This window comes from Dipodomys spectabilis, unplaced genomic scaffold (assembly GCF_019054845.1).
Source record: "Dipodomys spectabilis isolate Male_0828 unplaced genomic scaffold, ASM1905484v1 ptg000051l, whole genome shotgun sequence".
Classification (NCBI taxonomy): Eukaryota; Metazoa; Chordata; class Mammalia; order Rodentia; family Heteromyidae; genus Dipodomys; species Dipodomys spectabilis.
The window spans coordinates 8,430,841-8,502,929 of NW_024870728.1; the positions used below are offsets into that span (position 1 = coordinate 8,430,841).

Sequence of the window (72,089 nt, forward strand, 5' to 3'; positions counted from 1 at the left end):
TCTCTAAAGGCTGGGCTGGTTCTTATCACTGTCTCCCCAGTGAGAGTCTCTTTTTGTCTCTATCTAACACTGATCTCTTACAGTGATGGTTGTGGGAGCTTCTGTGATATCATGTCGTTGACAAGGAACTCGATTTGGAAACAAATGTTGAATCAGAATGCTTAAAATACCGACGGTATCTCGGCCGCGGTGATCTTGTTCTCCAATCCAGCTCCATCCCCCTTGCCCAGGCCAAGTGGCCCTGGAGGGTGTTGGATCAGAGGATAGGCTGCGAACGGCGTTTCTGCACCATCTTGTGGGCATCCTGGGAACTGCATGAGAGGCCATTCTTTTCCAATATCCACGCAAGTATGGGAGAAATACTTGGACTTCCTGATGTCCTTCAGCAGTCCCCAATGCTCGTTGGCCTATTTGAAGTCTGCGATTCTCACTCTTACCCAGGAAAAACAGACTTCTTCCGAGCTGACCAAGTGGAGGCTGGTTGAGGCTTTGGCACCTCCCAGTCTCTGTCAGACTCCAGTTCCTTCCCCCAGACCAGGAAACTGCCATCACTCACGCCTCAGCATCCACAGTGGCTATCTTAGGAAGTCCAAGGCCAGCCAGCAGCAGCGGGAGAGGCTGGTGGACCTCTGGCTGTAACTCAATACCTGTCATCATGTCGAGAGTTCTGTGATGCCTTTCATTCCACTGTCTGAAGCCCAGTTTTAGCTGTAAAGATACCTGATAGAGGGAACAGCTTGACATCAATCATACCGACCTAAGTGGTCAATGCCAAGCAAGCACTGTGTTACAGGGAAGAGGTGAAAGGTCACCTAGAAGGCAAGGTGTAGGGCTGGGAAGGTGGCTCAGTGGTAGAGCGCTTGCCTTGCATGCATGAGGCCCTGGGTTCGATTCCTCAGCACGACGTAAGCAAAAAAAGCTGGAAGTGGCGCTGTGGCTCAAGTGGTAGAGCGCTAGCCTTGAGCTGAAGAGCTGAGGGACAGCGCCCAGGCCCAGAGTTCAGGCCCCACAACTGGACCCCCCCCCAAAAAAAAAAAAAGAAAAGAAAGAGTATGCAGCCATAAGTGAATTTAAACTTGAGGCCTGTGTATCTCAATTACCATTAGAAGGGGAAGAGAGAGAATAAACATTGAGGGACAATTTAGGGAAATCATTGCCTAAGGTACCTCTCCTCACAGGTTAGCTGTGTGACCCAGGCTGGGAACTTCACCTGTTTGAGCTCGATTTTCTCAGCTGTAAGTTAGGGTGCTGAGGCTGTGGTGACTCCTCCAAAAGTCGAACAGAATTACACAGGATCCTGCAATTCCTCTTCCGGAGACAGACCCAAAAGAGGTTGAAAGTGCAAACTCAAGCAGATATTTGAGCACTGATGTATTCACAGTGGCCAAAACATGAAGCAACCCAATGCCCATTGATGAATGAATAAACACGCAATGGGTTAGCACACCTTAGAAAGGAAAGAAATTCTGAAATATGCTTGTGTGAACCTTGATGATGTCTATCTATACGAAGTGAAGTGAGACATAAAAAAGACAGACACTGTATGCTTCCACCAAGGCAGCTAGAATAGGGAAGTTGAGAAACAAAAAGTGAGACAGAGATTACGGAGAGCTATGGGAAGGAAAGGCTGGAGATTTTGGAGTTTAGTGGTTGTGGAATTTGAAATGATGGCATTCTGGAAATGGATATTGAGAATTTGAATTTGAATTGTGGATGAAGCAGATGCCACTGGAATTGTGTTTGGTATACTTAAAAAGGTTAAAAACAGCAAATATTATGTTATATATTACTACAATGAGATGAATTGTTATATGTTAGAGATAGATGATAGTTAAATGGATAGATGATAGTAGACCAAAATTGTTAGGAGAAACAGAGATAGAAGAAGAGGTAGTAACTTATTATACAAAAGTTTTACTACTCAGTCCCTCCAAAAACCTCAATGCTCTTTCTCCTATATTATCTGTAATATGGTGTCGTTGAACTGTGTATTTGTTAGTTCATTCTGCTCCAAAATTGCATTCAATATGCCTTGTGAACTAATCAGGGTAGTGTTATTGATTAATGGAGTATAAAACCATGACAGAGAGGTTTTACAAAATATGGTGTAACAAGGAATCTCCCAGCTTTCCTGGAGTGAATTCCAACCTGGACCAGTCATCAAGTCCACCAGGCCCCAGTGAGCTAAGTAAATCCTGTCTATTATGGTTCAGTGCAATTGTTCATAATAAACTTTTTCCCACTGGTAATAGAAAGGGTTGTCCCCTCCCTCCCCCTCCACCGGGGTTTCACGGAGATGGAACATTCCAAGACTAAGAAAATGCCATGTATTCGATGATGAGTAAGCCACACATCCTGGGAATGACAGTTTCAGGACACAATCATTTGCCAAAAAATGTGACCTAGGGGACTTAAGTACCATGTCACGCTGCTCCACTCAGTGGTTTTTATGTGGATGAACCAAGTTGGTTTTCTTTTAAAGGGGAGAATATCCAGAGTACATTGGGGGATAAATGGGCCAGAGCAGGGGGAGGAGCAGAGACACGTGTCCATGGCTGTGGGGAAGGAAGGGAAGGATGTCACTTAGCTCAGAAAACTTGGAAATGCCAAAAGGAAATAACACACTTGCCCTAGTAAACCAAAACAAAGAAATAAACAAACCAAAGCCAGAAATAAGGGATAATAAAAAAAAAAAACCGCAAGTGATACATATTTTTTTCTGAAACCAAAGGGAAATCAAGAGAACGGAAGGAAGGTTCAAATATGAATCTTACCACACAGAGCCCTGTTTTCCCAGATATTGCAACTACAGACAGCCAAGACTGCCAATAAAAGGCCATAATCTGCAGTGAAATGGCTCACTAGCTGTGTGAGCTTTTTTTCCTGTGGTGAATTGTGTTTGTAAGGATAGACTTGTGAGCTGAGAAATGGAGCACTTCTCACACCAAAGATACCAGGCTATCCCATATAAACCCACAAAGAATAAAACAGGATTCCTTCCTTATTGTACTTCTGCATATTTAAAAAAAAAATCTAGTCACCCAAACAGAAATCTATCCTGATTTCAGTCGTTCAACTCATAAGTAGACCCTGGAAAATCCATCTCTAAACAGGTTGGATATGTGTGCATTTGACTCCTCTCCCACATAAATTCTCATGAAAAGGGCAGCAGTTCCAAGATAATATATTTCTAAGGGATGGAGGTTGCTACTTCCTCAGGTTCAGCAAATGGCCAAAAGCTGGGGTATGGATGGAAACAAAATGAAGTAGCTCAGAAGAAAGGATGGGCATCTCCTGGAAGAAAATGTGTTTTAGTAACAGCCCATGTGTTCACTCTGCCAACTCTGAAGAGCTTCAGTATTCAAAACCAAGGGATAGCTGTCTGCAGCTCTGCCCCACTAACCTGAAGTCAGACAGTTTCTCCACCATTCCCATTCTCCAATGTAATCATCAGAGAGTTTCCTTGAAGCAAATCAAATGGACCCATCTCCACATCCTGGCATTTAAAACAGCCAGCCACCCATCCAGTCCTGTCATCAGTTTCATAGATTCTGTCTGTGTGCATGATGAGATTGTTATTGTCTCATTCTTCAATTTGAATGGACAACAAAGATGACCAATCACTTCAGGACAGAGACAATTTTTAAATGACTTCAACTAATATGGAAATAAATTGTTATACAGCACAAAAAAAGGAAGTTCTAAATGGTAAATGTATGTACATATGAAACAAGAACAAAATGTTATCTCAAGTGTAAAGTACAAAGATTAAAACAAAACAGCTATTGGAAAATTGTAATGACTGCAAACGTAGAAACTCATTGTAATAAAAAATCCAGATAATGGAAAGACTTGGAGAAAAATGTGTTAAGTGAAGTAAATCAGGCCCACAGAGTCAAAGGACCGCATGTTTTCCTTTATATATGGAAGCTACATGTAGTTTATAAACTTTAAATAGTAAATAGTCGGGTTGTATGCAAATGTATACAAATGTATTACCTAAAATATGGTAGACTCAAAGGAGAACTCAAATAGTGTAATTCCTTAGAAAGACAAAAGTAAAGTTTAGCAAAATAAACACCAGCAAATGGGCACTTGAAAAAGGATGAGGTGGGGTCAAGGGGAAAAGGGTAAATGAACAGAGAAGAGGGGGAGAAAGCAGTCAAAAATCCAATGTATAGTGTACAAAATGAAGGGTGAGGGAAGGGGTGGACTGGGAGGGATGGGTGAGGAGGTTAGAAGGGATATTGATCAAGATGCATCATTTTAATAAATTGCTTTGTTAAATGGGAACTCCTTTGTGCAACTACTTAACATAATTTCAGATGTTTTCAGAGGGAAGGAGTGACATTATCCACAAAGAAATGTACTTCTTACTTGATATATAACTGGACTCACTCTATATCACCTTTATAATAACATTAAAATATTTAAAGTTTAAAAAGTGAGAATAGGCAGCTAGACAAAAAAAAATCCAGACATAGTAACACAAGCTAAAGCAAGGATGGACTATGAACCTAAGTAAAAGGAGTCAGTAACACAATAACATATTTTATATGAATAGCCACAATCTAAATACACAAATCCACAAAGGTAGGAACTAAATTCATAGTTGTCTGAGATGGGTATGGGAAAAGAGATGAGAACTGAGTAATCATGGGCAGTTTCCTTTGAGTACTTTGTAAATGTTCTTAAAATTAGATTGTAGTGACATTTTCCCAACTCTATTAGTACAAGAAAAAGCATGGAGCTTAGCTTTAAATAGGTGAACTATAGAGCACAATAAGCAATTTTAAAGGAGCCATTAAAGTTATATTTTAGCAAGGTCAGCCAGCAGTAGCAAGGGAACAGAGTAGAAATAAATGCAGAAAGGCCAACAAAGAAGTTATTCTTCACATCAAGGTAGTTGATGACAAATGCAAACTGAGGTGGTGGTACTTGGGGAGAGAGTGTACTTATTAGTGCATTCCCCGGAAAGGAAGAAACAAACCAATTCCTCAAGATGACTCAAAAGGCATATGAAATGGTGAATTGTTTATAACAGAAAGGAAGAAGGGAGGGAGGGAGGGAGGGAGGGAGGAAAGAAGGGGTTCTGGTAGTTGCTTTGTAGTATGCGTGCCAGCCCTGGGGTTTGAACTGAGGGCCTAGATGCTGTCCCTGAGTGTTTCTGCTCAGGATAGCACTCTACTACTTGAGCCACAGCTCCACTCCTGGCTTTTTGGGTGCATAATTGGAGATGAGTCTCATGGACTTGTCTGGGTTGGCTTTGAATTACATCCTTCAGAATTACATCCTCCTGAGCAGCTAGGATTACTGGTGTGAGCCACTGGTGCCTTGAATCTGGTAGTTACTTTTGATGTATTTGTGACACTTGTTGGTTTGTTGTAATTCTCAGAGGGCTTACACCAATGATCTCAGGACCAATGTTCTTGCAACCAAGAGAGATGCTATGTGTATATGAGGATGGTGATGGCGTCAGCATCAAGGCTGAGCAAGATATCCTGTGGGGCCGAATATGGGCCAGAGCCCAGGGATCCTCTAGAAGTACTCAAAGGGGCGGAGCTGGGGAGGGGCACAGATGGGTTGGGAGGCAGATAATCTGCCTGAGTCAAGTGGGCACATTGCTGGGGGGGGGGGGGGGGGGGGCAGGGGGAGGAGGGGTTGTAATGAGCTCTTGTGCTCATAAATACATTTAGTTGTCCAACCAAACGTATATTTGGCCATTTAATAACTTCCTATTCACTGACTTTAAAATTCCCATTAACTTTGGATCTTCTCCTAGTTCCACCAGCTAAGGAGAAAACACTGAACATTCTGGCAGTCAGCTGCAGACTACATCTCCTGCTGGCTACTCCATCCCCTGTGCTGGCTTTCTCCCTTACAATAGAGCCCAACCCTCTCCTGTGGCTTTGTTTCAACCAAGACGCTGGCAGACATACAGTAACAAGTCCTCCATTTCTTAAAACATAAGTATAGGTATATTTATTTCTCTCAAATGCATACAAGACAATAATTACACAGCAACAAATCTTTTGTTCAACAATGATTTGATTCATAAGCATTTGAAATTTACATAATTTCACATCAATACTCTTGTATTTTTAAATACAATAAGTAAAAAAGCCCCCAAATAACCAATTCTTATATTTTCCTATTTATCCCTCTATACATCCAAACTTTAAAAAGTTACAAACTGAACACTATACAGAACATATAAATCATGTTTAAAAACTTGAGGTTTTAAAATCACTGCTTCCCAATGTGACTGAGAGAAATTCTCCTGCTGACAAGTCCAGTTGTGGGGGAAAGGTGAAGCTGGGAGAGAGCAAAGAGGAGACAGACACAAATTTGCTGTCTTAATACTTTACTAATCCTGTCAGTGAGAAATGGTGGCATGAGAAGTAACAACCTCGGTGTAGGACGAGGGATGGAGTCCGCCTCAGGGTCGAGACATGCATTTCAAGTATTTTCCTATTTGATCTGAGCTCAGGAGAGCAACGGATGCCCGAGGGAATGATCACTTCCTTCCATACATCCGCTCAATGTCTGCCTGGTAGTGTGTTTTAAGCTCTTTGCGCTTCAACTTGAAAGCATCTGTCACCAGGCCAGTTTCGGGGGTCCACGGCTCAGGACTCAAACGAATTTTTAGTGGGATTTCAAACTTTTCCAGACTTGCTGAGATTAAAAAAAAAAAAAAAAAGGCACAGGCATGAGAAATGTATAAAGATCTTAGCAAAATTAAAATATTAAAATTAAAGATTTTAAAAAGGAAAAGAAAACACATTGCAACCCAAGCCAGATAAATATAATGTATCTATATTTGTTGACCTAGGGAGGATACACGCCAAGGTGTAAACCACGTACATCTCAGGACTGGGATCTAGGAGAAAGGAAAAGAGAACTGTATTTATAGAATAATTGAGAAGGGCTGGGAAGGTGGCGCAGTGGTAGAGTGCTTGCCTTGCATGCATGAGGCCCTGGGTTTGAATTCTCAGAACCACTTAAGCAGAAAAAGCCAGAAGTGGCACTGTGGCTCAAGTGGTAGAGCACTAGCCTTGAGCTGAAGAGCTGAGGGACAGCGCCCAGGCCCAGAGTTCAAACCCCATGACCAACAAAAACAACAACAAAAAAAGAATAACTGAGAAATTAAAAACCAAGTTTAAGGAGAATCTTGTGACTAAGCCAGGATATCACTATGTGAGGACAGAATAGAATGCTCTCCTACCACTACAGACCAAACACCCTGACTCATAACTGCAGAGAAAATGTAAGCACAGTATGAAAGACAGGGAAGAATCAAGAGGATCAAGAAGAATCAATGATGTAGTTTTGAAGTGACACGTGTACTTATTTTCTAAGCATTTTTCCAAAAATTATGGAACACTCATAGAAATGTAAAAAGGAACTGGCTTCCATATGTCACACTCAACCCAACAGGGGAAGCAGTGAGCACCAGCCGTCAGTACTCACAGAAGAAATATGGTGAGGGGAGTAACATCCTGGGACGACGGAAGAGGAAAACCTAGCTTCTGTTTGGCCCTAAGAAGTCCAGAAACCAGATGAGAAGTTCCTGAACTACAGATGAGCATAAAATCAACCACAACGAAGTCAGGTGGCAAAAATATCTGACTTTCACTTCACAGAGCCCATTCTATTGACACTACCATATAGAAATGGGAGAAACTGCTTGGTGCCGGTGGCTCACACCTGTAATCCTAGCTACTCAGAAGGCTGAGATCTGAGGATCGCAGTTCAAAGCCAGCCCGGGCAGGAAAGTCCAAGAGACTCATCTCCAATTAACCACCAGAAAACTGGAAGTGACACTGTGGCTCAAGTGGTAGAGTGCTAGCAGAGGGGCAGTGCCCAGGCTGAGTTCAAGCCCCACAACCAACCAAAAAAGAAAGAAAGAAAGGAAGGAAAGAAAGAAAGAAAAAGAAAGGAAGGAAGGAAGGAAGGAAAAAGAAATGGGAGAAACCTCCAATTCCTGACTTCTTCCAGCTAAGAAAAAAACACACACCCAAAATGTTGGCTTTTGGAGAGCTTCTATCTTGCCAGTATGAATCTAAGCTCTAACAGGAACAGGGTCTAGACTTACAGTAACCAACTTCAGGATCAGCCACACCCCAGGGAGAGGTCCTTGCTAAAATCCAGCAACTCTTTTTAATTAGATTAAACCCACAGCCCCAGAAGACCTCAAAGAGACTTCAGATGACTCCAGACTTTCTGCAGGGCAAACTGGACAAAGCCATCATAATACAAAACCAGTAGCTGATTTTTCAGTCAAAGCTTCAATAATAAGACATACAAAGAAAGAAAAATGGTCTACTAAAAAGATCCAAATTGATATCCATATACAAATTACCAAATGATTCAAAATAATGCATAAAAGTGAAGTTGGGCACAGTGGTCTAAGCCTGTAATAATCCAAGTTACTTGGGAGGCAAAGACTGAGATCCCTCTCAAAGGTTAATCTGGGCAAAAAGTTGTTTTTGAGCTGAGCACTAGTGGCTCACAACTGTACTGTATGTACTCCTAGCTATTCAAAAGGCTGAGATCAGAGGATTAAGGGTCAAAGCCAGCCCCAGCAGGAAAGTCTGTGATACTCTTTTGTTTTTTTTGGTGATACTCTTATATCCAATTAACCACCAAAAAGCCGGAAGTGGAGCTGTGGCTCATCTCCACCGATGGCTAGGTACAGTGGCTCTCGCTATTATCTCAGCTACTGAAGAAGTGCTGTCATCCCCAGTATGGAAAGCCAGGGCTTAAAATAGATATTCCCTCAAAACAACCAATGTGCCAGGTGCCAGTGGCTCATGCCTGTAATCCTAGCTACTCAGGAAACTAAGATCTCAAGATCACAGTTCAGGGGCTGGGAAGGTGGCTCAGTGGTAGAGCATTTGCCTTGCATGCCAGAGGCCCTGGGTTCGATTCCTCAGCACCACATAAGAAAAAAGCCGGAAGTGGCACTGTGGCTCAAGTGGTAGAGTGCTAGCCTTGAGCTGAACCAGAGTTCAGGCCCCACGACCGGACCAAAAAAAAAAAAAAATTAATTAAAAAAGATCACAGTTCAAAGCCATCCCCGGCAGCAAAGTCTATGAGACTCTTCTTATCTCCAATTACCCACCAGAACACCAAAGTGGTAGAGTGCTAGCCTTGAGCAGAAAAGTCCAGGCTTTGAGTTCATCAAGCCCTACAACTGATCCCCACCTCCCCACAAAAAACCACCAATGCAAATAGGAGGTGGAGGCAGGCTCACGCAGTAGAGAACCTGCTCATCAAGTGTAAATGTAATCTTTTCTACCACCCCCATCCCCCAAAAAACTTAATGAAAACAGCTACTTTTAGCTCACAACTGGCATGGCTTGGATCACAGTTCAAGGCTATCCGACACAAAAAGTTACTGAGCCCCCATGTCAACAAGCAAGCCAGGTATGACAGTGTGCACATGTGATCCTAGCTACTCTGGACACATGGGTAGAAGGGCTATGGTTCTAAGGATGGCCTAAACAAAAATGTAAGACCCTGTGGAAAAGGCAAATAAAGCAAACAAAACAGGAAGAGAGGAGTTGGTGTGGTTCAGATGTTAGAAACCTAGAGTTCCTAACTCCGGTACCATCAAAACCAATAAAGAAAGAAAAGTTTTTAAATGCTAGCCAACTAAAGAGTAGAAAAAGGCAATTCATGAACTGAGGATAAACATGAAATAATATGAACAGGTTTAAAAAGCAGAAAAATCACCTACAAGAAAGAACCAAACAAATTTGGAACAGAAGGACACAATCAATGAGTAGGAAACAAAGCTGCCCCGATGAGTTTTCAAGAGATGTGGGCATCAGCTGTGGGATGAGAATAGCCTGAGTGCTTGGGCGACTTGAGCGTTTGGTGAGCAGGAAGGAGGCATGCTCGTCCATCTCAGCTCTTGGAATCAGTCCCATTCAGAGGACTCACCTGAAACAGCAGCTTCAGAAAGCACTTTCAGGACCTCGTTTTCCATCTCACTGCTGTTACACAGCTCCTCCCACGACCCTTTAAGTCCTTTCTTCAAAGCTAGTTCTGTTAGTTCCTTTTGATTTGGCACGACAAAGCCAATGACGTAAGAATGATAGCTGAAATGTACAAAGGGCAATTTAGCTAAGGAACAAAATAGTACTAATACTAACTGAAGTTACTGATTGCCTTGACATTTTCTAATTTTCTTTTATTGCATGGGCCCTACTTGGTAGCACTGTAACAGCAGCTAGTCTTACGTGATACATTCCAGTACTTTAGCATTTAAAATTGCTCAATAAATTCCAAGTATATATAACTGCACACTATTATATATGTAAGTCTATGATAGGTATATTATTATACTTTTAGTAATAGTTGGCCTCCAGATTATTCTAGAATGTGATTAGCCAGAAGTATAAGTTAATGTGCAAACACCATTTTAAAACTGACATTTCCTGAACACGAATGCTTCCTTTACTCAAGAGCTAATAGTGCTGTCCACCAATGCATAGCAATGAGTGCCAAATATGCATTTTTTAAAAGAAAATTAAAACATTAAAAAATTTACCTTTAAGAAAAACAGCCATACATTAAAAACAAATCTAACAGGTTAACGATTGCATCTAAAGAAATGTAACAGCAAAGCAAAATAATGTGATTATGTCCACTTTCTTTTTTTTTGGGGGGGGGGGAGGGGGTCCAGTCATGGGGCCTGAACTCTGGGCCTGGGCGCTGTCCCTCAGCTCTTCAGCTCAAGGCTAGCGCTCTACCACTTGAGCCACTTCTGGCTTTTTTTATTTTTTGCTTATGTGGTGCTGAAGAATCGAACCCAGGGCCTCAGGTATGCAAGGCAAGTGCTCTACCACTGACACCTTCCCAGCCCCTATGTCCACTTTCTTACTGTGAGAATCTGTGAGGACAAAGGGACTCTCAACATGCCAGAGGCAGACACCTGTGAAGACTATAAAAACTTCAACCTGAAGAAATGGTAGCTACATCCGGAAGAAAAAAGACAGGCCTGGTTATTGGGACCTAGTTACATCCAGACCGATAGCAGTACTGAAGAAACCACTGATGGCTAGTTAAAGGGAAAAACCATACATGGTCTCCCTCATAAGTGGATGCTAAATCCAAAAGGTTAGGTGATACGACAAAACTAACAGGACTTAAGAAACAAAGAACTCCCGCTCATCTGGTTGAACCACTACTAAATATCCTCATGCTGCTGATCACAAATATGGTATATAACATGTGAACACTGTTATATATTACAGACTGTGGTAGACAATTTGCTCCAGGGAAGTTAGAATGAACTTGTGACTTTGAAATTATGTAATCATGTAATCACAATCAAAAAAAAAAAAAGAACCTCGGGGAAGGGAGGGAGGGAGGGGATGGTAGGGGGAAAACAATGGAGGGGGTAACAATGTTCAAGAGGAAGTGTACTCATAACCTCACTCATGTAACTGTAACCCTCTGTATAGTAGCTTTACAATAAAAAAAAAAAAAAAACTAAAAAAAAAAAAAAAAAAAAGGGAAAAACCATTGGAAAACCAGATTCAAAAAAACTCCAAAATTAGATTTTTTTGTGTCAGCCACTTCAGAAAATGGCATTCATTCTGAACTTCATCTACAACTTGAGCTATAAACCAAAGTCTCTAAATTGATCCTTCTGAAACTTGATTTTATTTTCCCTCACTAATTATAGCAACCTCTACTGACAGATTCCTTGGCTTACTCACAAAATGTAACATCATCGAAAGTGGAGAATAATGACCATGTGGATTATTTAGTGTAATCATAGTTCTAGTCTGAATTTCCAACACATTCCCAATCATGCGGTTCTGGGATTTTAACAATTCCCTTCCCAAGCAGCAATGGTATGTTACTCTGCAGCTTAACAAGCGCTTCCTTCAGGAGGCCAATTCCCCCCCAAGTGCTGAGCAGGGGAAGCTAAAGGCAAGGTAGTTAAGCAGTGGGCTGCTCACTAACACCACTGGACAGCTCTGTGAAGCTTCAGTGCACAAGGACAAGGAGCTAGAGGCAGCAAAGCTATGGCTCTCCACCAGAGTGTAAGAGATGGAAAGCAGGAAACAGGAAGGTGAGGGGAGGCATTCTAGGGAAAGAATCCGTAAATGGCTCTAAAGAAGAGGCCATGCTCAGAAATCAAGAGGAAGAGTTCCTAGAAAAGTTCTGCAGAGGCTCATATAGGATGGAAATGTGAATTCCACCTTCTTACCTGTTTGCATATGCACAAATGTTATCAATCAGAGGGAGATTCTTCAGAGCTGCTTCCACTTTCCCAAGAGAAACATATTCCCCTGCCTGTAGTTTTACAAGGTCCTTTTTACGATCTGCATGGAACAAAAGCAGGGAGAGGGAAACACTGAGAATATTAATACTTCAATACATATAAATGGTGGCAGCCTAGACTGCTGGGCACTCAAAAGTCTCCTGCCTCACCTTCCTCTCGTAAGTGCTGAGATGCAAGTGTGAGCCACCACATCCAGCTAAAAATGTCCTTTAAAAACAAAAACAGAGCTGGGAATGTGGCTTAGTGGTAGAGTGCTTGCCTATCATGCATGAAGTCCAGGGTTCAATTCCTCAATACCACATAGGAAAAGCCAGAAGTGGCACTGTGGCTCAAGTAGAGTGCTAGCCTTGAGCAGCTCAGGCATTGCTCAGGCCCTGAAAAAAAAAAATCTGTAATAGGATTTTATGGTCCCTTTTCCTCCCTCCCCTCATCATCAGGTAGACAGGTGCTGTCTGCTGAAAAGGTGTATCCCTGTATCCAAAATACCAAGGAGCTGTGGAAGATGAGAAATACTATGGACATGGACAAGCTCACAATCTATCTGGAAAGGAGGTGTGGGGAGGTGGAGGACACACAGCAAGGGAGCACATGCCCACAACAGGGTAGTCTGCTAACCTATCGATACGATGATGATTTCGTAATCTGTATTAGGACAAGAAATAAGCATGAGGAGCAGCCTGAGAGAAAACAGCGGTCCCTGGACATGAACACAAAGAACAGAGATGCCAGGAGCTGAACGAAAGTCCCAAGGTTGCTGAGGAAGGTAGTTTTTACCCCCAATGGGTCCCAGTACTTGAGCTGCTGGGCTTTCCTGTTTTCTTGGGCAAGGCAAGGACTAAGATCAGGAAAAAAGAGGCCTGACCTACTGATGCCCAGATTCACAAAAAGAAACATTCCTCCCATAATCAGAAGGTGCCCAGGGTAAAATACGTAAAATCCCTATTAAAAAAGAAATAAAAAAGGTATGGTTTAAAGCCAACAAACAAGTCTGAAATTCTTTTTTTTGGTTTGTTTGTTTGCCAGTCCTGGGGTTGAACTCAGGGCCTGGTCACTGTCCCTGATTCTTTTTGCTCAAGGCTAGCATTCTACCACTGGAGCCACAATGCCACTTCAGGCTTTTTCTGTTTATGTGGTACTGGGGAATCGAACCTGAGACTTTATGCGTGCTATGTAAGCACTCTACCACTAAGCCACATTCCCAGCCCTGCTTTTTTTTTTTAGTCAGTCATGGGGCTTGAAGTCTGGGCCTGGGCGCTGTCCCTCGGCTCTTCAGCTCAAGGCTAGTGCTCTACTGCTTGAGCCACAGCACTACTTCCAGCTTTTTCTATTTATGTGGTGCTGAGGAGTCCAACTCAGGGTCTCATGCATGCAAGACAAGCACTCTACCACTGAGCCACCTTCCCAGCCCCATGTCTGAAATTCTTATCTCCCTCCAATTAAGTCAAAAGGCCGGGGCTGGGAAGGTGGCTCAGTGGTAGAGCGCTTGCCTTGCATGCATGAGGCCCTGGGTTCCATTCCTCAGCACCACATAAGCAAAAAGAAAAAAGCCGGAAGTGGCGCTGTGGCTCAAGTGGTAGAGCGCTAGCCTTGAGCTGAAGAGCTGAGGGACAGCGCCCAGGCCCAAAGTTCAGGCCCCATGACCAGACCCCCCCCCCCCGCCCCAAAAAGTACCAAAAGTCCAAAGTGGTGCTGCAGCTCAAATAGTAGAGCACCAGACTTGAACAAACCAAGCTCTGGGACAGCAGCCAGGCAAGTCCAAGTCTGCTGGCACAACAAATAAATTAATTAAGTAATTGTATTACAGAGACAATAGACCAGACTGCCACTAACAAGAAGATATGCTCTTACATCATTAAAGAGCTACTAAAAAACATACCATACCTCCTGCACAAAACCACCTGAGAAGCATTCACTTCCAAGAAAAGATATGATTGCTTACCAATAATCTTCAAACAACCATCAGGGTCAAACTCTCCAATATCTCCAGTACAGAGCCATCTCTGCCCGTTTTCATCTTCAAAGAAGTCAGCTTTTGTCTTGGCTTCATTTTTGTAGTATCCCATTGTTACATTCTGACCACCGATAAGAATTTCACCTCGGGGATGTGGTTTATCAGTATTAAAATATCCACCTAGTAAACAGAGTAAGTGTAATTAATTCACTCTTTTGATCCTTATGTATACCATGTGTTAATTCAAAATTCAATTAAAGCTTCCCAAAGAAAGCAGACTGGATAACAAAGCTCATCGACATAAAACCTACAAGTCTTAGTCATAATATTCAATGCATAGCCTACTGAAGAGAGTTTGGATTGGAAAGGATGGAGAAAAATAATGGAAGGGATGATACTATGTATGTGCTTTAGAAAAATATAAGCATTTAAAATAAAAACAGCCAGATGTTGATGGTTCACACCTGTAATCCTAGAGCTACTCAGGAGGCTGAGATCTGAGGATCATAGGTAGAAGCCAGCCCAGGCAGCAAAGTCTGTGAGACTTGTCTCCAGTAAACTACCAAAAAAGCTAGAAGTAGAACTGTGGCTCAAGTGATAAAGCACTAGCCTTGAGGAGAAAAAAAACACTCAGAGACAGCATAAGGTCCTGAGTTCAAGCCCCAGGACCAGCAGGGGATGGGGGAGAATCAAAACAAGCACTTGTAGATGACTGTGCATTCTAAAGGAATACAGAAAATGAAATAATTTATCAAGTTTTATCCTATAAAAATTAAACCTCTATAGTTAACATAGGTTATTACCTTCCTCCCAGTTCTTTAATTTGATTTCACAGCAATCTAATGGTGCTCCCACTCGGCCAGTATTGTAGTCCCACACTAATATGCAAAAGGAAGAAAGGTGAGAACAGTAAACATTACCTCATTTTTTCATTTATTAAATACCTCAACTTATTAGAAATGGTGAACTGACGCCATAGCTTAGGAATCCACACAGAATCATTACAAGCAGGAGCACAGGCTGCGCAGTCTGCAGAGGTGCAGTTTTGAACAGTCCTGACTTCCCACTACAGGACTGGAAAAGCCCCACAAGTAGGCAGACTCAACAGCAAAACCCAGCATGAAGATAAAGCTAACTCAGAGTCTAGTCTTTACTATGTGTTGAACTAACATGCCCCCAAATTACACTTTGCCCCATATGCAAAAGGCAGGGAAGGGAAGCGAACTGAATTGGATATTGTTATTAAAATCATCTTTAAAATAAAAATTATGCCAGGTGCTGGTGTTTCACGTAATCCTAGCTGCTCAGGAGACTGAGTCTAAAGAATAACAGCTCAAAGCCAGGTGGGGACAATAAAGTCCGTGAGACTAGGGGCTGGGAAGGTGGCTCAATGGGGCTGGGAAGGTGGCTCAATGGGGCTGGGAAGGTGGCTCAGTGGTAGAGCGCTTGCCTTGCATGCATGAGGCCCTGGTTCCATTCCTCAGCACCAAGCAGAAAAAGCCAGAAGTTGTGCTGTGGCTCAAGTGGTCGAGCATTAGCCTGAGCTGAAGAGCTGAGGGACAGTGCCCAGGTCCAGAATTCAGGCCCACAACCGACCAAAAAAAAAAAAGCCCATGAGACTCATGTCCAATAAACTATTCCAAAGAGGGGGAAAAAAATACCTGCAGTGCAAAAAAAAAAAATACCTGAAGTGGTTTGGGGCTGGGAAGGTGGCTCAGTGGTAGAGTGCTTGCCTTGCATGCATGAGGCCCTGGGTTCAATTCCTCAGCACCACATAAGCAAAAAGAAAAAGAGCCGGAAGTGGCACTTTGGCTCAAGTGGTAGAGCACTAGCCTTGAGCTGAAGAGCTGAGGGACAGCGCCCAGGCCCAGAGTTCAGGCCCCACAACCAGACCCAAAAAAAAAGAAGAAAAAAAAAAAAAGTAACACACTGGAAATCTCCATCAACAGATCCACATCACAGCATCAACTGCCAACCCTGTTAGATAAGAGTGTTTGGAGCGCCATGTTAGAGGCTGATGGGATACCCACACTACTTTCTTAGTAGGCCTCACAAAACTGGAGTAGATACCTATCTGTGTGACTCTACCTCCCAATGAGACTGCTCTTGCCTCTCTGTGCCCACTTCAGCTACCAAATCCTATTTAAAAATATTCAGTTCTAGTGCCAAGCCAGGCTGGAGAGTAAGTTAGAGAGGGCTCCCAAGATGTAGGGAAAGAACCTCACAATTATGATCAATAATGCACAAATCTATACCACTCTTCTCCAGTGTATTCTAAAGAATAACTCGAGAAAATAATGCCGTAAGCTGCACTCCTATCTCAGATGGGACACTAGGCAGACATCTCACAGGCAGCACTAACCTTCTGTAATTGTTCCAGCCCCTGTGGATTCAGTGAGTCCATATCCCTGACCAACAGGACAACAAAAACAGATATTCATGAATCGCTGTGTGGTTGCAGAAAGCGGAGCACCACCACACAATAAAAGGCGAATATTTCCACCTAGCAAGCTTCGAACTTTCCGGAAAACAAAGCTAAAAAGAAAAGAACAAATTAAGCAAAATTTTAAAGCTGAACAGAATTTTATCTTTAGACTGATCTCTCAATTTCGTTACGTAAAATATTGGGATTAAATGACCCATCAAGGTTACCCAGCAAATTCAGGAGAGTCTCTTGACCCACTATTTAAATGTTAATTTTTAAAGGTAAAGGTAAAAAATATATGATTTTCTTGTAAGAATTTCTCAAGAAAGCCGAGTTCAAGTGACTCACACCTATGATCCTAGCTACTCAGGAAACTGGGACCAAGGTTCGAAGCCAGCCAAGTAGAAAAGTCCCTTTAGACTCCATCTCCAAAATAACCAGCAAAAAGCCAGATTAGAGGCGTGACTCAAGTGGAACAGTACTAGCCAAGCAAGCAAGCTCAGCGAGCAAGCCAAGCAACCCGATACTGATAATAAATAAAAAATAAAATAAAAAGAACTCTTCAAGTATTTTTTGAATATTGCAAATAAATTAAAATTGTCAGACTTAATTTTATACAACATGTTGCCCAATTATTGGCCACAAAATGTTTCTTACATCATAAGCACATAATATATATCACTATATGCACAGTATATACCATTTTTTAACCATTCAAAAATGTTAAGTATTAATGGAATTTACTAAAACTTTGTAATTTACTTCAGATTTATGTATATATTAATATACAGTTATCTAACTTCTAAATTTCAGTATAACTTAAAGCCTACTGTTAAACGGAAGCTGGGTAAGAAAAGTAACAAGTCAATTCAAATTAACATGTTTCTGAGACTAACCTCTCTGCTTCCTACCCTCAATCAAACAGGAGGAGGAGCAGGGCTGAGGACACAGCTCCTGGCAGCTTACCTGTCACACAGTGGAGTACTATGCCCTCTTGAAATCTGTTCCATCTTGTAATTATAGGCCAGAATAAACAAATTCCGCTGAAAACTACTCATTTCATTCACTTTATTCATGACATTCTTATAGATTCGATCCATGATTTCCTAGATATATAAAAATGAAGTTTTTAATTATATCTGGATTATGTATATAAAGCTTAACATTATTTCTATCACTGTTAGAGGTCTTAAAATTTAACAGTCTATCAGGACCAAGTAGTTTAATTTAAAATTACAATTTTGTTAAAACAATTTTTTTTTGGGGGGGGGGGGGTCCAGTCGTGGGGCCTGAACTCTGGGCCTAGGCGCTGTCCCTCAGCTCTTCAGCTCAAGGCTAGCACTCTACCACTTGAGCCACAGCGCCACTTTCTGGCTTTTTTGTTTTTGCTTATATGGTGCTGGGGAATTGAACCCAGGGCCTCAGGCATGCAAGGCAAGTGCTCTACCACTGAGCCACCTTCCCAGCCCCTTAAAACAATTTTAATAAAAGAGATTTATCTAAGATCAGGCAGGAATATATTGGTTTTGGTGGATGAAACCCAGGGCTTTAAACATGCTAGGCAAGTACTCTACCACTGAGCTACAGACTCATCCTTCCACTGTTAGTTCTTTATATTGCTTTGTTAGTTATTTATTATTGACCTACAAATGAAGTTTGATAACATAAATGAATTCTTTGAAATAGTTAAAAATCTAATTTTATCTTATAAAAAGACCATGCTTATATAAAAAGACTGCTTTGCCTGCTAGGTAATTCACACATTATTTTAAAAAATTGTCTCTGTACAACTTCAGATATTTATAAATGAACTAAAATTTAAAGACATTAACACTTAATTATACTGAAATATCCAAAACTACTGCCCAAATATGACTTTGGAGCAGCTGTATAATCATTCTTGATGTGAACATTCAAGCCCCTATTAAGAATCCCCCAACACTTCAAATAGTAACAATCAGCACATAACAGGTATTATAAAGACCACTGTTAAGAGGCTAGGAGGGGGAAAAGAGCTCATCATGACACGGAAGCTGAAATTTGAGTATTCAGTAAGAATAAAATAAAATAAAGGAAAATAATATTGTAAAGTTTAAGGCAATAATGACAAGGGGATGGAATGAATTCTGCGTGAGCCACCTTGCTACTGTGGCTGGTGATACTTAGCACTACTCGGTATGCCAGAGTGGCCAGGTCTTACCGGGACAGCTGCCATCAGGGTTGGTTTCAACATGGATGTATCCCCTTTGCTTCCTTTTTTTATTTTTGAAGACTATAAAATAGAAAAAGTGACCCATATAAAATGATCTGTATTTTTTAAACAAAATGGAATTCTCATATCAAATAAGTATGTCTTTTTAATGTAGTTATAGTCTAACAAACAAAAGGCAAGAGCTTTACTGTCACACTGACTGGGAAGGGGGTGCCGGGGATACTAAAAATTTTTTTTTTGTATTTCAAGTCACTGACATTTAACTTACCTGATCTGCTAATGTCTGTGGTGAAGAGTACCCAATGCGGCATCCATGAGAAAGACAAACCAGCTCTGCACTGAGTTCTAGAACATGGGCCAGGGGCAGGTACCCAATATATACATCGTCCTCTCTGCAAAGACAGGCGAGAAGCAAAAGTGAGGAGTGCCCTCTTCCAGAAGTGACTGAACAGGAGCAGGTTTGAAGGTACAAAAGCCCTCAGGGCATCAATTTGGGCTTCCCACTGTGGGTCGAGTAGGGGGTGCAGGGAAGACAGACGGGGGACTGGGAGTGTCAGGAATAAAGGGCTACAGCTCAACCTAAAACTGAAGGGAAGTGGTCTGTTTTCAGACACTCTAATAAACACTGCAAAAGTAAGGTGCTAGGGCCAAAGAGGGGATGGGTAAGTGGACAAAAGAAATCATCAAATAGATGGTCTCTGAATATAGAAGAGATGTTCTGCTCATAAGAAATTCTATCTTAAGAGGTTTTTTTTCCCCCCTTAAGTACATGCATACAAGAAATTTCTCAATCCATTCCTAAGTTCAATGTAATAATTCACTGTATGTGCCTGTGTAATTTCTTCTTATTGCACCAAGTCAGTCATCACAATACTGATCCCACCCTGGGAATGCTCCCTTTCCAATCCCTCAAATCCCACCTGTATCTTCCTACTCTAACAGCCCCCCCGGCCTTCTCCCACTGGAATCTGTCTCAAAAATCCAAATCCAAAACTGAATATATCATGCTACCTGTTCACCTGAACTATGTATTTTGATTTAAACATGATTCTATACATAAAACAACAATACCAACTGGTTAAAGGATTTCCAAATAAAAATTTGCACTTTTAAAAACAATGAAACAAATACCTATAAATGCTCTTGTAAATCTCACAGATATAATTATTTTGTATTTAACCTTACTGTTCTTAGAAAATGTCTACTATACACAGACTCTGAGTAAGTTAAGTATATACTACTGGGGCTGGGAAGGTGGCTCAGTGGTAGAGTGCTTGCCTTGCATGCATGAGGCCCTGGATTCGATTCCTCAGCACCACATAAGCAAAAAGAAAAAAAAAAGCCGGAAGTGGTGCTGTGGCTCAAGTGGTAGAGTGTTAGCCTTGAGTTGAAGAGCTGAAGGACAGTGCCCAGGCCCAGAGTTCAGGCCCCACGACTGGACCAAAAAAAAAAAAAAACTACTAAAATGACACTACGGTTAAACTAGACGCGCAGAGATCAACACCAAGGTCCTGCTTCCCTTCACGACGACGACATACCCCAGTTTGGGAATCCTCCTCGCCATCCCAGTTATACCAGCAATGATGTTGCTGTGGGAGATCATGACGCCCTTTGGGATTCCTGTGGACCCACTCGTGTACATGATGACTGCAATGTCTGATGGCAATGGTTTGCTATGAGGCTTGGTTTCTGTATTAAAGAAAAGAACAAATGTCTACTTCTGAGGAATTTAATCATGTTACCAATCATTTTTTAATCAAGCTCAACAAAATATTCACGTGGTAGTTAGGAGATAGGAACATAAATTCTATTTTCCAGGAAAACAAAGGCTATTCTACTAATTCCACTAAGAAATAAAAAGGCCTTAGATGAGGGTACCCAGGAATGTGCTAACAGACAACTTCCACATTACACTCTAGGGTTCAGGATTACAAAACAGTGTCTCCCACTGGCAGTCACAAGACTATGAATCTAAGATAAGATTAGAAGCAGACCAAAAGAAGTGGATAACACACATAAATCATCTGGAGGATTTAAGTTTAGAACTACCATACATGTGAACTTCTAAGAAAAAAAAACCTTTAAATGTGTTCCTAGGAGAATAAGCCCTTCCTTTCCTATCCATCCAGGTAAGATGTCTTACAAAAGAACCATACATGGCTTCTTCCTTTCTCTAAGCCTAGTCCTCAACAGCCACAGGCCCCATCATTCTCCGTGGGCAACTTACTTCCTCCCACAGCTATCTTGAACACCTAGCTTCCTCTAGCATCTAAACCTCTTAAACCAAACTTAACTCAGGAATGAATGTGTACATGCCAATGCTCATTAGATATCAACATTTGCATTTCCCACCAGCATCTGAAATTCAACATGCTCAAAATGAACACCATTGCAGTATATCACTAACAGTGGTACAACTGGGCCCTGAGAAGACGAAGTATCTAGATCTAAGCTTTTGCAATATCCTAAAAAACTCAAAAATACTCTAGCAGTACTTCCTAACACTTGACAGCCACATAACTTCTACAGTACCATGCCTAGATAGAGTAGTTGGAAGTTAAAAGATTGTTCCTAGCTGAGTGTTGGTGGCTCACACCTGTAACCCTAGCTACTAAGAGGCTGAGATGGAAGGATATCAGTTCAAAGCCAGCCCAGCAGTAAAGTCTGTGAGATCCTCTTATCTCCAATTAACCACCAGTAAACCACAAGTGGAGCTGTAGCTCAAAAATGGTAGAGTGCTAGCCTTAAGCAAAAGAACTCAGACAGCGCCTCAGTTCTGAGTTTCAGCCCCATGACCAACAACAAAAACAAAAAGTAGTCCTTCTTTCTGGAAGGGCAAATAGAAACAGGAGGGAAAGTTAGCTGCCCTATCAGTTAATAAGGATAGTTCACAGGGGTAAATCTAATGGCATTACTTATAAAACTTTTAACTCCCTAAAACTATCAGAAAAGGGTAAGAGAGAAGTGAACAGTGTAAAACTCTCTTAATTTCAAATTCACACTACTGTGAGAACATTATGTATTTTTCCTGAAGCCTTTCTTTAAACTCTAGTACTCCTAGAACTTGCTTCCACCTGAATATCTAGAAAATCAATGTGCCAATCCTTTGATCTAACTTCAGAGCCCATCCTTGGCATAGTTCTGGCAATCATGGTGATAGGAGAATATCCACAAGAATGAAGAGCGCGTGACATACCCGTGCTGGCCTTTGCGCCCAGGGCCTGCACTGCAGCCATAGTATGTACAATGACACCTTTGGGGAACTCGGACCAAGTTGGTGGCTTCCCATCAACGGTGATAATGTGCCGTAGGCGGGGGACCAATGAAACTATATCCTGGAAGAACAAAGCATTTGTTATGTTTCTTATTCCATGGGTTAGCAAACCGTTCAGGAGCCAAGAATGGGAGTTTACCACATTCACTGCCTGATCTCTTACCTCAACAAGAGGACTGAGTTTAACTTTATTACTTTACACCACTTAACTATTTTATTTAACTTACTATATTTAACTTACTATTATATAGAATTTTATTTGCTGGGTATACCACATTTTTCCAATAAAATCATAATCACAAGTTAATTACTGTCCTACAAATTCTAAGCATAGTTATCTTGCCCATGTAATTGTAACCCTTCTGTATGGTATTTTCACAATAAAAAAAATTTCTAAGCAAAGGCAAACTGAACTATATAGCCCAAAGTCCCTCGTGTTTTCAAGAGGTTAAGGATGTATAGAGGAAGAAAACTCACTTGTCAACAAAATGAAGAAAGAGATATTATTGGGCTAGAGGAAGATATCAGGAAACTAAAGAAATGGTTTTCCCTGCCAGGCACCAGTGACTCACACCTATTATCCTAGCTACTCAGGAGGCTGAAATCTGAGGATTGTGGCTCAAAGCCAGTTCCATGAGACTCTTATCTCCAATTAGCCATCAGAAAACTGGAAGTGATACTGTGGTTCAAGTGGTAGAGTATTAACCTTGAGCTGAAGAGCTGAGGGACAGCACCTAGGCCCAGAGTTCAGGCCCCGTGACCAACAAAAAAAAATAAAGTTGAAGCCAGTTCAATTTAGACACATGCATTAACTATCTGTACTTCTGGGTTATTTGAATGCAAAAACATATGAAAGTAACTTTTTGTTTTCCAAAGAATCAAGTATCATATACCTAAAAGCTTGTAAAATATTGACGACTTAGTATCATAACAGAACTGAGGATCATTAATAAGACTCGTTTCAGTAAGAAGTCCTAAAGTTTCAGGCAGTTACAAACAACTGCAGATCTCACCTTCAACTTTGTTTGTAAAAGTTCTTTACTTGTAATGATATTGGTCACTTCTGTTTCATTTAGTCCATGAACAATGGCTGGACCTCCCAGGGTAGCATATAATGTGACAACTACGAGGAAAAGAAGCACACATCACTTACGCTAATGCTTCACAAACTATAAAACAAAAATACCAAGTAACCTCTCATGTACTGACTTTTATCATTGGCTACTCTACTTGGTATTAGTAATACATAGAATTAAAATGATACACTGGGCTGGGAAGGTGGCTCAGTGGTAGAGCGCTTGCATTGCATGCCTGAGGCCCTGGGTTCAATTCCTCAGCACCACATAAACAAAAAGAAAAAAGCCGGAAGTGGTGCTGTGGCTCAAGTGGTAGAGTGCTAGCCTTGAGCTGAACAGCTGAGGGACAGTGCCCAGGCCCAGAGTTCATGCCCCACGACTGGACCAAAAACAAAAAAAGATTCCTATATAAAATGATACACTGAATATAAAGAAATGTTAACACTGATTATTCTAGTTTAAAAAAGATCTAAACAAAAACATCCTTAGAAATGGTAAGATAATATAAGCAGTAACATGGATTTGTATTTCTTTTTCTAACATAGAATGATTGTAAAAAGAGTAATTCTTTGAAATGTAAGGCAAACTCCAACCTCTGTAAACAAAAAGGCAAAGCCTGTTTTAAATGAAAGAGTTTCCAAGACATCTGTGGAAAACTTCTTGATTTGCTTGAAAGATAAGACATCTCCAAGATTACAGTGATATTTTGGCACCAAGACCACTGAATTAAGCTTCAAAGCCTGAGGCATTCCAATTACCACTCAAATGCCCCAACACAGAGGTGGGCCTCTCCTGTAACTAGAGCATCATCGGGTTCCAATTTTAGAGGTCCAATGTTATTACCAACAAAAATGTATTAGCACAACCATCAATAACTTCACAAGGGAACAGGAGAGATGGTAATTAATTGTACATCTAGTTCTCTAGATACAAAGGTTCGAGACACTGCACCACATTTGACTGGTTCATACACTCCACAACTGATTCTTCTTCCAAAACAGAGTAAAATAATTCCAATGCCTAACAAGTAGTCCTTCACTAACTGGATTCAAGGTGAAAATTAACATCATTATGCTAACATCTTATGAGTGAAATGTTATTTCACTCCCAAAATGACATTAAATCCACTCTTTCAAAAGACAGGAAAGCCCACATACGCTGGAAGTTATACATGAAACAGGCCTGTGCAGCAATCATCCACTCTGCCCTGGTCTCACAGAAAATGGCAATGTTGGTCTTCGGTTTCTGTCCCAACATCTGTAAGCCATTGCCAAAATTAAAGGCTCGAACGAAGACGTCTTCATAAGAGAGCCAATTATACTGTCCAAGAATAACCTGATAAAAAACAAAACAAGAAAAACTAAATACCTTTTAATACAAAGTATTAACTTATAGAAATAAATCAGAATATGTTCCAAAATTTTTAACAAATAGAAAGCTGTTTTTCCCAATTAATGCTAGAAAATGAGATTTGGCTTTGTGGTATCTTCTATTATGACAACTAGAATCCCATGCTAAATCTTTGCAACAGAAGGTTTTGGCTTTGGTTTTGATTTTCAACAATGTTCACATTTTGGCTTAGTATGGTGACGCATGTCTAAAGTCTACAGCACTCAGCATACTGGGACAGCACTGGGAGTTTGTGGCCATTCAGGGCTACATATCAAGAGATGTTGAAGAGATAATGGGAGGAAGAGCAAAGAAACGGGGAGGGAAAATAAGAGCGGGAGGAAAGATAAAACAACAAATCCAAGTGTAATGGGATTTTAAAGTTCAATTTCTGCTGAGTTCCCATGGTACACACTTGTAACCCTAGCTACTCTGTAATCCTAGCTAGTCAGGAGATCTGAGAATTGGAGTTCAAAGCCAGCCTGGGCAGTAAAACTGGAAGAGGCGCTGTGGCTCAAAGTGGTAAAGCACAAGCCTTAGGCAAAGAGCTCAGGAACAAGTCACCCAAGCCCTGAGTTCAACCCCCACGATCAACAAAAAATTCAATTTCCTAACAGCATATACTAATAATTCATGTATAAACTATTTACTCAAATGACACAGGTGTTCATTTAAAACAACCTAGTAACTAAGCAATTCTGATGTCAAAATTTCACTTCCCTTTACTTAATTTCTGGATTTCAATACCAAACAGCACAATATGATCCATTAAGTAGAAACTGGCCCTGCTACTCAAGCTCACAGAAATTCCAATTTGAAATGCTGTATCTGTATCTGAATAAGGAAAATAAATATGTCTCTATGCAAACATGTGAGGACTATGTTATATAATTCAAAGTCCTTTTGTTTAACTTTAATACCCACTGGTATCCCCAGCCTGATTATTTTTTGTGTTTATCAGAAATTCAAGCTTGCCTTAGTAACACTCTCCTTGCTTAATCTATATTTTTGTCTTTAGAAATTTTCAAGGGCTGGGAAGGTGGCTCAGTGGTAGAGCGCTTGCCTTGCATGCCTGAGGCCCTGGGTTCGATTCCTCAGCACCACATAAGCAAAAAGAAAAAAGCCAGAAGTGGTGCTGTGGCTCAAGTGGTAGAGCGCTAGCCTTGAGCTGAAGAGCTGAGGGACAGTGCCCAGGCCCAGAGTTCAGGCCCCACGACCGGACCCCCCCCAAAAAAAAAGAAATTTTCTTCAACTTAAGTGGTACCACAATTGTACATATAAGAACAAGACAGGGGCTGGGAAGGTGGCTCAGTGGTAGAGCGCTTGCCTTGCATGCATGAGGCCCTGGGTTTGATTCCTCAGCACCATATAAGCAAAAGGAAAAAAGCCAGAAGTGGCGCTGTGGCTCAATGGCAGAGCGCTAGCCTTGAGCTGAAGAGCTGAGGGACAGCGCCCAGGCCCAGAGTTCAGGCCCCACGACTGGACCAAAAAAAAAAAGACAGGCCAAGCACCTGTGGCTCACACCTGTAATCCTAACTAATCAGGAGGCTGAGATATAAGGATTGCCATTAAAAGCTAATGCAGCCCAGAAAGTCAGTGAGATGTGATTCTTACCTCCAATTAACCACCAAACAGCTGTGGCTCAAGTGGTAAAACACTAATCTTGAATACAAAAGCTCAGTCCCTGAGTTCAAGCCCCAGGACTGGTACCAAAAGAAAAAAAAAAAAGAGAGAATAAAGAACAGACTGTATGCACAGTGTGTGTGTGCAGTTATGTTGTTATACATCTCAAACGCTTGGAATGTAATTTTAGATATTCTGATACATACTTATAATCCCATCACCAGGGAGGGTGAGGTATGAGAATCCTGAGTCTAAGGCTAGTCTGGGCTCAATGGTAATTTCCAGACCATGCAAATGGGCAAATAAAGTAATATATAATTGCATAAAATTTCTGACTATTCATTTTTTAAAATGTAAACAATATCCATGAGATTTCTAGAAGATGCTAGGGAAAGAAAAAAAATGAAAAATCATGCTGCCCTCTAGTGTCCCACTGAATGAGATTTAAGAATTTATTTATTTTTGGTGCTTGACATCGGAGCTTGAATCTGGTGCTGTCCCTCAGCTTCTTTGCTCAAGGCTGACAGTACCACTTGAGCCACATCTCTACTTCCAGCTTTTTGCTGGCCCGGCTAGCTTCAAATTGCAGTACTCGGATCTCAGCCTGTTGAGTAGCTAAGATTATAGGCATGAGCCACCAGTATCTAGTGTTAGGGAAAAAAATTCTAATTTGGCTCAATGAGTGAATATCAAGCCACTTAGAAGGTAGATACCAGGTGGATGGCCATCTACAGGAACCCAGGCACATTTGTGATACCCCATTTCAAACAATAGCTGTGTACTGTGGTACACACCTGTCATCCTACTTACTCATCCTACTTATTACACCTTACTCAGTTTCACATATCAGTTTCAGGCCAATTCAGCAAAAAAGTTCACAAGACTCTATCTCAGCAGAGAAAAGCTGGGCCTGGTGGGTACACTTGTCATCCAGACTAGTGAAAAGTGTAAAATAACAACACTGTCCAGGAAAAAGCAAGACTTTATCTCAACATGAAGCTGAGCAAAAAGGGCTAGAGGTAAGAGACCTAGCCCAAGCCGAAGAGCACTGACACCCTGAGTTCAAACCACAGTACAGACAAGCCAATCAATCAATTCTTAGTTAGATGGCTAAAGGACCTGAATTAAGAAAACAGTAACTGTGCTAGTCCCAAACTCTCACCTTGCTCTGTAACCCCAATGAAATGCTCTGCAGTGCTGTGTTTTTGTCAAGTTTTCATAAGTTTGAATTTACTTCAAGCCCTACGATGCCACCCAAATGTTCTGCACCTTCTAAGGCTTCTGGAAGTGAACCCAAGCACCAGAGGAAGATGCTCACCATCAAAGAAAAGGTGGAACTTTTCAACAAAAAGCTACATGGCTGTAGGCCACCATTACAGAATCAACGAATCTACTGTTTGCTACATAAAGAGGAGCAGAATATTAGATTTATGGCAATGATGACTTTTTTTAACAAGACTGCAAAAGAGGATGGTCATTTCCCGCAAAAAGGCCATTGTGAGGATGGAATCTGCACTGGCCCTGCGGATAAATGACTGTAGAAGAAAAATTTTCTCACTGGATACCAACACCATCTGGACAAAGGCCAAGAAACTTTGTGGAAAGCATGGAAGTTCACAGATGGTGCTAAGGATAAAAACAAGGACCATGACACAGAAGCAGGACTATCAAGCACTTCTCTGTCCCATCAGACCAACCCCACTCAGTGCCAGCATTGCTCTACATAGAGAAGCTACCTCTGTGGATAAAGCTGGAGCCCAGGAGTACGTGAACGATAAATTCAAATCCATCAAGAAGGGGGCAGATGCTGTCTCATATTTTTATTATGAAAGATGAAGCTAAAGCCCCTGGTTTTAAGGCTCAAAAAGATCAAATAACAGTATGTGTGGGAATGCTGTGAGCTTTATGATAAAGCCAGGGTTTATTTTATGTCAAAAAACCCAAAGGCCCTAAAAAACAAAAATAAGAATGTGTTGCCTAAGTATTGTATGCACAACCCCAAGGCCTGAACCATGAAACTCCTCAGGGGTGATTGGTTCCACCAGTGCTTTATCCCATAGGTTCAAAGTGCTTCTGATCATAGACAGTGCTGGAGGCCATGCTGTCAATCTGTCCTATAAAGGCTCCAGATAAAGCTCTTGCCACTAAACACCATGTTGCTCATTCCGCCCAAGATTCAAGGCACTATTCACACTTTTAAGGCAGTCTACGTGCAAAACATCCTGCAAAACCTGGTTGAAGGGCTGGGAATGTGGCTTAGTAGTAGAGTGCTTGTCTAGCATGCATGAAGCCCTGGGTTCAATCCCCAGTACCACATAACCAAAAAGGCTGTAAGTGGTGCTGTGGCTCAATGTGGTAGAGTGCTAGCCTTGAACAAATTCAAGGACAGTGCCCAGGCCCAGAGTTCAAGCCCCAGCACTGGGTGGGGGAGAAGGGGAAGAGGGCACAAAACCTGGTTGAAGCTATGGATTTGGATGAAAACTTCTCACTAAAACATACTGGGAGTGATTACAATATTGTATCTGTCTCCTAAATATTCAGAAGGCTATAAAGGAGATGAAGAGTGAAACAATGGAGGCTGGAAAAAATTGTAGTTAGAAATGGTCACAATTACAAGGAATTCTCTCCTGAGTCCATCACTCTACAGTAGTAAGGCTGTGAAGCTGGCAAAATTACTGGGAGGAGATGGGTTTCAATGATATGACTCCTGACAACATGAATGACCTAACTGATGTCCAGTCACAACCACTGATGGATGAACACCTGATCGAGATGACAAAGTCAGCAAATGAGGAAAAGGATGAGGAACAAAACAAACTACAGGTTGAAGAGGAGGAGGAAGTTGGCCTTTGGCCTTATACTGGGTCCACCAGGTGCTTCATTTGTTGCACTTCATAAATACAATCGAGTGGCATGTCAATTTATAAAACCTCAGAAGAAAAAGCAGCACCAACAACTAGGTTAATCACTCCGATGAAGAGATCAGTTACACCTATCAGAAACTGAAGTTATGGCCCAGGGGGAAGTGGTGTCTGCTTGGCTGTGCAGTACCTTCATTGCCATCACTGCTGCACAGCTACATGACTCACGATCTTCATCATTCAAGTTGTGTGTACTTCAGTGGTGAGTAGCCAGATAGAATTTTCTAAGTTGTTAAAACTCGAGAGTGTAAAAAGCGCAGGAAGTGTTTATAAGAGTGTGGGAAAGGTTAGTAAAAGAGTGGGAAAAGCTTATAAAGTTTACAGAACAGTGGGGCTCATAAAGTCTTAAAACCTATTTAACACTGCTACTTCTCAGATTTTCATTTAAGGGGGGGGGTCCCCTCTGGAATGTAATTCCCACAGTAGGTGAGCGATCACTGTACTTCTAGACCACATGGTTGAATGCTCCTGACAAACACCAGACTCTCAAGGATTTTGCTTCAAAGAGTTTCCCAAATTTCCATCTTCAATTTTGACAGTCCCAAATTAGATATCCAATGATTTAATTGAATGGAGATGGTCCAATGGACACATCAAATGTAACAAGCGCCAAAGCTCATTCTTTCTCCTTTTCTCTTTCTCTGTATCCTTCCTAGAGTTGCAGAGAATAGTATGCCACCTCTCACCCCCCCACCCCCCACTCCAAGTGTTCCATAAAGTTTAGGAATTATTCCCCAACACATTCCCAAGTCCATCAATAGGGCCTATCCACTCTATTCACAAAATAGACCCTAAATCTAGCATTTCTTTCCACCTCCATCCATTCCTGGCATTCAATAATTCATCTCTGTTCTCATTTCACACCAACTGAGCAAACTGCTTACACTCCTCTCCCCCTACAACTCACATAAAAGAGGTCACTACCCTGCTTAGCATTCTGTATGGAGGGCTTGCTCTTCCAACAACAGAGTCCAAAACCCTTACCCTGTTCCAGCAAGCCCCGAGACCAAAGCTCCACTCTCTCACCCTGCTCACTTCCTGAAAGGGTTTTATAAAGCTCCACTCTCTCACCCTGCTCACTTCCTGAAAGGGTAACCTCATCCTTCTGGCCTTCAGGCAGGCTGTGCTGGAGCAAGGCAAGGGAAGAAAGTCCTATCTCTGGGTCTGCCTTATTAACTTGTGCAGCCTAAGAACCTCATTCAACAAAGGCTTTTCTATTTCTTTAATTTTTAAAATTTTATTGTAAAGGTGATGTACAGAGGGGTTGTGGTTGCGTAAGTCAGGTAATGAGTACATTTCCTTTTGAACAGTGTCACCCCCAAGAGATTATTTCTGTCTCAAACATCTACTGTACTGTACTCCATCCCAGTGCCAGCTCTAAAAAGTTGATTCCTTCAGTTCAGGTCTCAGTTTAACCGTAACATTATTTTGCAAGCCTTCTTTGATTATCAATCAGCTGCATTTTTTTTCTCAGGAGCTTCATCAACATACTGCTTCTCTTCCTCTCAGCATACATTAAGACATACAAGAAAACCAACCAGTGTGTTTTGTTCATTACTGTTAAGAGGAACTCTGCAATTTACTAAGTGTGTGGCAAAGATAGGTAATTAAGCACAATTTCAACTCATTATGAATTGGAAGTCTGAGGAAGTCTTCTCATCCTCATCTTTTTTAGTCAGCTGTGGAACTTGAACTCAGTGCCTGGGCACTGTCCCTGTGCCTCTTTGTGCTCTATCAATAGAGCCACAGCTCCAGGTTTCTGAGTGGTTATCCAGCCGGGGCAGAAAAGCCCTGGTTGGCTTCAAACTGCAATCCTCAGATATCAGCCTCCCTGAGTAGCTAGGATTACAGGCATGAGTAATCAGCATCCAGTTTACAGCTTCATTTTTAAAGACTGGTTTTGATACAGGTGCTGGTGGCTCATGTCTATAATCCTAGCTACTCAAAAGAGGCTAAGATCTGAGGACTGTGGTTCGAAGCTAGTCCAGGCAGGAAAAGTCTGTAAGCCTGATTTCCAATTAACCAGAAAAAAGCCAAAATCGGAGGTATGGCTCAAGTCATAGAGTGCCAGTCTTGGGAGAAAAACATGCTGCTAACTCCAAGTTACTCTAAAGTTAATGAAGAAAAAAAAAAAAGTTATTGAAAGAAATAGAAAAATATGTCTTTTAAAAACAAAGTAATGGCTGGGATATAGCTCAGTGGCAAAGTGCTTGCCTAGCAAGTGCAACATCCTTGGTTCGATCCCCAGTACCAAAAAATAAAGACAAAAAGAAAAAATACAGTTAAAAGCAAAGCAACCATACAAACAAGAACTCATTGTACATACGACAAAATTAAGAAAAAGGAAAAAGTAGGTCCAAGGGGGGTGACAATGATGAAGGAGGGGACAGTGATAAAGGTAAGTTTTATTTATAAGCTGCTTTGTTGAATGGCAACTCCTTTGTACAACTATGTGAAGAAACTTTAATTTTTTAAAGCATAGAAACTATGTAACTTCATCCAAATCAGAGCACTTCTGAAGCTATAAGGAAGGCATGTTTACAGACGGTTCCAAAAGACAAAATGTAAAGTAAAAGAAAACTAGGTTGATGAATTACATGTTTTTAGCTGAAAGGAATTACTGACATCTACTTTTTTGCCATCTCCTTTTACGTCTAGAGGAAAATGACGTGAAATTTATAAGGTAAAAAATGGTAAAATTAATGGGCTACTAGAGATTAGGTAATATGCCCCATGGCTTTCTCATTGCCAGAAAATGAAGTTCATTTCATTAAAGTTGTGATTATTTGTGTTCTATTCCCGTGAGCTGTGCATTGCTCATGACTAGCAGAAAAGCAAGACTCAAGGAGTCAAGATGTTTCTAGAACTGGTTAAAAGAAGAATGGCTTTGCCTTTAAAAGTTTTAAACTTATTACCTAGCTTTTTTTTTTTTTTTTTTTTAAAGGACCATGTAACCCAGAGACTGGTCCCAATCTGTGATCCTCCTACTTCAGACTCTTTTTAGAGTGCTGGAATTACAGGTGTGTGACAAGCATGCCTGGCTCTGGTCATGCATGTCTCAATTTCAAATCAATAATGGCAGGGTCCTCTATAGTAGTTGAAAAGAAAGCTTAAAACTACATAAATGGCACATATCAAGCACTCACTGCAAGCCCCATGAAAATCATCAGACACAGCAGGTCACAGACCAAGACCTGGACTGTTTTCCAGAAAATTCAGGGCATATCAGTGCTGATGTATAGACATCAAAAGAGGCACAGTATAGCCCCTTCCCCCACAATAGCAGGAGACTCCAGCAGGAGCAGCTGCCGCCATTTCTAAATGTACATACACCGTGGGCAGAGAAGACTAAAAGGTAATAAAAGATCATCTTACCAGCCCAGAGCTCGAGCCCATGACTGACCAAAAAGAGATCATCTTACCTTTTTAAAGATTTTTCCATTTGGTTGTACTTCATCTTCTTCATTTAAAAGTTCACGTGTTCCCAAAAGTCTTTTGTCTTTAAATTTGTTTTTTGCATAAATAAAAATTTTATCTAGTGTATCACATCCAGGGTACAATATTGAAGCCAAATGATTTACACTATGAACAGATCTGTATGCTGAGTCAGGCTTCGTATTCACAGGCTTTGCTTTAATTTGGTCTGATTTCTCTTGTCTTGAGTCAAATAAGAAATAAAACGGAATGTATGTTAGAAGTGTGTAAAATGATATTATTAAGTGTATGAAAAATAAAAGAATGGGGTTGATGGTCTGTTTTAACTTCATGGTAGATGGTGTTGAAGATGCGTGGTTATTCATCAGTATTCAAAGAATAGAACAGACTGCAGCAAGAATCTAGAAAAAAAGAGATAGACATTAATTAAAAATCACTTTAAGAAAATTTCTTCATTTTAGACACATTAATTTTTGTGGATTTTTTTGTTGTTTCTCTTTCAATCAGATGAATTAGTACACTAGACCCCTGCAATGTCCTATTATTTTTAGGAGACACAGTTGTACCATGTCACCATTTAAAACAGAATTCCACAGAGAAGATGCCACCACATACTATCAACAGGTGGCCTTTCCATGTTACCTTAAATATCCACAGAGCACTTCTGGAAGAAGCAAGCCAGAGAGAGAAGAAAATAAGTAAGAGACCACACTTCCTTGACTTCAGTATTCTGCTCTAAGCCTTCTACATGAAGGCTCTGGCGGCAGCAGCCACTCCTCAGTTAAAGCTGCATTCTTTGGGGTCTGCGAATGTGGCTTAGTGATAGAGTGCTTGCCTGGCATGCATGAAGCCCTAGGTTCAATTCCTCAGTACCATGTAAACAGAAAAAGCCGGAAGTAGCACTGTGGCTTAAATGGTAGAGCACTAGAAAGCTGCGGTTCTTTCCTAATGAGTGCCATTTTCCCTCTGGACAGTATCAAGTAACTGTAGTTGACAAACATAGAACTTACTTTTCAATTTGTCTATTTAGACAAGTACAACTGGGAGGCAAAAGGCAGTAAACTACAGTTTACTGTAGTATGTATTTGGCATTCATCGGATTTACTGAAGCTTTACCATGTTGGATACAGCTCTAAGTGCTGGAATAAAGCAGCTTAAATCTCTGCTTTTGTGGAAGGCACACCTTCCCTCTAGGCCTGGTGGTGAGGTGAGGAAGGTTATGGGGTGAAAGAGGCAAAGTTCAATATATTATATGGGTAGTTGGGGAGGGCCTCTCTAAAAAGTTAATACATACCAAAAGAGACTTAAGGGAAAACATGTGCTCCCAGCCTACTTGGAAGAAGAATGTTTCAGGCAGAGGAGGTAACCACTGAGTGGCCATCAGAGTAGTAACAGCATTGTTAAAGAAACAGACTAAAGCAGGCTGCGTCCTGCCCAGCTCCAAATCCACAACTACGCTTCTGTCCCCAGATGGGGCAGGCAGTTGGCATTTTTCATCTCCTACCCTTCAGCTCCATGTTGTAAGAGATTGCAGAAATCCCTTCTTTCCAGTTTCCATTTATAAGGCAAGAACTCTACCCCCATGGCAGCCGGTCAAACTCATGGACACAGACTCCCTTTGCTTCAGTCACGTTTTTCATAGTTTTGTGGTATCAGTACTGGGGCTTGAACTGTGGGCCTCACACTGTAGCATGACTTTTTTGTTCACAGTTGGCAATTTACTACTTGTGTCACCCGTCTGGTTCCAATGTTTTGCTGATAAGATTCTGGCGGAATTTGTTTGCTGAGGCTGACTTCAAACTTTAAAGCCTCAGATCTCTTGACTACTGAGCATCTAGGGTTACAGACATGAGCCACCAGTGCCTGGCTTCCCCAGCTCACTTTTCAGGTAGAGGCTCTCTCTATTCAGGTAGAAAAGCCCCCATGAAGACCAGCAGCCATTCCATGGCTTAGCACAGCCCTTGTAAAGCAGAGACCTAAATGCAAGGAAAACAGAGGGTCTTCCACAGCTAGAGAAGCAGGCCAATAAAATAAGAATAGGGAACTCCTTAGCAATTCCTGAGACTGAGCTTATTTGGAACACAGAATGGAGAACTTCATGCCTCTCAAAACACTTTCAGAAACTACAAAGAGTGTATTGGTGAGCAATTAAAATGAGGCTAGAGCCATATTACCAAATTAAAGAAGCAGAGTTTAACAGCAATAAGGAAAGAGGTGACTAAGAACCCTTGTAGATTCAGAACCAACCTATAAAGCTGGCCTCTGGGGCACAACCTCCACTAAAAAGCAAATATTTTAGTTAAATCACACTGTGGAGCAATTCATGGTCCGGAGCTATGTCCAAAACAATAAAGCAATCATCTAGAAAGTAAGTAAGTGAAATGTAACTCAATAAAGCCCGCTCTGCTAAACACCAGTCTCTCCTTTTTTTTTTTTTTTTTAGGTCTGGTTGTGGAGCCTGAACTCTGGGCCTGGGCACTGTCCCTCAGCTCTTCAGCTCTACCACTTGAGCCACAGCGCCACTTCCGGCTTTTTTCTTTTTGCTTATGTGGTGCTGAGGAATCGAACCCAGGGCCTCGTGCATGCAAGGCAAGCGCTCTACCACTGAGCCACCTTCCCAGCTCCTAAACACCAGTCTCTCCTTAAGGAGGGCAGTTCAGAGCACCAGTGTGTGTGCCAAGGAAATAAAGCTCAATGAAAGACCCCAGCCAAGTCACTCAACAAAGAAGCAAGCAGGTAGCAAAGGAAGACATTGCTACATGGTCTAGCATGTACAGATCATAACTCAAAATTATGAGGCATGCGAAGAAATAGCAGCATGACAGAAACACAAAGGAAAAAAAAAAAGTGGGCAACAGAACCTGTCCCTGACATGGCTCAGTTGTTAAGACTTAATAGACGTCAAAGCAGCTATCATAAATAGGAAAACGAAGAGGCCATGCTATAACATATTAGAAGTCCAGTTCTCTTACCAAGATAAGGAACATCTTCAAATTTGTTCAGTTGAAACACTTCTAAAATCCCCAGAATTTCTAGGTGAGGGGCAAAGGCTTGCTGTGCTTATCTTTTTTATCAAACCATACATTTTATTAATGAAGTGATTTGGGGTAAATAGGGGCTGCTTGTCAAAGGAACTGGTATATGATTAGAAAACTGGAATTTCCAGTCCTATCATCTGATTAATGTGGCAGGGAGGGCAGATGTAGATTGAGCTAATAATCACCAATGGCCATTGATAAACCCTAAGCAAGGTGCCAAAGCATGATTGCACCACAAATCCTCAGGGACATCAGCTCCCTGTGGGTCTGCTCAAGACCCTTCTAGATCTCAGTATGTGTACCTCTTGTATCTGAATTCTTAGTAGTATCCTTTACAATGAGCTAGCAACAGCAAATCAAGTGTTACCCTGGATTCACCATAAAACAATGTCAAACCTGGAGAGTTATAGAAAATTTCCCATAGGCAGCCATGCCACACAGCAGTATGGTACTACTTGGCATCAGCAAGGTCTAAGCCCTGCCCCTGTGGGATCTGCACTAACTTCATAGCTGCTGTCAGAGCTAAACTAAACTGTAACCAGCTGGTGTCCAGAAACACATACAGTGTCCAAAGTGCTGGGCCAGAGGTGCACTTTTTCCCTTTAAAGAGGCAAAAACAAAGAAATCAGAAATATTAAAAATAAAGACAGTTTCATTCAGGACAATACAGACTTATACATTCTAGGTTAAACAGATCCAGTACACACCGAAAGAAAGTGGACTGGGCCTTTATAACAGGAGCAGAGTAGATACAGTCAGTTTTAGCATTAGATAAGTAGGATTGAAATATGTCTGCAAATGGAAACAGGCACATCAAGATGGCAGAATTTTTTAATTATTCTGGATTGGCCAGATTAGGAGGCAAAAATGTATCCCTCCTTAAGTCTCAAAACCTTACAAGTCATTGTTAAGATTCAGGAAAATTGTTCTGTCTGAAAAATGCAGGTTCCACATTGATGTCAACAGCAGTTACCTCCTTTGAGGCTCAGAAAGGATTTGACTCTCCTTTGGCTGCTCTGCAGCCTTTCTCCTTAAGACTAAAAATACGTTCCTTTCAGTAACAGGATGCTACAAGTGTAGCACTCAGTAGCAGAGCACTTGCCTAGTATGTGCAAGGCCCTGGATTCTGCTTACTAGAGAAGGGGATTTTAAATACATATGCACACCACACACCAGTCTCAGCTTTGCCACCAGCTGCTATGAAATCTTGACCAGGCCATAAAATTCTCACCAATGATATTGATAAACTTCAACCGCTGCCTATTAACTTTATCACATTGTGCTGTTCCCTTAACTGTCCTATCTAAGTTTACCTTTAGCTTATATAATGCTAAAATTCTTCAGGTCACTTTATCCTTAAATTCTTGCTCCAAAATTTCAAATACTCCAAATCACTTCAGAAGCCACAATAAAGACAAAATAGAATTGTGAAATCATGTATGACCCTAAGAACTATAGTTACCACAAAACCCTTCTACAGGCTAACAAAAAAGTCCAGTGATGTTTCCTAACCTTCAATTTGTAATTTCTTTTCAAGTATCCAACTGGAATACAGTAATACAAACACAAATTCAAAATGATCATCACATGTTGAAATGGCAATCAACGTAATCAATGGTAAACTTTGTAAAATAAAGAAACTAGAGTTCTATTCCCTTGTACAGATACTTAATAGGAAAGTCCTTACTGAGGAAAGGAAAGTAGAAGCCAGGTGTTGGTGACTTATGCCTGTAACCTTAGCTACTAGGGAAGCTTAAATTGGAAAAATTGAGGTTCACTGCCAGCCAAGGCAGAAAACCTCACAAACCCCTTCTGAATATAGATGCCTGATTGCTATGCATATACCTGTAGTCCTAGTTATGAAGCTATGGCACATACATGTAGTCCTAGCTATGAAGGGAAGAATATGTAGATCATGGACAAGGCAAGCACCTGACCCTTTTTCAAAGATGACCAGCACAAGGAAGTGTTTGAAAGTATGCCACAGAAATAAGAGTACCTGCCTGGTAAATACAAGTGGGGGAGGGGGTAAGAGAACACTGCTTAAACAATAAATACATTGTTCAGTAAGTTTGTATGGAATTAATGAAATTACTTTCTCAGTTTGGTCTCAATTGCTTTTAGTCTAATACATTTTTAATGTTTCCTAATATCCAGGGTCCTGACTGATGTAATTGTAATCCCCTCTATAATAAAGTTAATGAATAATATTTTTAAAAATTCATAAGAGAGGTAGGCTTCAGTGGCTGCTGCCTGTATTCCTACCTTTCAAAAGTTTAAGATCTGAGGATTATGGTTCAAAGCCAGCCCACGCAGGAAAGCCCATGAGCCTCTTATCTCCAACTAACTTGAGATGTGGTTCAAGCATAAAGTGCTGGCTAGGTTAGAGCAAAACACTGAGGGACAGAGTTAAACCTTGAGTTCAAGCTCCAGGATTGGAACCTCTCCTCCCCCCCCCCCAAAAAAAAAGCCTTATAATTAAAAAACTATGTTTTACCAGACAACGGTGGGAGGTACTCGTGCCTTCTCAGTATGCTCCTTTAACATCCAAAAGCTGTCAAAAAAATACGCATAAAAATAAGTTATCATTCATAGTCTAATCAAAGTCCCAATATCAACTTTTCCTTTAAGATATTTTACTTCTAAAACTCAAGTTTTCTATAAAAAATTTTCTGTAAAATTTTCCTGAAAACACCACTACCCTATCAGTAAATGGCATGTAAGCATATAATCCTTATTTCTAAAAAAGTATAGTATACTCACTAGGCGCCAGTGACTCACACCAGTAATCCTAGTTACTCAGGTGGCTGAGATCTGAGGATTTTGGTTTGAAGACAGCTCAGGCAGGAAAATCCATGAAACTCATCTCCAATTAGCCAAAAAGCCTGAAGTGGAGCTATGGCTCAAGAGGTAGAGCTCTAGCCTTGAGCAAAAAAGCTCAGGAACAGCACAAGCTCCAGGAACCACCACCACATACATACATGCATGCATACATACATACACACACATACACACACATACACACGTTTATTTACTCATTATGGTAATAGTAAACAGTAAGATTATACACTGTAATATTACATCTATACATGACTTCCTCAATCACTTGTAAGGCAAGTAGGCAATTTAACCATTTATTAAAGTATTAAAAATATTTTAATGTCAATCCAAATTCACACATAGTAAATAAGAGCTTACTAGCTAGTATTCTAGTAAACTAGTATTCAGAAAAAAATTTTACATGTTACTGATTCATTAATTTCTTCATTCCTTGAAAACCAGCCAAATATACAAGGGAAAGAAAAAGGAATTAAAGCCATGTATGTTGATAAAACTAATTCATTTTCAGGTATAAAAAAAGTAAAACAATGAAACACTGAATTTATTTTAGGAAGGGGGAGGTAAAGAGAAGGATGGATAAGACTGACTAGAACACATTTGCACATGAAAAGTCACAATGACTCCCTGTGCCACGCCCCACCATGTAGAATTTATATATGCTAATGAAAAAAGCAAAACAGAGAAGTTCAAAATCCCTGCCCTAATTCTTACTAGCTATGATTCTGGACTAGTTCATCTATTCATCCACAACAGAAAACCTCTTATAAATTCCCTTGCTAATTTACATATAGTTAGTGTTTTGTTCTGTTCCTGGAGCTTGAACTCAAGACCTGAGCACTGTCCCTGAGTTTTTGCTCAAGGATAGCACTCTTATCACTTGAGCCATAGTTCTACTTCTGGTTTTTTTGGTGCTTAATTGAAGATAAGAGTCTCACAGACTTTCCTGCCTGGACAAATGGCTTTGAACCATGAACCTCAGTTCCAGCCTCCTAAAACAGTTAAGATGACAAGCCAATAGCCACCACCAGCACCCACTTTCCCTTACTAATTTCTATGACAGCTTCCACATATATATCACCATATGGAATCAATTCATATCCATAGTTAACAGAATTTCTAAAAAAAAAATGTTGGCTCTATTTTAACCAAAAATTCACAGGGAAAAAAAAATCCACATGTCCAATAAGTGAAGAAAATAGCCTCATTAGGTATCAAGGAAATGCAAAAGGCAGCATTATTTCAACCATCAGATTTTTTAAAAAATAAAAACTGCAAATGTTGGAACCAGACAGTTCTTGGTACTTCTGGCTAAGTACAGCCAGCTTAGGGGCAATTTGGCAGCAGTTGGCAAAAGCTAAAAATGTTAATGCCTGTAACCTAGAAAATCCCTAAAGTTTGCCAAAAGTGTACTTACTTTGGCCTACTTTGTTTTGTTAATTAAATGGTTTAAGGTGACAGGTTCTAAGAGTATTCAAGTATATTCAAATAAGAACAAGTGTTGAGTCTCTTCGATAAATATTTGCTTTGGAAGTAGCGCTGTGGCTCAAGCGGTAGAGCGCTTGCCTTGAGCTGAAAAGCACAGGGACAACGCCCAAGCCCAGAGTTCAAGCCCCACAACCAACCAAAATAAATAAATAAATATTTGCTAAATTACTCCACCCCAGACCTGATGCTTCTTCATTCTAACAGAGACCACAGTACACTAGAAAAGATCCTTGTCCACTATTAAACCTGACAACTTGTTAAATGAAATGTAATGCTCTATGGCTGAAACGGCATCCAGGTGTCTGGAATGACCTCCAATTTAGCCCTCCAATTTTCGTGTCTGAGAATGATAAAATCCCTATTTCATAGAGATTAACCTAGTGGCAATGTTAACTGATTAGTGTAAGAAAAAAACTACAAAACAGGGAACCCATTTCAGAATTAAAAACCTACATAGAGAGCCAAGCACCAGTGGCTCACACCTGTAATTGCTACTCAGAAAGCAGAGATCTGAGGATCTCAGTTTAGAGCCAGCCAGGGCAGAGAAGTCCCCCGTGACACTCATCTCCAATAACAAATAAATAAATATAAATAAATAAATAAATCTACAAAGAAGATAACACTCTAGATCACCAGAAATTTGAGAAAACCATCTTTATAAAAGAAAGAGACGGGCTGGGAAGGTAGCTCAGTGGTAGAGTGCTTGCCTTGCATGTATGAGGCCCTGGCTTCAATTCCTTAGCACCACATAGGCAGAAAAAGCCGGAAGTGGTGCTGTGGCTCAAGTGGTAGAGTGCTAGCCTTGAGCTGAAGAGCTGAGGGACAGCACCCAGGCCCAGCTCAGGCCCCACGACCAGCAAAAAAAAAAAAAAAAAAGACAGGGCTTGGGTAGAGTGCTTACCTAGCATGTTCAAGGACCTAGATCAATCCCCAGAAATGCAAAGAAAAACTAAAAATCAAAACAAAAAGAACAGAGGAAGCAATATTTCAATGGAAATAGGTAACCAGGAAATGGCCGGCATAAGTATATATATGTAATTAATATTCTCTGTGAGAGAAGTGCTATTAATCATGAACCAAGATTAAGATGCTCTACAGAAGAAAAAAGGAAGAAAAAGTTCTTGGGAATGACTAATAGCAACTGAAATTAAAAACTAATAGAAGTATCAGAAAAGGAAGCTGCGGGATTGGTGACTCAACTACTGGAGAGCCTGCCTACCAAGTTCAAGACCCTGAATAAAAGGAACTTTACTACCAATATAGTAGCGAATGTGTGGAGTCTCAGCTGCTCTGGAGGCTGAAGCAGGACAATAGGGGGAATCAAAGTTTTTTGAAAGAAAAAGCAAAAAAAGATGTAGAGAGTAGTCAAAGTTCCTTGACTTCCTCCCAAGTTCCACTAAGTTCCACAAAGGCATTAAAAAAAAAGAAAGAAAGAAAGTGAACAGGAAACAAATTACTGAAACATTCTGCAGTAAAATATCCCAAAGCTGACAAAACAGTAGTATTCAGATTTAAGAGCTAAGCAGATGAATCGGGAAAAAAATAACTGGCCTCTCAACACCATCTGCTATATTCTTTGAGCAGGACTAAGAATATCCTAGAAGCCCCCCCTCCACAATTATATATATAGCAAGTGATCTACAAATACAGTGATTCTACAACTGATCAACAAGTAAGGATGATTCTCAGGGTTGAAAGAGGTGGTACCAAAGGGTGGGATTTGAGGCGTTCCAGACACATCAAAATAAGACAGTCACTATTCCTATAAAGGACCAAGAACCATATTAGCATCAGATTATGTCAGCAACACTAAAAATTAGGCGTCAGGCATAATGCTTTGAATCTCAAACTATAACCTTTGAGATATAGCTTTAATAGAACACCATTTGCCTAACACATGAGACACCCTGAGTTCAATCCCTAACACCATAAAAGAAAAACTGAAATTAATTTTAACCTAGAATTCCCAATTAAATCAACTTCAAGTAGAATAAATTTTCAGATATGCAAAGATTCAATTCCACACACACACACACACACACACACACACACACACACACACACACCTTCCTAAGAAATTACTTTTAAAAGTCCCCTAATCATTTGAATGTATTCCTTTAATAAAATTTTTCAAAGACAATTTAAGCTACAATTGGTATGAGGTTTTGTCCTGTATTTTGCAAGAACAAGCATAATGCTGATTCTAAAACCTGACATACACACAAAATAATCTCTCCAGTGAATATTGGGGAGAATATCAGCACACCTAACTCAGATCATATTCAAGCAAAGATTGTTTCCAAGTATACAGTTGCTTGGCCACTGGCGGTCATTTCAGGACATTCCATCATTGTCACTCTTTAACAGGGTGAGAGGGAGGAGAAAGATTCAATCATGTCAGTACTGTATGGCGTAGGGTTTAAGTATTTTAAGAAAAATATCAATTATTGACATTAGAAGAAACTTCTTAGCGGGGCACTGGTGGTTCCCACTTGTAATCCTCCTAGCTGCTCTAGAGGCTGAGATCTAAGGATTGAGGTTGGAAGCCAGCTCAGTCAGAAAAGCCCATAAGCCTCTTATCTCCAATTAACCAACAAAAAACCCCACAAGAGGTAGAGCTCCAACTTTGAACGAAAAAGGCCTGAGTTCAAGCCCCAGTACTGGCACCAAAATTAAAAAAAAAAAAAAAAAAAAACTTCTCACTCAGAAACAAAAGAGTGGTAGAGTGCCTGCCTAGAAATCGTAAGGCTGAGTTCAAACCCCAGTCTATTTGCAACTGAACTTTTTCTTGACAGTACTACACTCGAACCAATGCAATGACAAGAAAAATAAATGAGTATAAAAACTGGGAAAGGAAACAAAAAGATCACAAGGTGCAGATAGGTTGCTAAGGAAATTCAAAACCATCATCTGAAATTAACCCACTAGAGAAAGAATTCGTTAATGGATCTAGACACCAGGCAAACAATAAAATCCCGTATTTTTCCTATATAGTATTAATAGCTACCAAGAAGAAAAAGATGTGAGTCACAGTAACAACTTTAAAACACTTCATAGAGTACAACACCCACAATAGGTTCTGTGGTAGAATACTTGCCTAGCATGCACAAGGGACTATACATAAATGGGGTATGAGACTAAAACACCTTATTATTCAGAAAGACAGACTTGATCCTGAGTGGAAAGCATACTTCTTATAAAATTAGCCTCAAACCAAATGTAATCCCAATCAAAATCCTCAATTTTTCTTACTTGGTTTTTGTATAGTTACTTAATAAATTAATACTATAAGAAAACTTTCTAAAATTAGCTAAAAATTTTTGAAAGAAAAAAAAACTATTTCTCCTATCAGATACCAAAATGTACACTGATAATCCTGGTATAGAATGTTAAAGCCAGAAATAATCGTGAGACTTCTATAATAAAACTAGTGGTATTTTGTATCTGTGACTAGGAAATTATTCAGAAGGTCACACAGTGTCAAAAACCAAGAACTGAGCTAATGTACATCAGGCCAGTTTGATTTTTTTTAAACAAGACACTAAACAGAACCTGAAGCAAAAAGGTATTAAAATAGTTCACAACACTACAGAATTCTAAAATATTATTCAGCTAAGTTTCCCACTGATCAGGCCTTATTAAGTGAGCAATACTAGAGCTAAATAAACTATACTTTTGTATAATGCCTTAACTATGTGTTGATGTTTTAATGCTACTAAAGATGACGTTAGTAAACTCTAACACTCCTGGAAGTGAATGGCGCTGTAGCTCAAGCAGTAGAGCGCTCGCCTTGAACTGAAGAGCTGAGGGACAGCATGCCCAAGCCCAGAATTCAAGCCCCATGACAGACAAAAAAAAAAAAAAGAGCAGTAAATTCTAACAGTCCTAATCATACAATTCAAACCACAAGCAGACAAAAGTTAACTATTTCCATTTTTTCCTACTCTCAGTAGATGGCCTCTAAGAGAGCCTCATCTTTACTTCTACCTTATACCACATGCTGTGGCCCATTTACCTTTGTGTCCAGTTTCATCTTAGACAACCCCTACCATCTCTTGCCCCTCTGGCCTTAAGACTTTTCCCAATGCCAAGTCACTTCCTCACCTCAAAATGCTTGCAGCCTTTGCCCACTCACCCCTGCCTTCATACATTGCTCCACTTTACTAGATAATTCAACATTATTTCCTCAGAAGTCTCTCAAGATGGCTGATAATACCACCTAAATTTTGCCTTCACAGTACTAACTGCATGTACATTTAAACAGTTGCTTAGGGAACTGCGTAATGGAAGGATAGTATCTGTCTTATTCATGGTTCTATCCCTGCTGTCCACCAGCACAGCACATACCTGCAGGCAAGCAGGGACAGATAGAGAACCCATGAGTTACAGGTGCTAGGCCTGATCATTAGCAACCCTAGTACTGGATGAAAAGGACCCCAAGTTCACCAGCCTGGGCTAGCTCAAGGCCAGCAAGTTCAAGGTCAATCTGAATCACACAGGGAGATCACCTTAAACAATCTGCCGGGGATGTAGCTCAGTGTGACAAGGTTACCTTAGGCAGACAAGCAGACTTAAATGACTTTTCCTACAAGATGTTCTTTATCTCACAAACTCAAGCAATGGTAAACTTTGAGGCTCTCCCTACTGAATATTTGCCCTACTTCAGTTTTTCATAGAATTTTTATCCTGACAGTAAACACTATGCTCACCAAGAACAAGTAGGGAAAAGGCTACAAGAACAGCAGCTTACCTTGGAAAATGACCCACCCTGGACAAGTGAAAGCAGAGGTGCAAACAAGTAATGTTCCACATCTGTGATTTCCAAGAACTAAGGCTCCCATCCTTGGATAAGGAAGGCAATCCTTATCTTTAAGATAAGGAAGACACAAATTTGTGAAGACACAAATCAGAATGGCTTGGTAGTACTCAGTGACACGTCACCAACTGAATCTGCCCTCCCACCCATCCGGAACTCCACCTCCCTTCTGACCTCACTGTTCTCAGTATTCTGGTCCCAGAGACCAATGATTTAGAAGTAGATTCTAGCAGCCATGTCCTTGTTGGAGAGATCAGATCGGTAACTACCTCTCCCTGTGGAGTCACAGCACTCTTTACTCATACTCCCAAAGCTGCCAGCTGGACGGTTACCTAACCAGGATCCATGCTACAAATCTGTGGGACCCAGCCTTAGTTAAGAAGGTCTCCCCAGGCAATGCCCAGTGAGCCCCAAGTGATGATTACTACTCCATGCATCTTGGCTGAGCTCTCCTGACCACAATCTATACAGCTCTAAATCCAGAACTTTCCCACTCTCTCATGCCCCAATCTAGTCCTCTATCTCGGCACTAGCTGTCACATTCCATGTCTTGAAAAATGTTAATGTGTAGTTTTAGAAACAATCCTGCTGTCCACATCAATAATCAGTCTTCTTCCACAATCCCTCAACCTTTCACCTTTACAGACAAGACAGAAAGCTAAGTCTTCCCATACAAGAGTCAAAACTAAAAAGCATTCCTTAAAATCCTTTTCCCTTCTCTCGGTTCTACAGAACCGATCTATTGCGAAGTGGTGAGTCTACCTCCCATCTTCCCTTTCCACTGCCCGTGCTCACTGCAGCTCCTGGCCCTGGGCAGAATTCAACTCAACTCTCTCCTTCAGTACACCCTGCTTCACACTGCCACTCCTGTACAACACAAACTTTACTCCTCCCGTCGCTGTCTGAAGGGAAAAAGGAGAAAGAAAAAACAACAATCACAAGCTTCTCCAAGTATTTAAGTTGACTTCAAGTCAGGTCCCACTTCTCTTTCCCCTCCTGATTCTCTATTTCACACTCCCTACAGTCAAATTCATTTGTCTCTCTCCCTTGTCTTCTCCAAATTTTAGAAACTCTTGTTGGTTCTTGCTAGAATGTCTTTCCTTCCATACATACCCAATTCTTTAAAACAGAAAAAGCCAGAAGTGGCCCTGTGGCTCAAGTAGCAGAGTGCTAGCCTTGTGCAGAGGAAGCTCAGGGACAGAGCCCAGGCCCTGAGTTCAAGCCCCAGGACTGCAAAAATAAAAATACAAAATAAAATGCTATAATAATAACGAATTCTAAGAAGGAACGTTAAAGGATAATATATCCTGAAATTTAAGCACAAAAAAAAATTACAGTTAAATTCTCTCAAGTTACTTTGGTTTCCTTTTATTTCCCTACTGTAAAAACATGAAAGATTTTATTTGGGGGCAAAAACTTTGCAATTAAAAAAGACACCAAAGCCGGGCGCTGGTGGCTCACGCCTGTAATCCTAGCTACTCAGGAGGCTGAGATCTGAGGATCGCAGTTCAAAGCCAGCCTGGGCAGGAAAAGACCGTGAGACTCCTATCTCCAATAAACCACCAGAAAACCGGAAGTGGCGCTGTAGCTCAAATGGTAGAGTGCTCGCCTTGAGCTGAAGAGCTAAGGGACAGCGCCCAGGCCCGGAGTTCAAGCCCCACGACCGACAAAAAATAAAAATAAAAAAGACACCAAGGCCTCTTGGTGCTTACACAGGCTGTGTTCTTACCCTGTATAAAAAGTCAGAGTAAACCTACCCCATATACATGTCAGTCCAGGCAATGTGCCTGGTCTGTATTATAAATGGGGAGACATGGGAGGGGATGGGGGAAGGGGAGACAACCACCAACATTGCCCGGTATTATCCCACAGCTCTTTAATCAGGTCTCCATAAGTCAAGTGACCTTTCGAGCCAAAGGGTCACCCTAGAGGTGCAGTCCCTGGTTACAAGCATGGACTCTGGAATGAAATTTACGTCAGGCAAGTCACCTATACTCTTGTTATCTCTTAGAGGATTAAGAAGAAAATCAGGACAGCACCTGGCCACAGGATGCTGTAAAGTGAGAAGCAGCTGCCTTTATTCCAAAGACACTTAGTTTAAAAAAAGATTACTCAATAGGAAATGTACTCATTACCCTACTCATGTAGCTGTAACCCCTCTAATACAGTATTTTTACAATAAAAAAATATATATGAAAAAAGTAAAAAAAAAAAAAAAGCTAGGCTTTGCATCCAAAAAAAAAAAAAAAAAAAAACACAAAAGCAATTTCTTTCTTTCTGAACCAAATAGGGGGAAAAGGTTAACCAGGACAGGAAAAAGGGCAGCTTTTCACTGGAGTTATTATTGTAGAGATAGTAAGAAAAGGGGCTGGGAATGTGGCTCAGTGGTAGAGTACCTGCCTAGCATGCATGAAGCCCTGGTTTTGATTCCTCAGTACCATATAAACAGAAAAGGCTGGAAGTGGCCCTGTAGCTCAAGTGGTAGAGGACTAGCTTGAGCAAAAGAACAAGGACAGGGGGCTGGGAAGGTGGCTCAGTGGTAGAGCGCTTGCCTTGCATGCCTGAGGCCCTGGGTTCGATTCCTCAGCACCACATAAGCAAAAAGAAAAAAGCCGGAAGTGGCGCTGTGGCTCAAGTGGTAGAGCGCTAGCCTTGAGCTGAAGAGCTGAGGGACAGTGCCCAGGCCCAGAGTTCAGGCTCCATAATAATAAAGAAAGAACAAGGACAGGGCACAAGCCCTGAGTTCATAGCTGCAGGACTGGCCAAAAAAAGGACAGTAAGGAGAAAATCATTTTTCAAACAATATTATTCAATAATGTAATTGTACCTCTACTATGTAGATATCTGTGCGTGCATATAGTCTCCCCCCCCCCACACACACACCTTCTGGTCCAAATTAAGGTAGAACATTCTATTTTCTGGTTCCCGTTCACCGGGTAGAACTCATATTCATCTTGGAAAACCTGGCTCTCCTCCACTGCAGACTCTCCTTTCCTGCTCTGTGCCTGCTCAGCACTGTTTCTATATTTTCTCACACCTCTCATGGCTGCACTGATTATACTACATAGTAACATGTCTGTTCATATGCCTTCTTCTGTTATCATCCTATAAAGTTTGTTCATATACTCACTTGCTTTTATGACTTCTTTGAAAGCTGCAACTTATCTCTCCATCAGTTCCAGAGTCCTAGAACCTTGCAAAGCAGGCGCTACATAAACACATGAAGCCAGCTGAGGAAGCTCATGACTAATCCAACCTACTGGAGAGACAGAGGTTGGGAGCTGTTAGCTGGACTCAGCAAAGTCTTCTAGCTGGGTGCAGGTAGCTCACGCCTGTATTTCTAACTACTCAGGAGGCTGAGATCAGAGAATCGCAGTTCTTTTTTTTTTTTTTTTGGGGGGGGGGGCGTCTGGTCTGGGCCTGGTCACTGTCCCTCAGCTCTTCAGCACAAGGCTAGTGCTCTACCACTTCAGCCACAGCGCCACTTCCGGCTTTTTTCTTTTTGCGTATGTGGTGCTGAGGAATCGAACCCAGGGCCTCATGCATGCAAGGCAAGCGCTCTACCACTGAGCCACCTTCCCAGCCCCAGAGAATCACAGTTCAAAGCCAGCTCAGGCAGGAACGCCCATGAGACTCTTACCTATAATTAACCACCAGAAAACTGGAAGTGGCACTGTGGCTCAAGTGGTAGAGCACTAGCCTTGAGTTGAAGAGCTGAGGGACAGTGCCCAGGCCCAGAGTTCAAAACCCATGACCAACAGACAAAAATAAATAGATAAAAGGGGCTGGGAAGGTGGCTCAGTGGTAGAGCGCTTGCCTTGCATGCCTGAGGCCCTGGGTTCGAGTCCCCAGCACAACATAAGCAAAAAGAAAAAAGCCGGAAGTGGTGCTGTGGCTCAAGTTGTAGAGCGCTAGCCTTGAGCTGAAGAGCTGAGGGACAGTGCCCAGGCCCAGAGTTCAGGCCCCAGGACCAGACCCAAAAATAAATAAATAAATAGATAGATAAAACAGAAAGTCTTCAGATTCCACCTCAACCCATTAAAAAGCTAGGCACAGTGTGCACACATATCATCCTAGTTACTTGAAAAGCATAAATCGGAGGACCACAGCCCAGACTACACCTGGCACAAACAAAAAATCCTATCCCCAAAGTAACTGAAGCAAAAGGGGCTAGGGGGAGGCCCAAGTAAGAGTGCTTACCTAGCAAGTACAGGCCCCAAATCCAAACCCCAGTACTATAAAAAATAAAAAGAATGATTGCATGTATCTTCTATGCAGTTATAACAAATACCTTTACAAACAAGTAGATAGCTGTATTTGGAAGTGACTTATCAAAAAAATTATTTAAGTGTTTCCAATTCTAAAGAATAACAGATGAATTAAGCCCATTCAATCATCCTTCAAAGTGGGAAACATTAGAAGTATATAAAATAAACACATTTGAATAACCAATGCTAAAACTAAAAAGAACTGAAGCACTTTAAGCGTCAAGAAGATGAAAGGACCCTGAAAATCTTTTCTTATGAAACTAAATATGTACATAGGGAAGTAATCAAAGCCTTAACATTCAGATCCCCTTTTTCAGAAAGAGATTTATCATCAAAAGTCAGAGAAAGTATATATTATAAAAATCAAAATGAAACCACATATTACACATCAGCCTCACACCAAGTTTCTGTGGTGTAGTTTTCATGAAAGACTGGGTCATGTCAGCTAAAATGGCTAATTTTTAGGAATTTAACACTCTTGACAGTAGAAGGCATGTGCTTAGGGCTCCAAGATAAAATACTGACTAGGGTTTTTTTGTTTTGTTTTGTTTTTTGTCGGTCATGGGGCTTGAACTCTGGGCTTGGGCACTGTCCCTGCACTCTTCAGCTCAAGGCGAGCACTCTACCACTTGAGCCACAGTGCCACTTCTAGTTTCTAGTGGTTTATTGGAGATAAGAGTCTCACAGACTTTCCTGCCCAGGCCAGCTTTGAACCATGATCCTCAGATCTCAGCCTCCTGAGTAGCTAGGATTACAGGTGGACCATTATGACCTGTCTTCTGTTGCTTTCCAACAGGGGTCACTCCTAGGTAAGGAATAGGCTCACTTACTTTGTGCTTTGGACCTCTCCCAACTCTCATGATCTTGGTGTAAGCAAGGAAAGCTTTCTAATCAATCTTCAACCTTCTCTCTAACAAGCCTTCCCCTATTTCAAGGTTCAAACATGCTGAAATCAAAACTCTTGGGAATGTTTCCTATGTACATGTGGTCTCCACTTTCCACACTGCCTGTTTACTCACCATCCCCACCCTACCATCAGAAGTATCTCTTCAGGTGACCAATGACTTCCACTGAGCTAAATCCAACGGGCTGGGTAGTCCAAATCTCCTCTCCTAGGAGCATTCCACTGCACTAAGGACATCTGCTACTGGTACCCCCTAACTTTTCTGGTCTCTTGTGATGGTTAATCTTTTTTGTCAACCTGATTGGATTAAAGGAACACACTCCCCCAGGTTAGTAAAGCATACCTGTGTTGTTTTAGAGACCATCAGATCAGGGGAACACTGACCTAATCAATGGATTAATCCCTGGCTGGATTCCTAATATGAAGACATAGGAAAGTGGTAAAAAGTAGGAGGTGGGCTTTTTGGAGAAGTAGGTGGCTGAGGGCATGTCCTTGGGGCTCCAAATCTTGCCCTGGCACCTTCCTGTATTCCCCTTCCTCTGCTTCCTGGCCACCATGATATGTGACTGCACTGCTTTACCACACCCCGCCACAATGGACTGACCTCTACACTCAGGGAGCCCACTCAAGCGGGCTTGTTTCTGACAACTATTTGGGTTACAGGAACACAAAGGGATTAATATGCCGCTCCCTCTCATCTCCTTTGCACACTCAGCCTGCTCTCCTCAATGCCATCGAGGACCTTCTTCAGGTCTTAAGCTGCCATTCCTCCACAGGCAACCAACCTCAAACACACCCAGTTTCAGCTATGCCCTCTACACTGATTCCACAATGGAGCCCAGGTATGGGCACTAAAGCAGCAAATTCAATAGATGGCAGTTCTAACTGAACATTTCACTACTCTGTGTGTGTGTGTGTGTGTGTGTGTGTGTGTGTGTGTGTGTGTGTGTGTGTGTGTGTGTGTGTGTGTGTGTGTGTGTGGTACATCTGTGCGTGCATGTGCTACAATTACAAGTGTGAGGGAGCCACTGGTGCCCAGCCAGTCATGCTCTCCTCCCATCCTCTCCCATCAAGCCCCAGCTCTGTAAATACCATATACATTGCATTGTCCTTCAGTTGTGTCTGAGATCTAATGACTCAACATCTCCTCCTGCCATCTCACACACTATCACCAAGCATAAGCAACTTTACATCTAAAATCTCCCCTTTCACAACATATCTGCCCATCATATCCATCTCTTTAAAAGAATCAAATAAGTGAACCAGAGAATTGTTTTGAAAAAGAAAAAAAAACACTTAAATTGGAGTACTAGTGGTTATTAAATTAGCATTCTACAAGCAGGGACTATGTCACATCTGTCTTTGTTTTTATCCCACGCGGCAGGGACACCTAAGGGCAGTGTTTTGCAGCTGCCATTCAGGAAATATAATGCAACAAATTATTTGTACTGTTTTCATTTATGCACAACTGAAATATTTTATGTACTTAACAGTTTATGTTTCCAAATTGATGTCACCAGTTTTTGGCCTGTAAACTAAGAATTTTAAGTTCAATTACTCTATACAGTGTAAAGTACAATGGAAATTTCTGGTAATTATGGTGTTTCCAGAGAAAATCAGATCAGAAAGACTCTGACCTTTGGCCTAGCAAATCTCACATAAAAGACTTACTTCCCAACTGTTTCTCAGAGGGAAATATAATGAGTATTATAAGAATAGTTAAGCACCCTGAAAACAGAATGACTGGAAAAACTTTGTCTCATTTACATACCTAACAATATGACAGGGTAGATGGGAACAGAAATCATAATGAAAAAATTATCCTTGCTGGAAAGTTCTCAGTATAGTCTAACTTTACATTTAATTACTTTCTCAGAATGAAAGACTATCTAGTAAAATTTCACCTTTTCAATTAAAAAAGCTCCCTAAATTTCCATTTGAATCACAATCTTGATTATAATCTTCATTCGCTCAATACCTTTCATGGCAGGTAGCCTAACTGTAATCACACCTTTATCTGTAAGATCACTGGCTTGGAATCCCCGTTGCCTGCCTCAGGGCCCAGGCCACACCAGTTCACACCAGTATTCCCAGCCACCTAGGCAGGTGTCTGACAAGCAATGCAAGGTAGTGACTCTAGCTGGGCAATCAACCCAAGAAAGAATGATCTAATCATTTTCTTCTCCCAATTTGTCCTTTAATTCCCCCTCCCTTTCTTCAAGGAAGACATTTTACTCAAGTATGCGCCCAGCCCAATGTCTTTCAAACCCAGTAACTGTACACCCACCCAAAATATTTATCATTTGTCACCTGGACCTTGATGTCCAATGGGCTATTTAATTCAATTGCCAACAACACAGAACCAGCACTTAACAGGAGACCAATTAGAAAACATCTACACAGAAAATAGCATGCCAGAATGACCAATGAAGTCTTCCTCAATCCTGCATTAAGAACTGAACAGGGGGCTGGGAAGATAGCTCAGTGGTAGAGCACTTGCCTTGCATGCCTGAGGCCCTGGGTTCGATTCCTCAGCACCACATAAGCAAAAAGAAAAAAGCTGGAAGTGGCACTGTGGCTCAAGTGGTAGAGGGCTAGCCTTGAGCTGAAAAGCTGAGGGACAGCGCCCAGGCCCAGAGTTCAGGCCCCATGACTGGACCCCCACCCCCCCCCCCCCAAAAAAGAACTAAACAGGAAGACAGATACCTGAACACACAAGAATAAAGTCTCGGGGCTGGGAAGGTAGCTCAGTGGTAGAGTGCTTGCCTTGCATGCATGAGGCCCTGGTTTGATTCCTCAGCACCAGATAAGCAGAAAAAGCCAGAAGTGGCACTGTGGCTCAAGTGGTAGAGGGCTAGCCTTGAGCTGAAAAGCTGAGGGACAGCGCTCAGGCTCAGAGTTTAGGGCCCATGACCAAAAAAAAAAGAATAAAGCCTCTGCAACAGGCATGAGCTGGTCTCTCTTCTAACATTTGTTCAACTCAGAAATATCCCTTAAAAAAACACCCACAACGGGGCTGGGAAGGTGGCTCAGTGGTAGAGCGCTTGCCTTGCATGCATGAGGCACTGGGTTTGATTCCTCAGCACCACATAAGCAGAAAAAAAAAAAGCCAGAAGTGAAGCTGTGGCTCAAGAGGTAGAGTGCTAGCCTTGAACTGAAGAACTGAGGGACAGCGCCCAGGCCCAGAGTTCAGGCCCCATGAGTGGACCCCCAAAAAAAAAACAAAAACACCCACAACCAACCTGGGACACAAAATAGTTTGTGATGATCTCGAGAAACACCACCATCAAACAGTTCTCCTGTCCACCCAGACCTAAATCAACCACAGAAAAACGATTCAACCAGCTGGGCACTGGTGGCTCATGCCTTTACTCCTACCAACTGAGATCTGAGAATCATAGTTCAAAGCCAGCAGGAAAGTCTGTGAGACTCTTATCTCCAATAAAACCACCAGAAAACCGGAAGTGGCGCTGTAGCTCAAGTGGTAGAGTGCTAGCCTTGAGCTGAAGAGCTTGAGCTGAAGGGACAGTGTTCAGGCCCAGAGTTCAAGTCCCCCGACCCCGCCCCCTCCCCAAAAAAAGAAAGAAAAAAACCTTTTCAACAAGGTTGGGAATGTTACTTAGTGATAAACTGCTTGCACATGAAGCCCTGGGTTCGCTTCCTCAGTACCATAAACAAAAAGCTGGAAGTGACGCTGTGGCTCAAGTAGTAGCTTTGAACAAAAAGAAGCTCGGGGACAGTGTCCAAGCCCTGAGTTCAAGCCCCAAGAACTGGCCAAAAAGAAAAGAAGAAATACTTGCGTGCTATAGTGGTCAGATGAAAAGAGCTCTGGATTTCATAGGCTGATCTCAGCCCCAGCTTCTCCCTGCACCTGAGATCTGGATCGAGTGACTGGTGTCCACGCTGGTGCTCCTCCCTCTGGTAAAGTGAGAATAACCAAGGTCCTGAGGATTGGTAACGTTAGGAAGAGCCAGTGCCTAAAGCTCCTGGCGTATGATGTGTAATCCGGGCTGATGTGTAATCCAGGCTCAATAAATGTCAGCTATTTGTCATTTGATTCAGCCATAATCACTTTCACAAAGCCCATTCCCTCTCTGGCTTCCATATAATTTTCAAGACGTTTTTCCACCCTATTTTGGAAGGGCCCTACATTATGTGTGTGTGCCTATCATCTATATGCACATATATAATACAAATTATATACATAAACACACACATAAATATGTCTAATATAGTAAATTACATATTCCATATATATCTCTCCAACACTTGGATGGGGAACATGTTCTAGAACCAGACTATCCGGGCAAACCAGTACGAACTATGCCTCTGAATCCACATCTGTGAAACGGGCCTGACAATAAATACCCACCCGAGTGGGGAGCAGCGCTCTCCCTCGGTGCTCCCATCGTGTGACACACGCGTGTGTCATTAAAACACACTTAGAAGGAAACAAACTCAAAGCAACCAGCTCTCCTCCTCGGCTCACCGTGGGTCTCCATCTCCGTCCCCCACGACCGAGAGGGGCCGGACCACATTAACCAGGGTGGGCCCAGCTCACGTCCGGACTTCCTCCCGCCCCTCCGGCCGGGCCCGGGGATCCACCCACGGCCTCAGCACGCACGGTCGCGTCCGCCGTGGGCCACCCACCCCGCCCCGTCCCGCCCCGTCCCGTCCCGTCCCGCCGCGCATCCTCCCTCCCGGGAGGCTGGGCCTGCGGAGCCCACACGCGCCCGCCTGGTTCCCGCCCCCGCTCACCTGGGCCCGGCGCACACCTGGACCGCAGCCACGCTCACCGGGGGCCCCCTCCGCACACCTGGGCTCCCCTCACTTACCTGAGCCCCCCCCTCCCGCTCACCTGAGTCTCCCCCCCACCCCGAGGCCGTTCCCGGGACTCGCGCGCGGGCGCCCCCCACCCCGCCCGCCGCGTCCCGTCCCCTGCGCCCCGGGACACCCCGCAGGCCCGGCCCCGCCACACGTGGAGGCCGCGCCCGCCTCCCCCCGGCCGCCCCCACAACGGGCGCCGCATTCACCCGCCCGCCGCGGTTCCTCCCACCTCAGGCCCACGCAGGCCCGGCGGCGCCCCGCAGCATCCGCACCCGCGTCGCCTTCAGAGGGGATCCGGAGCCCGAGCGCAGCCCCCGCACAGCCCCGCACTGCAACGCGCCTTACCGCCAGCGGGTGACCGACCGCAGCTCCGAGCTCCGTCGCCGCCTCCTCCTCCTCCTCCTCCTCCCCCTCCACCTTCTCTTCCTCCTCCTCCTCCTCCTCCTCCTCCTCCACCTCCACCTCCTCCACCTCGCTCGGCGACAACGGCCGCGTCCGCTCCCGGCGCCGGCAGAGCAGCGTCTGTTGAGCCGAACCCGGGACGCGCTGCCGAGGCCGGCGCTCGTTGCATATGCAGAGAGGCCGCCGCCCATTGGCCCGCGGGCGGTGGCGCGGGCGGGGCTGGGCCTATGGCAGGCCGGCCGAGGAGCGCGCCGCCGGCGGCCGGGGGCGGGGCGGGGTTACTATAGGTCACTCTGCGGAGCTCTGGCCGAGCCGGGCCGAGCCGCAGCCGGCTGGGGGCGGGGACGCGGGGGGAGCCGGCCGCGAGCGGGCGGCGGGGCGGGGGGGGGGGGGGGGGGGGGCGGGGAGGAGGGGGGAGCGGGGCTCCGCCATCGCCGCGGGGTGAGGGAGAGGGAGTCTGCAGGGCCAGCGTCGACCCTCCCAGAGCAAAGACCACCCCCTCTTCCGTTAAAAAATAAAAAGTAGCAGAAGCTGCAATTACGCACTTATTGCTGCTATGCATAAATCTTAACGTAGACCATGAAGCAAATATGCATTTTTTGATGTTGCTGTTCTCCACTGGACCGGATTTGTTATCTTGTTTTTGCACCCATCTCGAAAAATAAGACAGCGTTTGGGAATGCCTGGGGCGGGAAGAGGCTCCAAAGCTCAGATCTCTATCCATGATCATTTCTCTGGTGTGGGCTTAACCCCGTTCTTTCCCTAAAGGCCCTTGCAATTCGATATTTGTTTATAAAAGGGTAAAGTTTACTCCAAATTATAGTTTGAACGCTCCTAGACATCTACAACTATTGGTCTGTATTTTCAGAGTTTGCCTTTATGTCTCCTTTTGGATGCTATTCAGGGAGGAAAATGTATTTAAGTAGAGATAAGTCTTTTCCCCACAGCAGACAAAACAACACACACACACACACACACGTGTATACACACACACACACACACACACACACTAAACACAAATGACTAAAGCAGCAACTATAGTGTGCTAAGACATTCATTACCCTAGTAATAGAAGGATTAGACTATCTGCCCTCTCCACACACACACACACCTTAAACCAAGAGGTTATTTAGATAGTCTGTGAAATTTTACTTAAGTAGGTGAAAGGTTGTAGATTCCTGAGCTAGCCTCAAGCTAAGCTACACTCACTTGTGTTGGGAGGTTCTCAAAATCTGGAAGCTGCCAGAACTTGAACTAGGTGGAGCAGCTGATCCTCTGGCAAAAGCTCATTCACCTTACGTACGCCTTGGGCCAAGTTAGCTACCTAAAGGGATGTGGATGTCTAGACTCAGTCACCCTCTTCCTAGACTAGAAATTTATAGAAATTTATGTCAGGCTGGTTTCTTCCTTAATCTACCCAAAGGCTATCAAAGGATTGCTGTGGAGGCAGAGAGAATGCAGAATTTCTGCTCTGCAGTGGGCTACATGCATGTCTTAGAAACCATAGCTCCAGCTGAGCACTGTGGCTCAGACCTGTAATCCTAGCTACTCAGGAGGATGAGATCTGAAGATCACGGTTCAAAACCAGCTGGGGCAGGAAAGTCCATGGGACTCTTATCCCCAATAAACCACCAAAAAACCAGAAGTGGCGCTGTGGCTTAAGTGGTAGGGCGCTCGCCTTTAGCTAAAGAGCTAAGGGACAGTGTCCAGGCCCAGAGTTCAACCTCTGCAACCAACCAAAAAAAAAGGAAAAAAGAAACCATGGCTCCCAAATTCATTAGAAATTTCTAAACTGAGTACCTGTGCCTCACATATGTAATCCTACCTACTCAGAAGGCTGAGATCTGAGAATTGCCACGATTCCAATCCAGGCCAGCCTTAGGCATGACATTCCATGAGACTCTTATCTCCAATTAACCAGTAAAATGCCCAGAAACTGGAGTCATAGCACAAGTGGTAGAGCCCCAGCTTTGAGCAGCAAAAGCCAAGCAAGAGTGCAAGGCCCTGAGCTTAAGCCCCAATCCTAGGGGGAAAAAAGAAAGAAAAGGGCCGACCCCTAGTGGCTCACTCCTATAATCCTTAGCTACTCAGGAGGCTGAGTTCTGAGAATCTCGGTTCAAAGCCAGCCCCAGCAGGAAAGGTCAAGAGGCTCTTATCTCCAATAAACCAGTCAGAAAACGAAGTGGCGCTGTGGCTCAAGTAGTAGAGCGCTACCCTTGAGCTGAAGAGCTGAGGGATAGTGCCCAGGCCCAGAGTTCAAGCCCCATGATGGACAATAAATAAATAAATAAATAGAAAGAAAAGGAAAGGAAACTTCTAGAACCAAGACACTTTGACAGGATGAAAAATGAATAGAATTCCCAGCAACATCTTTCTTTATTATTTCTTTAAATTTTGTATTTTTGTTTTTGCCAGTCTGGGGCTTGAACTCAGGGCCCTGGCACTGTCCCTGAGCTTCTTTTGCCCAAGGCTAACACTCTACCACTTGAGCCACAATGCCATTTCCAGCTTTTTCTGTGTATGTGGTACTGAGGAATCGAACCCAGGGCTTCATGCATGCGAGGCAAGCACCCTACCACTGAGCCACCTTCCCAGCCCACATATTTCTATATTATATACATATTACATTAAAAATAGTGCTTGGAAATAATTTTTTTAATTTTCATCTTGTTTCCTGTTTTAACACTTGATCTAGGGCCTTACGTGATTTCTTGGGTTTCGTTTTGTTTTTTGGTCCCCTCCAAAAACAAATACAGTTGCTATTTCTTTTAGAAAGGTTTTCTTTTTTTTTCTTTTTGGTCAGTCGTGGGGCTTGAACTTGCTTGGGCGTTATCCCTCAGCTCTTCAGCTCAAGGCAAGCACTCTACCGCTTGAGCCACAGTGCCACTTCTGGTTTTCTAGTGGTTTATTGGAGATAAGAATCTCCTGGACTTTCCTTGTCTGGGCTGGCTTTGAACCACGACCCTCAGATCTCAGCCTCCTGAGTAGCTAGGATTACAGGCGTGAGCCACCAGAGCACTTGCCTTGCATGCCTGAGGCCCTGGGTTCGATTCCTCAGCACCACATAAGAAAAAAGCCAGGGTGGCGCTGTGGCTCAAGTGGTAGAGTGCTAGCCTTGAGCTGAAGAGCTGAGGGACAGCGTCCAGGCCCAGAGTTCAAGCCCCACAACCGGACCCCCCCCCCCCCAACAAAAAAGGTTTTCAAAGCTGGGTGGCTCACACCTGTAATCCTAGCTGCTCAGGAGGCTGAGATCTGAGGATCGTGGTTTAAAGCCAGCCCGGCCAGGAACGTCCATGAGACTCATCTATAATTAACCACTAGAAAACCGGAGTGGCACTGTGGCTCAAGTGGTAGAACGCTAGCCTTGAGCTGAAGAGCTCAGGGTCAGCACCCAGGCCCAGACCAACAAAAAAGAAAGTTTTTTCATGGGCTGAGAATGTGGCTTAGTGGTAGATTGCTTGGCTAGCATGCATGAAGCCCTGGGTTCCATTCCTCAGCACCACATGAATAGGAAAAGCTGGAACTGGCACTCTGGCTCAAGTGGTAGAGTGATAGCCTTAAGCAAAGAAGCTCAGGGATAGAATCCAGGCCCTAAATTCAAGCCCCAGGACTGAAAAAAAAAAAAAAAAAGCAAAGTTTTCAGCATGTTTTCATTCAGAGCTTCTGGGAGTTATGGAACTTGGCTCTACTTGCCTTCTTTTTCTAAAAATTCAACACGGAAACTGCAATAGCCAACTGAATAAAAACATGCAGGGGAGCTGGGCACTGGTGGCGCATGCCTGTAATCCTAGTTACTAAGGAGCCTGAGAATGGAGGATCATCATTCAGTGCCAGCCCTGGTAGGAAAGTCCATGAGACTTTTTTTTTGGTCAGCCATGGGGCTTGAACTCTGGGCCTAGGTGCTGTTCTTCAGCTCTTCAGCTCAAGGCTAGTGTTATACCACTTGAGCCATTTCCATTTTTCTGATGGTTAATTGGAGATAAGAGTCTCACAGACTTTCCTGACCAAGCAGGCTTTGAACCGTGATCCTCAGATCTCAGCCTCCTGAGTAGCTAGGATTACAGGCCTGAGCCACTGGCACCCAGCAATGAGATTTTTATCTCCAATCTCAACTACTAAAAAGCTGGGAGAGTGAATCAAGTGGTAGAGTGCTTGCTTTGAGAAAAACAAACAAAAAACTCAAGAGCAGCTCCTAAGCCCTGAGTTCAAGCCCCAGGGCCCATATAAAACAAAACAAAAAAAAAAAAAAAAAGAAAAAGAAAAGCAAGTAAAGGAGGAAGGCAGTCTTGTCATACTGTTATTTTTCCAAGTTACAGGGACTTGGAGGGAGATGTCTTCATAATGAGCATGAATATTTAATACCCTACATCCTGTGAGGGTCACAGCAGTACTCTGTGACTGTGTCATAGAATGTCACGTAATAACCGAGCCCACGTGGCTCATGCCTGTACTTGTAGCTACTCAGGAGGCTGAGATCGTGGATAAATGGCAGGAAAGTCTGTGAGATTCTTTTTTTTTTTCCCCCTCAGTTGTGGGGCTTGAACTGTTGGTCCGGGCACTGTCCCTAGCTCTTCAGTTCCAGGAAAGCACTCTACCACTTGAGCCACAGCACCACTTCCAGTTTTCTGGTGGTTAATTGAAGATAAGAGTGTCACAGACTTTCCTGCCAGGGCTGGCTATGAACCAAGATCCTCAGATCTCAGCCTCCTGAGTAGCTAGGATTACAGGTGAGCCACCAGGGCCTAGCTCCTTGAGATTCTTATCTCCAATTAACCAACAAAAATCGAGAGACAGAGCTGGGGCTTGTGGTTAAGCCCTACCCTTGAGCAGAAAAAGCCCAGCAAGAATACAAGGCTATAAGATGAAGTCCATGTAGTAGCATGTGGGCGCGCGCGCGCGCACACACACACACACACACACACACACACACACACACACAATCTCCTTTAGGGCCAAGAAACAGCAATGACCACGTGTCTCTAAAATCTATGGATCTATGGCATATTGCGTCACTGACAAGCCCTGCCTGATGGGACAGTTTACGCCCTCTCCACAGCCCAGCTGAGCACCCAGTGTGGGAATAATGTCCGGTGCAGTAGGGCCTGGTCCAAATCTGGCAGCTACTTCAGTGCAAAGGTCAAATGACGTTTTGTGCTCCATAGATAGGACTCCTTCCCCAGCCTGAATAGATAATCTATGACTCTGCTAAACTTATCAGTAATTTTATTTGCCAGTGAGTGGTTTAGAGGATGTGGGCTGAGCACATTTTGGAAGCATTCAGCTTTTTGGTGAATACATAGTGACTTGTAAAGAGAAGCCACCTTTCTCTTCTGACATTGGATAGGTTAAAGACAATGTGTGGAGCAATTTCAGCCATCTAATCACCATAAACAGAGAATGCAAAGAAACCAAGGGGCAGAGGCCTCCGTGAGCTGTTGAGTCTTTGAAGCATACCTACATTGACTTCCACTAGATGTTAGGGAAGATAACTGCTTTTACTATGTTATGTTATTTATTTATTTATTTATATTTTTTCGTCAGTCATGGTCCTGAACTCTGGGCCTGGGAGCTGTCCCTCAGCTCTTTTTAACTCAAGGCTCTACCACTTGAGCTGCAGTGCCACTTCCGGCTTTTTCTGCTTATGTGGAGCTGATGAATCTAACCCAGGGCCTCATGCATGCAAGACAAGCGTTCTACCACTGAGCTACCTTCCCAGCCCCTTGTTATGTTATTGATTAACCCAATGGATGGGTTCAAGTGAGAGCTACGGCAGACAATTCTTAGCTAGGCTTTTCTGTATCCCTTTCTTACCATGACTCCTTTGGTGCTGATGATACTTCAGTCTTCTAATAGAGAGATCCCCAAATGTTGCATGTTGGCATTTTCCCAGCTCTCCTTACAGCTAAGATGTGAGTGACAAAAGAACTTGCAAAGTAATCTGTGGTGAATCTTCTGAGTAATGAATGATCTCTTTAACAAAAAGAAGCATTTGTGGAACATACTGCCCATCGTGTGTGTGTGTGTGTGTGTGTGTGTGTGTGTGTGTGTGTGTGTGTGTGTGTGTGTGTGTGCTCGAATGTCTGTGATTAATTGGAGATAAGAATCTCAATAGACCATAATCCTCAGACCTCAGCCTCCCAGGTAGCTATGGTTACAGCTGTAAGCCAGTGGCTTGTGGCTTTATTGCTCTTCTGTGACTAGATGCTACTAAGTCTTCACATGACACTTCAAATGGTGGCTGCTGTTTCTACAAGTGGATGGCTTATGGATGAAGCCTATGTGCTTAGTGAAAATAAGGTAAGCCCAGACCCTCAATGAACTCCAGAGTCACTGGACTGGACTTGATCTGTTTCCTGAGGTCTCTTTTTGTGAGACAATAATGACATTTTAAAGTTGTTTGTTGAATGTTCTGCTCCTAGAAGCTGGAGCCACCTTAATTCATAGGCCACCTTAACCACTACCACCCCCACCACCACCACCACCCCCCCCCCAAGCCACTGCATTTAAAAGAACAGCCCCTTCCCAATCAGCAGGACCAGGTACTGTCCATAATGGAAACTGCTGGTATGTTAAATGATATTTTGTTTTATTTCTTTATATGTATGTGTGTGATCATGCATGTACCCACGTATGCCTGTGCTAGGGCTTGAACTCACGACCTGAAAGTCACTTCAAATCTAGAAGCCAAGTGCCTGGCTTGTGTCTAGAATGTTCTAATTTGTCTGTCCAGGCCTGACTCACTTCACTTGGAATCCAAGGGTGGAGTTAAGCAATCCATGCTCTGAAAACCCAGGGGAAGATGATTGGGACAATTGGGGACAAGGGGACAATTGGGACAATTGAGGCAATTGGGACAAGGGGAACCTGGAGTATAGGACTAAACTCTCAGATGGCCATCACGAGCTGGGTACTTCATGGACTGTATTGTGATCAATTGTATTTCTCCTTTGCTAATTCTGTGATGAGCCATTTGGGAATCATGACTATGCAGCAATCTCTTCATTAAAAGCATAGCTGAAAGATTAAATACCCTCATGGTACATGGCTTCAAGAATTTCTTCTGTGCTAGTTATTTATCATTCACTCCATATTGAATTTATTCTCTTTTGTTGAGGATGACAGTGGGGTTTGAACTCAGCCTTGTGTCTGCTAAAAGCACTCTATTACTTGAGCCATGCCTCCTCCATCCCAGTTTGCTTTCAGTAATTCTCTACTGCTTGATTTTTGCTGAAGCCGACCTAGAGCATGATCTGCCTACTTACTTCCCATGTAATTGGGACGACAGACAAGTTCCCTCCTTCCCTCCCTCCCTTCCTTTCTTTCTTTTTCCTCCTTCCTTTCTTGCTTTGAGATGGAATTCTCAAAGTATTTTTGCTCAGGTTATGGAATGAAACCACTGTCCTCCTAGTCCAGTCTCCCAAGGAGCTATGATTGCAGATGTAAGCCACCATGACCAGCCCCATTCTTTGTCTTAATCTTATTTTTTAACCAACATGTAACTGACCATGTGACAAATCTTTTTTTTTTTCCTTTTGAGACAGAGTCTCACCAGCCCAGGCTGGTCTTGAACTGCCATTCCTCCTGCCTCAGCCTCCAGAATGTGGAAATTCCATGCCTGGCTCAGACAATCTTCTAACCCTAGGGTACTCAAAATGTGCTCTATGAGACAGCAGTGTTAGCTTCACTTGGGAGTCTATAAGAAATGCAGAATCCCAGCTGGGCACTAGTGGCTTACTCCTGTAATCCTACCTACACAGGAGGCTGAGATCTGAGGATCGCGGTTCAAAGCCAGCCTGGGTAGGAACGTCCCTGAAACTCTTATATCCAATTAACCACCAGAAAACTGGAAGTGGCGCTGTGGCTCAAAAAAAAAAAAAATTCATTCAATTTTTTTCTCTCTTTTTTTGTCTGCTAGAAGAGTTTAGGTGATATATGTGTCTTCAGTGAATGGTGCTGGACTGTAGCAGCAAGCCAGAGATTCTCAAACTTTTTGTACCTAGGAATCACCTAGGTACAAATATATTCAGGAATCACCTGAATATCTTGTCAAAATGCAGCTCAAGTAGGCATGGAGTGTGGTCTGGGATTCTTCATTTCTTTTTTCTTTTTTTCCCCCCTCCAGTCATGGGGCTTGAACTCTGGGCCTGGGCGCTGTCCCTCAGCTCTTCAGCTCAAGGCGAGCGCTCTACCACTTGAGCCACAGTGCCACTTCTGGTTTTCTGGTGGTTTATTGGAGATCAGAGTTTCATGGACTTTCCTGCCCAGGCTGGCTTTGAACCACGATCCTCAGATCTCAGCCTCCTGAATAACTAGGATTACAGGCTTGAGCCACCAGCATCCAGCTCTGTGAGACTCTTATCTCCAATAAACTACACAGAAAAAGGCAGAAGTGGTGCTGTGACTCATGTGATAGTATGCTAGCCTTGAGCAAAAGGAGCTCAGGGACAACAACCAAGCCCTGAGTTCAAGCCCCAGGAGTGGCAAAGTAAAAAAAAGAATATAGAGCTCAAACTTGCACAAATTGTGAAATCAAAGCAATAAGTAATAGTCCAGTTAGAGTATCTAATTTACCTCACTGAGTTACAGAACAGCTTCTTTAAATCAAACTTGGAAACATCTAACAATGACTTCATTGGTTAGTGGCTAAAAATGTGTTTCCTGAACCAGTAGTATCAGCTTCACTGGGGAATCTGTTCAAAATGGAAACTATCAGGCCCCCACCCACATCAAAGAAATAGGAATCTGTCATGTAGCAAGAAGTTTGTGTGTATGCCAGTACTGGAGCTTGAACTCAGGGCTGGGGGCTGTCACTTATTTTAATTCAAGTCTGGTGTTTTGCTACTTGAGCTATAGCTCACTTCTAAGTTTTTATGGTTAATTGGAGATGAGTCCTATAGACTTTCCTGCCCACACTGGCTTTGAACCGAGATTCTAAGATCTCAGCCCCCTGAGTAGCTAGGATTATAGAAGTGAGCCCACTGGTATCCAGCTGAGATGTTAGTGTGACAAACGCTAACTTCACCTTAGTAATGGTGTCTTCTCTCTCCAAGGGTAAAACTTGCTGCTTACACAGAGAGCCAGACAAAAGAAAAGAAAATGAGATCTGTCATTTCTAGTACCTTGGCACAGAGAGTGGCATAATTAGAGTTTCTCATAAATAGAAGATAAGCTGAAAGAAGGGAGGAAGAGGACAGACTTGAACTTTATCCAGTTTGTTCAATATCCAAGAAGGAAAAGGTCCTGCCATATTCTGAGCAACTGCACTAAGTTAAAAAAAAAAAGCAAGCAACACAAAGAAAGTCTGCAAATGTTTTAAAGAACCCATTTTGTCCACAAGTACCTCTAGCCTTCTTAAAGACAATAATCTCCATTCCCTACCCCCTACTTCAATTGAATGATGTCAATGATAACCACAAGGTTAGAATCTGCCTCCCAGCCTCCTGTTATACCAGTGGTGTTAATTTAAGGAAATCAAAGTAATTTACCACATACTGGTTTTAGCTACAAAAATCTCAGATTCTCATCTACTTGCTATTCCATTATAGCTAGTTTTAGCAAGCGCAGAAAAAAATAAAACCAATGGGCAATTAGAGAGAATGTTGGTTTTGAAGAGTTACACCAATATAGACCTTCCCATTACCACTATCGACTCTCCAAAAAATTACCAGTTCCTTCAGTACTTGAGGATGCACTTTTCAGAGGTAATGTGTGACAAATAAACTCTCACAGGGGACAAAGATGATGATATATAATATTTCAAAGTTCTATTTTATTTATACACTCAATCCAAGGTAGGAGATCATTTAAAAAGATCATCTCCAGCATGGACAGCTGTAGAATTGTCTGTCCAGAAACCATCTAGCCTCCTTTCCCCATTCTGTGTTCCTGGAAGTACTAAAGGCCACAAAACCTTGGGACCACACTAGCCACAGAACTGAGTACAAAAACTCAACCTATCAATTAGTACATCCCTTTCCCCTTTGTCACATGATCCAGGGAGGACCAATCGTAGTCTATCTCTAGTATTTTACATTTGTATCTTGGGAGAGACACAAATTTGGAATCATGTTGGCCAGAAGTTTACTGAGTTTGTATCAACTGTTTCTCAGAATCCATCAGGCAAACACACAGAACAGGGAGCCTAGAGCAGAGAGAGATGGGAATGAGGATCTTCAAAGGAAATACTGAGGTCAAGAAAAATGAATCCGTGTGTGTATGTGTTTGCTTGAGCTAGTTTTGGCTCATTCACAACTCAAACTTCCTGATACAAACAAGAAAATGTAAAAAAGTGTTTAAAAATGAAATTCACACCCCAGCACTGGTAACTCCTGCCTGAAATCCTAGCTACTCAGGGGCTGAGATCTAAGGATCATAGTTCTAATCCAGCCCTAGGCAGGAAATTCTGTAAGTCTATAATAGATTCTTTTTTTTTTTTTTTTTGGTCGTGGGGTTTCCTGCCCAGTCTGGCATTGAACCACAATCCTCAGATCTCAGCCTCCTGAATAGCTAGGATTATAATATTGGATTCTTATCTCCAATTAACCACCAAAAAAAGCCAGAAACAGGAATGTGGCTCAAGTGATAGAGTTCTAGCCTTAAGCAAAAATGCTAAGAGATAAGGCCCAGGCCAGGAGTCTGTGCCCCAACACCAGTACACACACACACACACACACACACACACACACACACACACACACACACACACACCATTGTCATTGTCGTCATCGTCATCATCATCATCAGCCTAAATAGAAAAAAAGAAAAAAAGTTTAAGAAGGTAGCTTACTGTACGTATACTATGGCAGGTTTACTAAGCAAGCAAGCAGCCAGCACTGCGCAAGTTTCTGGACTCACTTCACATCTGTTCTATCTCTCCATCTCTGTGGAGCAAGGCATCATATTTCCAGGGCTTCTTTTCCTTCTTGCTCTAGATCAGACAAGCTCAGGTTTCCAAGTAAGTCCAGCAAACAAGACACATAAAGAAAGCAGTGTTTTCTTGTAGACAGTTCTCACTGAATCACTTTCTTCCTTCCTATCCGGCGTGACTTGCTGGTAGGTATAACATTTCTATCAACTGTTCCCAAAACCAAAGTGTTAAGAGGGGAAAATAGCACTCCTGTACTGAATTGATGTCACATATATATAATTTTACTTAATCTGATAACAACCCCATGAACTGTTCCTATATTTTATAGAGGAAGACAATGAGCCCTTGTTAGGTAACTTCTGGAGACTGTGAAATTAGCAAGTGCCAGAAGAGGGACATGTAGCAAGTCTTCCTGATTCCCAGGGCTGATGGTTTTTCTCTGGCCCCACGTTGCTTTCCAGAAAACAGGCAGCGCTGTCGGCTGGCAGTATATCTCTTCTTATCTCACCAAGGCCAAAACATTTGAATATTTTGAATGTGTGTTCAAAATATAAGCCTAAATGTAAAATAGGTTAGATAAAGCAATCACAAGATTGAACCTGAGTTAAAAGAAAATCAAAACTAGAAAAAAAATTTTTTAATGTATATCATGTCCTGTCTTCTTCCCCATATAGACTACTAAGAGAGACAAAAGGCCAAAAAGAAAAACGAGGGAAGGGAGAAAAGAATGAAAGAAAATTCTACCAGATGAAAAACATTCAAAACAAGGACAGTTCAAAGACTATTTATCTCAAGTTATGAACTTACACATAGGAAATAAGATACCCAGTTTGATTCATCTTTAAAAATGTTTGTGATTTAGGCTAGGTGTTGGCAGCTCACACCTGTAATCCTAGCTGCTGAGGAGGCTGAGATCTGAGGATCATGGTTTGAAGCTAACCTAGACAGAAAAGTCTATGAGATGCTTATCTCCAATTAACTACAAAAAAAGCCAGAGTAGATCAGTAGCTCAAGTGATAGAAGCATAGCCTTGAGAACAAAAAGCTCAGGGACTGTGTCCAGACCCTGAATTTAAGCCTGAGTCCTGGCTGGCATACACACACACACACACACACACACACACACACACACACACACACACACACACACACACACACACACACACACACACACACATTATTAAAATAGGATTGCAGTAGGAATTTAGAACAGAAAAAACAATTGAGTCTCATTATTACCATTCATACCATGACCAGCCTTGGGATTTGTGTGTGTGTGTGTGTGTGTGTGTGTGTGTGTGTGTGTGTGTGTGTGTGTGTACGTGCCTGCTAGAACTATCACTATTTACATATGTAGATGTTATCAGATTAAATAAAATTACATATCATATGCATTATGTGTGATAATATATTAATCTATAATATATTATATAATATAATTGTTTATAGTAATTTGTATAATTATTATGTTAATATCGAATGGATTATAACTTATATAATATCTATAGATATATAAAGCAAAATAAACTTTGGAAAATACCTTTTATTGGAGAAATGTACATAGAGTAATAATTAGGTATGCTCCATTTCAGTAAGCTACAGTTAAAGCTATGTGATGACTCTAAGGACAAAATTGTCCTAAGGAACTCTTTCCTGGATGACATGCCCAGAGGTCAAGGAACTCTTCTGCACCACATCTAAAAGGTGAAATGGTTTAGATGGCAGGTAACTCATTGCTGTCATAGGACCACATAACCTCTGTATTCGTTTTCTTTCTTTCTTTCTTCCTTTTTTTTTTTTGTCAGTCATGGTGCTTGAACTCTGGGCCTGGATGCTGTCTCTCAGCTCTTCAGCTCGAGGCTAGCGCTCTACCACTTTGAGCCAAAGCACTACTTCCAGCTTTTTCTGTTTATGTGGTACTGAGGAATCAAACCCAGGTCCTCATGCATGGGAGGCAAGCACTCTACCACCAAGCCACCTTCCCAGCCTCTGTATTAGTTTTCTGTCTAGATCTGCTGATTATTCTGATTTCTTAATTTCTTATTCTCATTTTCAAGTGGTAGAGACCCAAACTGAACAACTTTATTTGAATGAAAGAATTAATCTTTTTTATGGAATTGGAAAATCAAAACAAATCAGGCTTGGCATTACCTAAAATTGGACTGGATATTCAAGCATTACTAACAGCTTTGTTCTCATATCTTGATTCAAAAATGACAACTAGGCTGGGAAGGTGGCTCAGTGGTAGAGCACTTGCCTTGCATGCATAAGGCCCTGGGTTAGATTCCTCAGCACCACATAAGCAGAAAAAAAAGCCAGAAGTGGTGCTATGGCTCAAGTGGTAGAGCGCTAGCCTTGAGCTGAAGAGCTGAGGGACAGCACCCAGGCCCAGAGTTCAGGCCCTATGACCGGAACAACAACAACAAAAAGACAACTAGTCCCTACAATCTTGGAGTCTATGGGAGCCATTAGGCATTATTGCTTTCATTGTTGGGTTCTCCATTAACACCTCCTGATACCTCAGCAGATATCACTCTACCTGTTTCTTCTCTCCTTGTCATTCACTGTCTATGTTAGTTAGCTTCTAGACACTGTGACAGAATACCTGAGACAAGGAAGAGCAGTTTATTTTGGCTTGCAGTTTGAGAAGTTTCAGACCATAGCCATTTGAGTTTGTGGTGGCACAGTAGAATCTTGTAGTAGAGGAAGCCTGTTGATGTCTTGGCGAAAGAGGAAAGAGAGAAAGAGGAGGCACTAGGATCTCAATAATCCCTTTATGATCAACCCTTCATTTCAACACTCCCAATGATCCACTTCAACCTAAAGATTGAAAGAGTTATTTAGGCTCGTGGATTCAGAGGTTTTACCCATGGTCAGCTGGCTCTGGTGGGACCTGTAGAGAGTCAGAGCACCCTGACGTGACAGGTCTTGAAATAGAGAGAGGTAGGAAGGGGCCAGGATCTCATTGCTCCCTTCTGGGCATGCTCCCTATGAACTAACTTCCTTCCAGTAGGCCACACCTCCTCCTGGAAGTTCCACTGACTTCTTCTCTCTTACACCACATGCTAGCGATGAAGCCTTCAACACAAGGGCCTCAGGGGACCTGTAGATTCAAACCATAACATCCTCCTTACTTTTCTTTTCCAGGAAATTTTATCTTCTGGTTGTTGCTAATCAAGTTCCTCTTTTCCACCTTCATCTTACTATGATTAATTCCTCCCTCCTTTCCAAACCTTTGCAAACCACTGGCATAAACTGAGTTTAGTCTCCAGTCTGAGTCCTCTTGAATCTCCTCTTCTAGTGAGTGATTAAACAATCAAATCAGAGTTAGTGATACTTTTATATGTCTTCTACTTGAAAGCATGTGGTGGCTAAATGCTTGCTTACAAAATAAGCTTCAAACATCCATGTTGGTTGGCTGACAAGTCCATTCATGTTTTTTCCTACCTGTTTCTGGGCCATTTTCCTATACACAGCCTGAGTTGTATATTCTGGTCTGCTTGTGCTTTCCAAAATGTGCCGTGACACATCTTTTGCTTTGGCACATACTGTTCTCTCCACCTACAATACCTGTCTACTCCTTCAGCTCCCACCTGTCTGCCCAACTGCCATACATCTCGTCCTTAGAGACAGGATGTCTCATAGAAGCATGTTGGGAGTTAATTGGGAGCTTGTCCTCTGTAGTTCATTTAGAACAGCCTCTATAGTGTCTTGTAATTGGTCAGACACATGTTTGGTAAATAGAAGGGTGAACTGGTGTCATTCAAACAATAAAGTTTCAGAAAATGATGAATAGGGTGAAGGGCATGGGAATAAGACAAAGCTTTGCAGCTGGGCGCCGGTGGCTCCCACCTGTAATCCTAGCTACTCAGGAGGCTGAGATCTGAGGATCACAGTTCAAAGCCAGCCTGGGCAGGAAAGTCTGTGAGACTCTTATCTCCAATAAACCACCAGAAAACTGGAAGTAGTGCTGTGGCGCAAGTAGTAGAGCTCTCGCCTTGAGCTGAAGAGCGGAGTGAGAGTGCTCAGGCCCAGAGTTCAAGCCCCACGACCAACAAAAAAAGAAAAAAAAGAAACAGAAAAAGCTTTGCAAAGTTATGCAAAAAGACCACAGGCCCTACAGAAGACATCAGATCTTGGGCATCATTATCCTTTTCTTTTTTTTTTTCTTTTTTTTTTCTGCTGTTTTCCTATGTGTCATTAGCAGGTACTTTTGTTTGCTTCTGCACGTTTGGCTGCCTCCCAGATAACTGAGGCCATAAAATACAGGGAGACAGAACAGTGCATTTGTGAAGCAGACCTCACCTTTATGAATAATCAATTGAACTTCTTCAACAAACTGCATAACTTCCTTCTGAGCCAGGAAATTCTCTTTGGGGAGTCTGGCAGGGTGGAGTATCCTCTCTTGTAATGCACGCACACACACACACACACACACACACACACACACACACACACACATTCACATTGAGATTATCCTGATTAGTCATAAACAAACAGAAACTCATACAGAACTAAGAACCACAAGGGAAGGATAAATTCCAATGCAACCCCAGTTCAATCCCTTACAGCCCATATCTCAGCCCTAGTTTTCTTAGTGTCTCTGGTTTCATGAAAGAAAAAAAAGAGAGAGAGAATGCTGTGTAACTGTTTTATTTCTTTTTATTTCACTGTAGTGAACTATATGTTCATCTTTTAAGTGGACAATTTATTGGCATCCATTACATGTAACATTGCACAGCTATCACGACTACCTTCTAGTGCCACTAATGAAACTCTGTACCCAGGAAGCAGTTAATTTCCATTCACCCTTACTACATTTCCTACTAGCCTTAAATCTACTTTCTGTGTCCAGAAATTTACCTGTGCTATAGATAGATACTTCATATAAATCTAATCATGTAATTTTTTGTTGGATTTTTTGTGCTAGTCCTGGGGCCTGGGCACTCAGGGAGCTATTCCTGAGCTTATTTTTTTCTCAAGGCTAGTACTCCACCACTTTGAGCTACCACGCCATTTCCAGCTTTTTTGGTAGTTCACTGAAGACAAGAGTCTCATTGAACTTTCCTGCCTGTGCTGGCTTTGAACTATGATCCTCAGGTCTCAGCCTCCTGAGTAGCTAGAATTATAGGCATGAGCCACTGGCACCCTGCCATCCAATTCTTCTGCATCTCATTTATTTTTCTGAGCATCACATTCTCAAATAGTGCCCATATTGTAGTATGTTGCAGTCCTTCGCTCCTTTCTACAGCTGAATAATACTCCATTTGTTCACGCATTAATTTGTTGGTAGCCCCTGGGGTTGTTTCTGCCTTTTGGATATTGCAACTGAGGCTGAACACTGGTGCTCCCAGAGGTATCTTTAGCCCCTATTTTCAGTTCTAGGCACGTAGCTAGGAGTAGAATATCCATGTCCTATGGGAAAGCCATCTAAAACTCTTTGAGAAATTACTCAACCATGTTCCATAACACCATACCACTTACATTTCCTCCAGCAATGGATGAAAATTCCAATTTCTCCATTTGTTCACTCGCTTGCTTTTTTTCCCATTCTACTGATGATAGCTATCCTAGCAGCAGTATAGTGCGATTTTATTATAGTTTATTTGGCTTTCAATGATCTCTGTCAATACAATCAAATAGATTAGATAATCAAGCCCAACCACTACCAAATCCATCTGTATTTCATTTCATAATGTTTAAGTAGTATTTGAAATTATCTGTGCCACACAAGCTAAGGATGATTATATTTAAAATAATCAATTTAAAATAAGAAGACTTAAAAAAATAAAATAAGAAGACTTGGGGCTGGGAAGGAGGCTTAGCGGTAGATTGCTTACCTAGCATGCATGAAGCCCTGAGTTTGATTCCTCAGTACCACATACACAGAAAAAGCTGGAAGTGAGTGGTGCTGTAGCTCAATTGGTAGAGTGTTAGCCTTGAGCACAGAGAGGCTCAAGGATGGTGCCCAGGCCCTGAGTTCAAGCTCCAGGACTGGCAAAAACAAACAAACAAAATAAGAAGACTTTATG

The 72,089-nt window shown here is 42.3% G+C and overlaps 1 protein-coding gene and 1 pseudogene across 1 annotated transcript; one reads left to right on the forward strand and one right to left on the reverse strand.

The window, feature by feature from the left end:
• Positions 1–5,955: 5,955 nt before the first annotated feature.
• Acsl3 (acyl-CoA synthetase long chain family member 3) lies at positions 5,956–55,173 on the reverse strand. Its single transcript, XM_042679125.1, has 16 exons — positions 55,135–55,173; positions 38,146–38,202; positions 32,598–33,011; positions 24,400–24,577; positions 23,180–23,289; positions 22,089–22,227; positions 20,431–20,581; positions 19,161–19,284; positions 18,881–18,952; positions 17,647–17,786; positions 16,618–16,790; positions 15,059–15,133; positions 14,244–14,435; positions 12,230–12,344; positions 9,949–10,106; positions 5,956–6,675 (listed from the first exon to the last, which is right to left on the reverse strand). Exons 3-16 carry the CDS (start codon positions 32,973–32,975, stop codon positions 6,518–6,520), a joined length of 2,163 nt encoding a protein of 720 aa, XP_042535059.1. The 5' UTR covers positions 32,976–33,011; positions 38,146–38,202; positions 55,135–55,173; the 3' UTR covers positions 5,956–6,517.
• LOC122107598 lies at positions 46,486–46,607 on the forward strand (annotated as a pseudogene).
• Positions 55,174–72,089: the final 16,916 nt, after the last annotated feature.

What these genes read in the sequence shown, in the direction of transcription:
- Acsl3 (XM_042679125.1), bottom strand. Translation starts at nt 32,975, where the DNA reads ATGAATAACCACGCATCTTCAACACCATCTACCATGAAGTTAAAACAG. An exon ending in CCCTGATGGCAGCTGTCCCG is followed by an intron (nt 17,787 to 18,880) that starts GTAAGACCTGGC and finishes TTATATATCTAG; the next exon opens with GAAATCATGGATCGAATCTA. An exon ending in ATTTGTGCATATGCAAACAG is followed by an intron (nt 10,107 to 12,229) that starts GTAAGAAGGTGG and finishes TGTACATTTCAG; the next exon opens with CTATCATTCTTACGTCATTG.